The following is a 72,089-nucleotide window of genomic DNA, read 5'->3' on the forward strand; positions in this document are numbered from 1 at the left end:
ATAAGGATTACCAGATCATAAGGATTTCCAGATATAAGGATTTCCAGATATAAGGATTACCAGGTCATAAGGATTACCATGTCATAAGGGTTTCCAGATCATAAGGATTTCCAGATCATAAGGATTACCAGATGTAAGGATTACCAGGTCATGAGGATTTCCAGATCATAAGGATTACCAGATCATAAGGATTTCCAGATATAAGGATTACCAGGTCATGAGGATTTCCAGATCATAAGGATTTCCAGATCATAAGGATTACCAGGTCATAAGGATTTCCAGATCATAAGGATTTCCGGTCATAAGGATTTCCAGATATAAGGATTTCCAGATATAAGGATTTCCAGATATAAGGATTTCCAGATATAAGTCATAATTTCCAGATTTAAGGATTTCCAGATATAAGGATTTCCAGATATAAGGATTACCATGTCATAAGGGTTTCCAGATCATAAGGATTTCCAGATCATAAGGATTACCAGATCATAAGGATTTCCAGATATAAGGATTTCCAGATATAAGGATTACCAGGTCATAAGGATTTCCAGATATAAGGATTACCAGGTCATAAGGATTTCCAGATATAAGGATTACCAGGTCATAAGGATTTCCAGATCATAAGGATTACCAGATCATAAGGATTTCCAGATATAAGGATTTCCGGTCATAAGGATTTCCAGATATAAGGGAGGATTTCCAGATAATTACCAGGTCATAAGGATTTCCAGATATAAGGATTACCAGGTCATAAGGATTTCCAGATATAAGGATTACCAGGTCTTAAGGATTTCCAGATCATAAGGATTACCAGGTCATAAGGATTACCAGGTCATAAGGATTTCCAGATATAAGGATTACCAGATCATAAGGATTTCCAGATATAAGGATTTCCAGATATAAGGATTACCAGGTCATAAGGATTTCCAGATCATAAGGATTACCAGATCATAAGGATTTCCAGATATAAGGATTACCAGGTCATAAGGATTTCCAGATCATGATGATTAACAGATATAAGAATTACCAGATATAAGGATTACCAGGTCATAAGCATTTCCAGATCATGATGATTACCAGATATAAGAATTACCAGATATAAGGATTACCAGGTACCAGGGCCGAATACATTTCTGTTTCGTGAATTTTCAGACGATCTGACTAGGTTTGGTACTGACCCCCTAACGTCATTTTATACCTTAGATCTAGATATGATTCGATATCTGATTCGGTCTAACACTGTTGTTAATGTAAACAGAGACATAAAAGTGAAGATTAGAAAATAACGACACAAAAGACAGGTTAACAAAAAACATCATTCAAACTCCAACTCGATCAAATGATTATAGGTTAACGCAGAGAGCAATGAAAAGGGACAAATAACCCACATGTTCTGGCAGGGTAAACGTTTCTTGCTTCAACGACTACACTATCCTTGTAAACTTAGAGAAATGACAGCGATCCTACTTTCAAACAATCGCCTCTATGACCTCCTCAGGGCGTAAACATGTGATAGTATAAAGATAACCTATCTCTCGTTAATAGGTCGAATATTTCAGTGGCATCAATTACGTCAGAACGTAGATTAAGACAACGACCAGCGATAGAAAGTCATGGAGACGGATAACATGTAAACAACCAATCAAACGGCCCCGACGTCAGATCTTCAGTAAGACAACAACCAGCGATAGGAAATCAAACGGCCCCGACGTCAGATCTTCAGTGAGACAACGTCTAGCGATAGGAAGTCAAACGGCCCCGACGTCAGATCTTCAGTGAGACAACTTCTAGCGATAGGAAGTCAAACGGCCCCGACGTCAGATCTTCAGTAAGACAACAACCAGCGATAGGAAGTCAAACGGCCCCGACGTCAGATCTTCAGTAAGACAACAACCAGCGATAGGAAGTCAAACGGCCCCGACGTCAGATCTTCAGTGAGACAACTTCTAGCGATAGGAAGTCAAACGGCCCCGACGTCAGATCTTCAGTAAGACAACAACCAGCGATAGGAAGTCAAACGGCCCCGACGTCAGATCTTCAGTGAGACAACGACCAGCGATAGAAAGTCATGGAGACGGATAACCTGCAAACACCAAGTCAAACGGCCCCGACGTCAGATCTTCAGTGAGACAACGTCTAGCGATAGGAAGTCACGGAGACGGATAACCTGCAAACACCAAGTCAAACGGCCCCGACGTCAGATCTTCAGTAAGACAACAACCAGCGATAGGAAGTCAAACGGCCCCGACGTCAGATCTTCAGTAAGACAACAACCAGCGATAGGAAGTCAAACGGCCCCGACGTCAGATCTTCAGTGAGACAACTTCTAGCGATAGGAAGTCAAACGGCCCCGACGTCAGATCTTCAGTAAGACAACAACCAGCGATAGGAAGTCAAACGGCCCCGACGTCAGATCTTCAGTGAGACAACGACCAGCGATAGAAAGTCATGGAGACGGATAACCTGCAAACACCAAGTCAAACGGCCCCGACGTCAGATCTTCAGTGAGACAACGTCTAGCGATAGGAAGTCACGGAGACGGATAACCTGCAAACACCAAGTCAAACGGCCCCGACGTCAGATCTTCAGTAAGACAACAACCAGCGATAGGAAGTCAAACGGCCCCGACGTCAGATCTTCAGTGAGACAACTTCTAGCGATAGGAAGTCAAACGGCCCCGACGTCAGATCTTCAGGGAGACAACGTCTAGCGATAGGAAGTCAAACAGCCCCGACGTCAGATCTTCAGTGAGACAACGTCTAGCGATAGGAAGTCACGGAGACGAAAAACCTTTAAACAACAAGTCAAACGGCCCCGACGTCAGATCTTCAGTGAGACAACGTCTAGCGATAGGAGTCTACTTGAGACGTCATTCTCCAGTTCACGTGACTGCTTCACGAGTGACTATCACAACAGACAAATGCATAACAAATCTAAAAGGATTTTAATGTCCGATACCAAACACAGCTTTGTATTACTCCAATGGAGTAGGTTTTTATTTAACACATGCGAAACAGCAACACAGTAAACTAACTTATATCTCAATGTAAAGCTAATGATAAACGAAGGTTATGTTTCTCGACGTTAATCACTGAGATGTAACGAGGTCTCTGTCATCTGTATTCTTCAACAAAATGCAAAATGGCATGAATAGTTCGATAAACAATTGAAAGCGATTGAAACCAATACTGGGCTATTACTACATCAACAAAATGGTAATGTCACCCTCGGTATAGGTAAAAACATATGTATGAAAGTGTTTTCTTGTCTTTTTTTCAGAAAAAGTAAGATTTAGTTCGACTCGGTCACAAGATGCCGGTGATGCCCATAACCATGGCAACCAACCACTTCAACGGTACCACTGCAGTAAACTCAGGTACACATGTCAATCAATCATAGAAAAACAATAACATTGTTCAACGGTATATATTATCACGTGACAGTAATATTGTCGCAGGACGGTTGTCGATAGGCAGTATCACATGACAGTATCATATTATCACGTGACAGTGGTATTGTCGCAGGACGGTTGTCGATAGGCAGTATCACATGACAGTATCGTATTATCACGTGACAGTAATATTGTCGCAGGACGGTTGTCGATAGGCAGTATCACATGACAGTATCATATTATCACGTGACAGTGGTATTGTCGCAGGACGGTTGTCGATAGGCAGTATCACATGACAGTATCATATTATCACGTGACAGTAATATTGTCGCAGGACGGTTGTCGATAGGCAGTATCACATGACAGTATCATATTATCACGTGACAGTAGTATTGTCGCAGGACGGTTGTCGATAGGCAGTATCACATGACAGTATCATATTATCACGTGACAGTAATATTGTCGCAGGACGGTTGTCGATAGGCATTATCACATGACAGTATCACATTGTAAAATGTCAGATGACGATACAGGATATCATGTGATGATAAGCAATACCAGAAATTTTGTCACGTGATGGTACATAATAGTACACCATTTACACGACTTCTTGGCAGTATCACATCAGAGCATATATTATCACGTGATGTTACATATTGTCACATGACGGTACGTGGTATCACAGATTGCTAACAATGCATCAAAAGCGATTATTGAACTTTAACTAACTAGTTTCCAACGGACAGCCCCCACTCCCAGAACCACCATTCACTTGTCTCTACCACTTTCACTGACCTGTCAGATGACGAGATCATCGTCACTGGTTCTAATAAGTACATAATCAATCTGTTTGTTTGTTTTTGTTCGTATTTAACGTAATATGTGCGTTGTCTTTCTTTTTCTCACCAACATTTCTCAGTTCTACTCAAACTGAATTTAGAATAAATAATACAGTGTTAGCTGTTACTGTATCTGTTAGAAGAGTAGCTATGCGAGCCGTGGTCTCTGGATGACGCATGCGTGGTTGGGGGTGTGGGGTGTCTAACAACTCTGACACCATCTTGTGGCGACCTTGACGACCGAGAGGATGATCCTCCTCGAGAGTTACCGGAAGTATGGCGTGACGTCGGACTACTATCACCATCCTCTTGGGAAGTCGTAGAGGATTCCTCTCCCTGCCTTAAAGCTTCAGCCATTTCCTCGGCGCTCTCGTTCAGACGGTTAGCGATCCTCATGAGGTAGGTTGACGCGAGGGCTTCACGTGCATGTCTCTCTTCATCATTGTCCAGAGGTTGGACGTACTCCTGTACGTCGACGCCACCGGTAGGGTCCAGCAGTGACGACTGCAGATTACGACGCGTCAGCCTCGCGAGGACAGACGGGGACGAGACATCAGGTGCTCGCGAGCGAAGTCTACCTCCCCTTGCGTTGACCCTGGATGTGTTGGCTCTAGACGAGGGTGCCCTCGAAGAGGAATCTCTGGATGGGGCTTCTCTAGATGTTGGCGTCTCTTCTTCTTCCTCATTTTCTACGACCTCGGTTGCGTCATCCTCACCCGAGTAGTATGTGGGACGCTCCCAGCTGTCCAGTAATACCAGCTGATGAGCGGGAACTGGATTCTTAAGGTCAAAGTTTTGTTCTGTCACAACCTCGCCCAATCCACTCATTTCTGACAGAAACCCTAATTCACTGGGGTTATTAAATTTGCAACCAATGAAAATTTCGTCGTCGTTCGCCTCGGCTGTGCATGTGAACTCTGTCTCCTTCTCTTTCATCTGCTGTTGAACGGTGAACAGCTGCCGTATATCGTTGCATCCCCGTGCCGTTTTAAAAGTATCGTAAAGTTTTTGGAGGTCTGACCCTTGTGTACAAATATCCACAAATCGTGTATTGATTTTCTGTTTCTGTTCCTGAACCGATTCACGGAGAATTCGGATCAGTGCCTCCTGACGCCTTTCCAGCAGTAATCTGTACTCTATAAACGTATCCTTGATGGAGCTCTTCAACTGACGTTCTTGTAAGTCCAGTTGTTTTGAGGCATTAGCCAGAGAATCTGTCCTACCTTTCATTTTGCTTAGCAAATCTTTACTTTTCTTTTCGATTACATCAAAGTCCGTTGAACTCTCATTTAAGGCTTCTGATACATCCACGATGTTATGTCCTTGCTGTTCTTTGTGATCCAGGACTGTACAATCCCGACACACAGGAATCAGACAATCCTTACAGAAAAAGTTTAATGGTTGGTTCTCATGTTTTGAACAGACATTCTGCGATTTTGCCTGCACTGTCGATAGAAAGTCCATCATCTGTATGACGCGATGGTCTCTGGGTAGAGCGTCGACTTCGCTCCGACTCAGGAATATTTCTACTCTACATTCCGGACATTTGAGTACTCCTTCGAAGTTTTCGTCGAGCCATGCCACCGACCTTCGTTGGTTCTGTTGGTTGTGATCGAATACCTGTTTGAGACAGGGTAGACAGAAAGTATGATTGCATGGCAAAGACTTGGGGTGGCGCTCCGCTTGGTCAAACCGTTCATTACATATGTGACATCGGAGGAACTGTTCTTCAAATGCTGCTTCGTCCACTATCAGACTCCTCTTTGTTGAATCCCCGCCTTCTGCGTTATCCGCAACGTTCGCCATGTTTAGGCAGTGGTACCTGTAAGTAAAAAATAAATAGCCTTAGGGATGTATTAGGCCCTACACCTTGGGGATGTATTATAGTTCCTACACCTTGGGCATGTATTATAGTTCCTACACCTTGGGGATGTATTATGTCCTACACCTTGGGGATGTATCATAGTTCCTACACATTGGGGATGTATTATAGTTCCTACACCTTGGGGATGTATTAGGTCCTACACCTTGGTGATGTATTAGGTCCTACACCTTGGGGATGTATTATTGTTCCTACACCTTGGGGATGTATTATAGTTCCTACACCTTGGGGATGTATTAGGTCCTATACCTTGGTGATGTATTAGGTCCTACACCTTGGGGATGTATTATAGTTCCTACACCTTGGGGATGCATAATAGTTCCTACACCTTGGGGATGTATTAGGTCCTACACCTTGGGGATGTATTATAGTTCCTACACCTTGGGCATGTATTATAGTTCCTACACCTTGGGGATGTATTATAGTTCCTACACCTTGGGGATGTATACACCTATAGTTCCTACACCTTGGGGATGTATTAGGTCCTACACCTTGGGGATGTCCTACACCTTGGGGATATTAGGTCCTACACCTTGGGGATGATATATCCTATACCTTAGGTCCTACACCTTGGGGATGTATTATAGTTCCTACACCTTGGGGATGTATTAGGTCCTACACCTTGGGGATGTATTATAGTTCCTACACCTTGGGGATGTATTATAGTTCCTACACCTTGGGGATGTATTATAGTTCCTACACCTTGGGGATGTATTATAGTTCCTACACCTTGGGGATGTATTATAGTTCCTACACATTGGGGATGTATTATAGTTCCTACACCTTGGGGATGTATTATAGTTCCTACACCTTGGGGATGTATTAGGTCCTACACCTTTGGGATGTATTATAGTTCCTACACTTTGGGGATGTATTAAAGTTCCTACACCTTGGGGATGGTTCCTCTTGGGGATGTAATAGTTCCTACACCTTGGGGATGTGTTATAGTTCCTACACCTTGGGGATGTATTATAGTTCCTACACCTTGGGGATGTATTAGGTCCTACACCTTGGGGATGTATTAGTTCCTACACCTTGGGGATGTATTATAGTTCTTACACCTTGGGGATGTATTATAGTTCCTACACCTTGGGGATGTATTAGGTCCTACACCTTGGGGATGTATTATAGTTCCTACACCTTGGGGATGTATTATAGTTCCTACACCTTGGGGATGTATTATAGTTCCTACACCTTGGGGATGTATTATAGTTCCTACACCTTGGGGATGTATTAGGTCCTACACCTTGGGGATGTATTATAGTTCCTACACCTTGGGGATGTATTATAGTTCCTACACCTTGGGGATGTATTAGGTCCTACACCTTGGGGATGTATTATAGTTCCTACACCTTGGGGATGTATTAGGTCCTACACCTTGGGGATGTATTATAGTTCCTATACCATGGGGAGGTATCATAGGTCCTACACCTTGGGGATGTATTATAGTTACTACACCTTGGGCATGTATTAGGTCCTACACCTTGGGGATGTATTGGTCCTACACCTTGGGGATGTATTAGGTCCTACACCTTTGGGATGTATTATAGTTCCTACACTTTGGGGATGTATTAAAGTTCCTACACCTTGGGGATGTATTAGGTCCTACACCTTGGGGATGTATTAGGTCCTACACCTTGGGGATGTATTGGTCCTACACCTTGGGATGTATTAGGTCCTACACCTTGGGGATGTATTATAGTTCCTACACCTTGGGGATGTATTAGGTCCTACACCTTGGGGATGTATTAGGTCCTACACCTTGGGGATGTATTATAGTTCCTACACCTTGGGGATGTATTATAGTTCCTACACCTTGGGGATGTATTATAGTTCCTACACCTTGGGGATGTATTATAGTTCCTACACCTTGGGGATGTATTATAGTTCCTACACCTTGAGGATGTATTATAGTTCCTACACCTTGGGGATGTATTATGTATTATAGTTCCTACACCTTGGGGATGTATTATAGTTCCTACACCTTGGGGATGTATTAGGTCCTACACCTTGGGGATGTATTATAGTTCCTACACCTTGAGGATGTATTATAGTTCCTACACCTTGGGGATGTGTTATAGTTCCTACACCTTGGGGATGTATTATAGTTCCTACACCTTGGGGATGTATTAGGTCCTACACCTTGGGGATGTATTATAGTTCCTACACCATGGGGATGTATTATAGTTCCTACACCTTGGGGATGTATTATAGTTCCTACACCTTGGGGATGTCTTATATTTCCTACACCTTGGGGATGTGTTATAGTTCCTACACCTTGGGGATGTATTAGGTCCTACACCTTGGGGATGTATTAGGTCCTACACCTTGGGGATGTATTATAGTTCCTACACCTTGGGGATGTATTATAGTTTCTACACCTTGGGGATGTATTAGTTCCTACACCTTGGGGATGTATTAGTTCCTACACCTTCGTGATGTATTAGGTCCTACACCTTGGGGATGTATTATAGTTTCTTCACCTTGGGGATGTATTAGTTCCTACACATTGGGGATGTATTAGTTCCTACACCTTCGTGATGTATTAGGTCCTACACCTTGGGGAGGTATTATAGGTCCTACACCTTGGGGATGTATTATAGTTACTACACCTTGGGGATGTATTAGGTCCTACACCTTGGGGATGTATTATAGTTCCTACACCTTGGGGATGTATTAGGTCCTACAGCTTGGGGATATATTAGGTCCTACACCTTGGGGATGTATTATAGTTCCTGCACCTTGGTGTTGTGTTAGTTCCTGAACGTTTAAGCGTATTTGAGGATGTTAACGCGGGATGTATTCATTCCTAATACTTCCGGTATGATAATTCCCAATACATCAGTTCGATTAAATGTATCGAACACGAGTGACAGTATGATAAATCATTCCATATACAGAATATAAGTTGTAGTTAATCATGACGTCATATTTATCAGACCTAGTTCAGGTAGTGCAATATTAACGGTAGTCGCAGTATGAACAACTTATCCTTATATAACTGCGTGCGTAAGCGTGTTGATGTTGGACTCATTCCAATTATGTTATCTTAACTAGTACCATTACTGGAACATTTCAGGGAGGTTTATAAGAGGGTTCTTTGTTAGGGATTCTGGTAGTTATTAGGGAGATCAGAATCTGTTAGAGATTAAGTGTTTGTTAGGAAAATTTATCTTTATCGGGGAGTGTTGTTTTGTTAAGATTACGGATTCTAGTCTTAGTAAGGATGTCCAAATCTTTGTAAGGGGGGTCTAGTCTATGTTAGGGAGTCCTAGACTTTGTTAGGGAGTCCTAGTCTATGTTAGGGAGTCCTAGTTTTTGTTAGGGAGTCCTAGTCTATGTTAGGGAGACCTAGTCTATGTTAGGGGTCCTAGTCTATGTTAGGGAGTCCAAGTCTACGTTAGGGAGTCCTAGTCTTTGTTAGGGAGTCCTAGTCTATGTTAGGGAGTCCTAGTTTTTGTTAGGGAGTCCTAGTCTATGTTAGGGAGACCTAGTCTATCTTAGGGGTCCTAGTCTATGTTAGGGAGTCCAAGTCTACGTTAGGGAGTCCTAGTCTATGTTAGGGAGTCCTTGCCTTTGTTATGAAGTCTTTCCCTCAAGTCTATTTATCTATTTGTACAGTTTCGAGATGTATGTGATATCAACTGACATACAAAATAAAAGTATGTATAAATATACATGTAAACTATTGCTATTTTATCACTTTTCTTGTAGTTACTTTCGTCAAATATTGTAACAAAAACACACACACACATGCGCAGTTGTTAACAGCAAAAATATCACATGAACCAGATATAGACCTTGAATAGAATTGAACAATTAAATTTAATCGATAATATGCCAATAGTTGACTCAGAGACTTCAGACAAAGATGGCGCCGTGCCAATAACCATGCCACCTCGAGGACACGTACTTGTACGTGATACAATTTTAAACGTCCTATTCAGTAAAAGAAAAATTTTCCCAGTATTTGTTCAGATCTAACAATTGTCACACATTCAATAGTTGTTTATCAGCGATAATTAGGCACCAGTTTCAATCAAATCCCTTTGTGAACAAAATTTGTTTTATAAAGCATAGTTATCAATGGTGATGGAGGTATATTGAAAACAAAATTGTCTTTCTTTTTAAAAAAAATCAGTAATCGATTATCTGTAGTTTATTCATTCAATATCCAGATCAATACGTATTAACGATAAACATTTAGTGTTTGGTCTTACCTTATACAACGTGTTGTTGAAAGTTACTTTTCCTTGCGTAGATTTCGATAAAACTGATTTGATGTTGAAAAAATACCAATATATAATGACCAACGTCATAGTGAACACGTGACCAGGTATGTATATATATATGTGTATATATATTATACTATCATACGTATCTTTATTTTGTAAATAGTCAGGTTGTAAACAAACCGGTGCTTGTTGTGGCGACGGTGGGCGGGACACGTGGAACACCGACCTATCACACCAGGTGTATGCACAAATCTCATGATAATTTACATATTATTGGAGGCCATAAATACGAAATGTACAGCTATCATCATATAGAAAAATATATATACCTATTTTCAATTCCACATTCTCTCGTTAACACTTATATAATCAGTTGACAACATGTTAATGAGTACTCGATTTCCACGTACGTAGCGATATCTAAAGCTACTAAGGCTTTGATGATAAATACCCCGCGGCCTCCTGAACAATGACACCCCTTCATGAATATATTCATGAGTCGTCTTTGTCGTGCCAAACCTGGTATTAGAGCCTTAGTCATTCCTAGATACATAATATTGATCTAACACGGATGACTGGGCACGGAAATCAATCTATAGATTAGGTCAACTGAGGTGACAGGTCATAGGTCGAACACCAAATTTACATGCTATTCGCTACACGCACCTGAAAGATTCAGAATGATATTAAGGTATTTGTACGGGTACTTAAGATATTAACACATAAACAATCCCCTCGAAAGTGTACAATATATCAATGTCTATGCAACAAAACCAAAAATACCTCACGTGATCAGATCCAGCTTCAGAACACCTGTATAATACAAATGTTATACATACCTGTATCACTGATTTCAGGTGACTTCATAAATTGTCTGCGATAGGTAGAATCTACAGATATAAATATTTGTCGAGACAATAAACATGGAGATCGACGGAGAGAGCGTGCACACACACACATACCACAGTACGCTTTACTAGACATGTTTAGACCTGTATATAGATAAGTATATAGAGAGTGTTCGTGTTACCTGTAAAATCGATACAGGTCTAGATTATTATCACAGAAAATGTTTCTCTGTATATATCAATGGAGGGTTTGTTAAATACGTATCAAAACAGATCATATAACAGTAAAAACACGGACCAGGAAAAAAAAACGGCTCCAATTTTTTAGTTGTCTCCCTTGAATCGGATATATTCGACCGTTAGAAGAAATACAGAACAATACGTTCAGACGTTTTGATCTTTGTACAAAATTACAAAAATAAATCCTTAACATGTTCTGCTGAAACATGCTTTTAACATCCACAAAACAGTTGTATTCCGCCCAACGTACCCACGTGCAGGAGGAAAAACCAAAAAGCAGAATGACATATAATGATCGTACCATGCAAAATGATAAAAGTAAAAGTCACAGTAATATGTAGAAACAAGAGCAGGACAGGAACTACAGTTGTTATCTTAATACTTTTTTTTTTGAAAAGAGGTTCAGAAAGGTTAAGTTTTGGGTAACAAAATATATTAAAAATAATAAGTATAAGGTACAATTTCAATATATTTGTATTGTATAATGTAATGTGAATTTTATAATGTCACATATCACAGAGAGTGTAACAATTTCACCACGGAAGTATTCAGGAAGTCAGGAGAAATAAGAATATCGAATCATTGCAACCGTGTCAACTGTATCATTGTAAAGCACTCTTAGATAATTACCTGGTATATCAAAATGGAGATCTAAGATATCAATTCAGACGATCAAGAAATTAATATTATATTAATTACCCCATATAGACACTACTGTTATGTTAATTACCACACACAGAAACTACTGTTATATTAATTACCACACACAGAAACTACTGTTATATTAATTACCACACACAGACAATACTGTTATATTAATTATCACACACTGACACTACTGTTATATTAATTACCACACACAGACACTACTGTTATATTAATTACCCCACACAGACTCTACTGTTATATTAATTACCACACACATACACTACTGTTATATCAATTACCACGCACAGACACTGCTGTTATATTAATTACCCCATACAGACACTGCCCCATACAGACACTGCCCCATACAGACACTACTGTTATATTAATTACCACACACAGAAACTACTGTTATATTAATTACCACACACAGACAATACTGTTATATTAATTATCACACACTGACACTACTGTTATATTAATTACCACACACAGACTCTACTGTTATATTAATTACCCCACACAGACTCTACTGTTATATTAATTACCACACACAGACACTACTGTTATATTAATTACCACACACAGACACTACTGTTCTATCAATTACCACGCACAGACACTGCTGTTATATTAATTACCCCACACAGACACTACTGTTATATTAATTACCACACACAGACACTGCCCCATACAGACACTACTGTTATATTAATTACCACACAGACACTACTGTTATATTAATTACCCCATACAGACACTGCCCCATACAGACACTGCCCCATACAGACACTACTGTTAGATTAATTACCACACACAGACACTACTGTTATACTAATTACCACACACAGACACTACTGTTATATCAATTACCACACACAGACACTACTATTATATTAATTACCACGCACAGACACTGCTGTTATATTAATTACCCCACACAGACACTACTGTTATATTGATTACCCCATACAGACACTGCCCCATACAGACACTACTGGTATATTAATTACCACACACAGACGGTACTTATATATTAATTACAACACACAGACACTACTGTTATATTAATTACTCCACACAGACTCTCTCTCTCTCTCTCTCTCTCTCTCTCTCTCTCTCTCTCTCTCTCTCTCTCTCTCTCTCTCTCTCTCTCTCTCTCTCTCTCTCTCTCTCTCTCTCTCTCTCTCTCTCTCTCTCTCTCTCTCTCTCTCCCCATATCAAGGCTATGTCCCAATTTGTTGCTCTTTATCGGTTGTTGCTGTTGATAAATTACTCATTTGACCTTTAAAACGACTCTACCCTAATTAGGTCGCCTTCTGTCTAATGCGCTTACGAATAAGTATCATATCTATAGACTTTTTATTATTCCGAAGTTGAAAATATCAATTATTATCATCATGAAAGGCATTTCTGATACACGTATTTAAGTATTTAATATGAACACTATTGAATTTTTTCGGGTATGATAAAGTGATCTTACTAAGTGCGTCAAGATTACTAACTTGATCACACATGTACTTTTGTGCCCTAACTATCATGACCCTTTGACTCTCGGTTATCTACAAGACATTTAAAGAATGAACAATTATACCTTTGGAATGTCGGTATAATCTACCGGTATCTTCGCCAGGGTATTAGCGCGTGCTCACAGTCCATTTCTAAATGCTGATTTTTAAAAACGGAAATTCTTTAAATGTTAGTATAAACAACGAAACGATAAATGTTTAAACCGTACTAATGATCCTATATATAATGTACGTTGTACCAGGCAGTCTATTATCCCCACCAAAACTTGTTATACTTATATATAGTTAGGTACACAGTAGTATGTATATTATCTGTTGGTATTTTCGACAGTAAGTTTATTTACCGAACACTTATGTTTAGTCTGCGGTTTGTTTAGACACTAGTGACAAGGTCTGTATCGTCTCTAACTAGAAAACAGATCTACACTGTAATTATATACATCCCGGAGTTTTATATCTCACCACGATCCTTGACCAGTACTCTCGGAGATTTAAACGGGAAAAATTTCCATTACGATAGGATCTTATCAGGAAAACTACTTCTTGTTGTCTGGTCGGAATTTTACAGGATAACAATTCCGGCTGGTCTAGTCGGATCTTTACAGGATTACAATTCCGGCTGGTCTAGTCGGATCTTTACAGGATAACTATTCCGGCTGGTCTAGTCGGATCTTTACAGGATATTAATTCCGGCTGGTCTAGTCGGATCTTTACAGGATAACTATTCCGGCTGGTCTTGTCGGATCTATACAGGATAACTATTCCGGCTGGTCTAGTCGGATCTTTACAGGATAACAATTCCGGCTGGTCTAGTCGGATCTTTACAGGACAACTATTCCGGCTGGTCTAGTCGGATCTTTACAGGATAACAATTCCGGCTGGTCTAGTCGGATCTTTACAGGATAACTATTCCGGCTGGTCTTGTCGGATCTATACAGGATAACTATTCCGGCTGGTCTAGTCGGATCTTTACAGGATAACAATTCCGGCTGGTCTAGTCGGATCTTTACAGGATAACAATTCCGGCTGGTCTAGTCGGATCTTTACAGGATAACTATTCCGGCTGGTCTTGTCGGATCTATACAGGATAACTATTCCGGCTGGTCTAGTCGGATCTTTACAGGATAACAATTCCGGCTGGTCTAGTCGGATCTTTACAGGATAACTATTCCGGCTGGTCTAGTCGGATCTTTACAGGATAACAATTCCGGCTGGTCTAGTCGGATCTTTACAGGATAACTATTCCGGCTGGTCTAGTCGGATCTATACAGGATAACTATTCCGGCTGGTCTAGTCGGATCTTTACAGGATAACAATTCCGGCTGGTCTAGTCGGATCTTTACAGGATAACTATTCCGGCTGGTCTTGTCGGATCTATACAGGATAACTATTCCGGCTGGTCTAGTCGGATCTTTACAGGATAACAATTCCGGCTGGTCTAGTCGGATCTTTACAGGATAACTATTCCGGCTGGTCTAGTCGGATCTTTACAGGATAACTATTCCGGCTGGTCTTGTCGGATCTATACAGGATAACTAATCCGCCTGGTTTAGACTTTGGTGTTCCAGGACGTGTAGGTTTTGGCTGGCGTAAAACCGTCGACTTGTCAGTTGGATTAATTGTTTACTGGCTATATAATCCTCAGCTGTATTAACTAGTTTACTTCTTCACCAATGACCCTGCTATGCACCTTAGCTGTACATGTACGCCTGTGACGATTCTTTTTCGTTATTTATGGATTTCATAACTAAAAATATGTGATGGGCTACATTGATGTGTTTTCAAAGAGGATAAGGAAAACGTTTTTTTTTTTCCTTCGTTAGAATCGATGTGTATCAGTTCTGAAATATTCACACACGTTCGTTTTTGTGAATGAACGAGATTAAAAATGTCGACTTCCAGACCGATGGATTCTTCTCGCCATTACCCGGAAAATTCCGGATCTCTCCCTGGGGCTCGCCTCGTTACAGATACGTACCTAGGAGTGCCCCGGACCATGACTGTCTCGTCTTCTCCGAATTCAACAATGCGAGACGGCTTTGTTGTTACCAAGCAGCCGACCAAATCGAAAAACAAAAGTTTCGGACAGACAAACGAATCGAGGTTTATGAAAGAGAGCAATGTAGACAGTGGGTTAACTATCCTCCCTTGGGAGGATTTTATCTACGATCCCCGGGTCCTCAATGACTTATTTCACCTGGAAACAGACGGGGTCATTACCTATGACCCCGAGGAGGTCAATGTCTTTTTTCACGCTACTAGGATGATGAAGCCAACGTTTGGTGATGTGTCGGAAAATGGAAAGTCATGGTAATATAGCCAGATAACAAATAACATACAGTCTAATGTTTACTGTCACTTTTTAGGTTACTGAGTAACTGCACTTTATCGAATTGTCCACACATGAAAGCTAAGTCAGATTCTTGTCGAAGAAGAATATAGAATTGTTTTATTAACTGTATAATCATACCATCGTAATTAATTGTTTTCCGGTGTGAGACGAAGCTGCATATGTTCCGTGCTTGTTAAAGTAGTATACGAGCTGGTTTTACTAACCCGGTTCTACTTTTGAGAACTTGACATTATTAGGATTGACCATAACTTGGAGTCTTATTTCTTTTTCGGTTTTTCATTAGTCATCGCGTAAATCTTACCTAAGTTTTATCAATATTAAGTTTAAATTACGGTTATGTGAACGTATAAGTATTATGCTGTTGTTTTGTTTGGTAAAAATGCACAGAGGTTCTATACAGTATCATCGGCTTGTTAATCCAAGTTGGCCGCGATAGCCAAGTCGGAAAGACGGTTGCCTACATATTCTCTGGTGAAAAGCAGAGGTGCATGATTTGACAATTCCTACCAGTGGGGGATGTTTTCTCGGAAAGCTGAGAAACGCTTGCCTTGGATAAGACACTCTATCCTTATTTCTCTGGAAGGCATGTGGCAGGCCTCCCGTATGTTGTTCAGTAAGTCACCAGCTTCTACATGGAGGACGACTCAAAATGACATTGGCTGTTCAGGGGCCTATAGATCCAGCAAACAAAACATGTCAGGTCGTTCAGTACTCAGTAAACCAATGTTTGTAACTAATATCATTATATCATACTTCGTTGACGCCTAACGATAATCATAATTTATTTTTCCCACTAAAGACATTTAAAGTTATGTTTCAATTTTAGCGATTTCCATTGCAGGGTATTAACCGTCGAGAACGTCATGGAGATGGAAAGGGTACGGCAATGGTTAACCGAGAGAGTTTCTGTATTTGGTGTCACGCTCGTCAAAAAGGAGGGAAAGTTTGGGAGGAGTCAGAGGGGTATGGTCATCACACGTCTCAGATACTGTGATAATCTCTAGTATAAACTTCAGTGAACTTGGGCGTGGAATGAAGCCTTGATTAAGAAAAACGCTGACAAGTAGAAAACCTTGTGTGATCTTTAATGTTTATAATCAGGTTAAATTCTCAAGTAGACGACGTAATACAACTACACGGATTAAAATCCTAAGTGCATACATAAAAGCTATGCTTCAGACGACATGACAGGTGCCAACATTCCATTATAAAGCTTTATATCTCCACTGTTTCTGACACGACTAAGATCTCGTCAAAAATGCTGGAAATCATCGTTCTCTGTAATAAGATTAACTGGAATTTAAACGGAATTTCTTAACATTCTCTCTAAGACTGGTTTTCAAGTAATCAAGCATCAGAAATCTCCCTAGTTCACAGGAAATAAAACAGATACTTTCCTCCATACAGCGTCATTTCTGACAGTATTCTCCGAAACCTTCCTCCTTACAGCGTCATGTCTGACAGTATTCTCAAACACCTTCCTCCTTACAGCGTCATGTCTGACAGTATTCTCCGACACCTTCCTCCTTACAGCGTCATGTCTGACAGTATTCTCAAACACCTTCCTCCTTACAGCGTCATGTCTGACAGTATTCTCAAACACCTTCCTCCTTACAGCGTCATGTCTGACAGTATTCTCCGAAACCTTCCTCCTTACAGCGTCATGTCTGACAGTATTCTCCGAAACCTTCCTCCTTACAGCGTCATGTCTGACAGTATTCTCCGAAACCTTCCTCCTTACAGCGTCATGTCTGACAGTATTCTCAAACACCTTCCTCCTTACAGCGTCATGTCTGACAGTATTCTCCAAAACCTTCCTCCTTACAGCGTCATGTCTGACAGTATTCTCCGAAACCTTCCTCCTTACAGCGTCATGTCTGACAGTATTCTCCGAAACCTTCCTCCTTACAGCGTCATGTCTGACAGTATTCTCAAACACCATCCTCCTTACAGCGTCATGTCTGACAGTATTCTCCGAAACCTTCCTCCTTACAGCGTCATGTCTGACAGTATTCTCCGAAACCTTCCTCCTTACAGCGTCATGTCTGACAGTATTCTCAAACACCTTCCTCCTTACAGCGTCATGTCTGACAGTATTCTCCGAAACCTTCCTCCTTACAGCGTCATGTCTGACAGTATTCTCCAAAACCTTCCTCCTTACAGCGTCATGTCTGACAGTATTCTCCGAAACCTTCCTCCTTACAGCGTCATGTCTGACAGTATTCTCCAGTAAAACCTTCCTCCTTACAGCGTCATGTCTGACAGTATTCTCCAAACACCTTCCTCCTTACAGCGTCATGTCTGACAGTATTCTCAGAACACCTTCCTCCTTACAGCGTCATGTCTGACAGTATTCTCACAAACCTTCCTCCTTACAGCGTCATGTCTGACAGTATTCTCAAACACCTTCCTCCTTACAGCGTCATGTCTGACAGTATTCTCAGCGTCATGTCTGACAGTATTCTCAAACACCTTCCTCCTTCACAGCGACACACCTTCCTCCTTACAGCGTCATGTCTGACAGTATTCTCAAACACCTTCCTCCTTACAGCGTCATGTCTGACAGTATTCTCAAACACCTTCCTCCTTACAGCGTCATGTCTGACAGTATTCTCCGACACCTTCCTCCTTACAGCGTCATGTCTGACAGTATTCTCCGAAACCTTCCTCCTTACAGCGTCATGTCTGACAGTATTCTCAAACACCTTCCTCCTTACAGCGTCATGTCTGACAGTATTCTCAAACACCTTCCTCCTTACAGCGTCATGTCTGACAGTATTCTCAAACACCTTCCTCCTTACAGCGTCATGTCTGACAGTATTCTCAAACACCTTCCTCCTTACAGCGTCATGTCTGACAGTATTCTCCGAAACCTTCCTCCTTACAGCGTCATGTCTGACAGTATTCTCCGAAACCTTCCTCCTTACAGCGTCATGTCTGACAGTATGCTCCAAAACCTTCCTCCTTACAGCGTCATGTCTGACAGTATTCTCCGAAACCTTCCTCCTTACAGCGTCATGTCTGACAGTATTCTCCGACACCTTCCTCCTTACAGCGTCATGTCTGACAGTATTCTCCAAAACCTTCCTCCTTACAGCGTCATGTCTGACAGTATTCTCAAACACCTTCCTCCTTACAGCGTCATGTCTGACAGTATTCTCCGAAACCTTCCTCCTTACAGCGTCATGTCTGACAGTATTCTACCTTCCTCCTTACAGCGTCATGTCTGACAGTATTCTCGAAACCTTCCTCCTTACAGCGTCATGTCTGAGGGAAAACCTTCCTCCTTACAGCGTCATGTCTGACAGTATTCTCAGACACCTTCCTCCTTACAGCGTCATGTCTGACAGTATTCTCCAAAACCTTCCTCCTTACAGCGTCATGTCTGACAGTATTCTCAGAAACCTTCCTCCTTACAGCGTCATGTCTGACAGTATTCTCAAACACCTTCCTCCTTACAGCGTCATGTCTGTATTCTCCGACACCTTCCTCCTTACAGCGTATTCTGACCAAAACCTTCCTCCTTACAGCGTCATGTCTGACAGTATTCTTACCAAAACCTTCCTCCTTACAGCGTCATGTCTGACAGTATACAGCGCTCCAAGTATTCTCAGACGACAACCTTCCTCCTTACAGCGTCATGTCTGACAGTATTCTACAAAACCTTCCTCTTACTCTACAGCGTCATGTCTGACAGTATTCTCCGACACCTTCCTCCTTACAGCGTGACATGTCTCAAACACCTTCCTCCTTACAGTCATGCTCCAAAACCTTCCTCCTTACAGCGTCATGTCTGACAGTATTCTCAAACACCTTCCTCCTTACAGCGTCATGTCTGACAGTATTCTCCGAAACCTTCCTCCTTACAGCGTCATGTCTGACATTATTCTCATATATTTTCCTCCTTACAGTATTAACAATATTCCGCGGATATTCTCCTACTTTTAGCCTCAATTATTCCTCATTACAGCCCCGTGCCTGATAGTATTTGACCCAGGGAAGGGAAATGTACGGGACCAGTTGTACCACGCCTTCGTCAAGTCCGTCAGCGCCATGGACCATGGCAGGAAATGCTGTATAGAAGTAGGTTTATAACAGTATTTGATACAGATAGTGTTCTATCATTTTTGCTTTATTTCTTTGTACTAGTCTCCGATAAACAGCAGAGAATAACACAATGAAAACATTTATCTTATCCCATAGATGAATCTCAATGGGTGCGTAGAAAACTGGTGTACACGTGTGACAGGTGCTAAATGTAAGGCTGTCGGCGCCAAACTCATCATTACTGACGGAGAGGAGCGGGACAACTTCCTGTCCGCTGAAAACATTATCTGTTGTGTCCTCTGTTTACCAGTATGGGCAATCCAGACGACAATTCTACAGGTAATGTACAGGTCATACAGACGACAATTCTACAGGTAACGTACAGGTTATACAGACGACAATTCTACAGGTAATGTACAGGTTATACAGACGACAATTCTACAGGTAATGTAAGGTCATAAAGACGATAATTCTACAGGTAATGTATCGGTCATACAAACGATAATTCTACAGGTAATGTACAGGTCATACAGACGACAATTCTACAGGTAATGTACAGGTCATACAGACAATTCTACAGGTAATGTACAGGTCATACAGACGACAATTCTACAGGTAATGTATCGGTCATACAGGCGACAATTCTACAGGTAATGTACAGGTCATACAGACGACAATTCTACAGGTAATGTAAAGGTCATACAGACATTTCTACAGGTAATGTACAGGTTATACAGACAATTCTACAGGTAATGTACAGGTTATACAGACGACAATTCTACAGGTAATGTACAGGTCATACAGACGACAATTCTACATGTAATGTACAGGTCATACAGACGACAATTCTACATGTAATGTACAGGTCATACAGACGACAATTCTACAGGTTATGTACAGGTCATACAGACGACAATTCTACATGTAATGTACAGGTCATACAGACAATTCTACATGTAATGTACAGGTCATACAGACGACAATTCTACAGGTAATGTACAGGTCATACAGACGACAACTCTACAGGTAATGTATCGGTCATACAGACGACAATTCTACAGGTAATGTACAGGTCATACAGACGACAATTCGACAGGTAATGTACAGGTCATACAGACGACAATTTTACAGGTAACGTACAGGTTATACAGACGACAATTCTACAGGTAATGTACAGGTCATACAGACGACAATTCTATAGGTAATGTATCGGTCATACAGATGACAATTCTACAGGTAATGTACAGGTCATACAGACGACAATTCTACAGGTAATGTAAAGGTCATACAGACATTTCTACAGGTAATGTACAGGTTATACAGACAATTCTACAGGTAATGTACAGGTTATACAGACGACAATTCTACAGGTAATGTACAGGTCATACAGACGACAATTCTACAGGTAATGTACAGGTCATACAGACGACAATTCTACATGTAATGTACAGGTCATACAGACGACAATTCTACAGGTAATGTACAGGTCATACAGACGACAATTCTACAGTTAATGTACAGGTCATACAGACGACAATTCTACAGGTAATGTACAGGTCATACAGACGACAATTCTACAGGTAACGTACAGGTTATACAGACGACAATTCTACAGGTAATGTACAGGTCATACAGACGACAATTCTATAGGTAATGTATCGGTCATACAGATGACAATTCTACAGGTAATGTACAGGTCATACAGACGACAATTCTACAGGTAATGTACATGTCTTACAGACGACAATTCTACAGTTAATGTACAGGTTATACAGACAATTCTACAGGTAATGTACAGGTCATACAGACGACAATTCTACAGGTAATGTACAGGTCATACAGACGACAATTCTACATGTAATGTACAGGTCATACAGACGACAATTCTACATGTAATGTACAGGTCATACAGACGACAATTCTACAGGTAATGTACAGGTCATACAGACGACAATTCTACATGTAATGTACAGGTCATACAGACAATTCTACAGGTAATGTACAGGTCATACAGACGACAATTCTACAGGTAATGTAGATGTCATACAGACGACAATTCTACAGGTAATGTACAGGTCATACAGACGACAATTCTACAGGTAATGTACAGGTTATACAGACGACAATTCTACAGGTAATGTACATGTCATACAGACGACAACTCTACAGATAATGTACAGGTCATACAGACGACATTTCTACAGGTAATGTACAGGTCATGCAGACGACAATTATATAGGTAATGTACAGGTTATACAGACAATTCTACAGGTAATGTACAGGCCATACAGACGACAATTCTACAGGTAATGTACAGGTCATACAGACGACAATTCTACAGGTAATGTACAGGTCATACAGACAATTCTACAGGTAATGTACAGGTCATACAGACGACAATTCTACAGGTAATGTACAGGTCATACAGACGACAATTCTACAGGTAATGTACAGGTCATACAGACGATAATTCTACAGGTAATGTACAGGTTATACAGACAATTCTACAGGTAATGTACAGGTTATACAGACGACAATTCTACAGGTAATGTACAGGTCATACAGACGACAATTCTACATGTAATGTACAGGTCATACAGACAATTCTAGAGGTAATGTACAGGTCATACAGACGACAATTCTACAGGTAATGTACAGGTCATACAGACGACAATTCTACATGTAATGTACAGGTCATACAGACAATTCTAGAGGTAATGTACAGGTCATACAGACGACAATTCTACAGGTAATGTACAGGTCATACAGACGACAATTCTACAGGTAACGTACAGGTTATACAGACGACAATTCTACAGGTAATGTACATGTCATACAGACGACAACTCTACAGATAATGTACAGGTCATACAGACGACATTTCTACAGGTTATGAACAGGTCATGCAGACGACAATTCTACAGGTAATGTACAGGTTATACAGACAATTCTACAGGTAATGTACTGGCCATACAGACGACAATTCTACAGGTATTGTACCGGTCATACAGACGACAATTCTACAGGTAATGTATCGGTTATACAGACGATAATTCTGCAGGTAATGTATCGGTCATACAGACGACAATTCTACAGGTAATGTACAGGTCATATAGACGATAATTCTACAGGTAATGTACAGGTCATACAGACGACAACTCTACAGGTAATGTACATGTCATACAGACGACAATTCTGCAGGTAATGTACAGGTCATACAGACGACAATTCTACAGGTAATGTTCAGGTCATGCAGACGACAATGATACAGGTAATGTACAGGTCATACAGACGACAATGATACAGGTAATGTACAGGTCATACAGACGACAATTCTACAGGTAATGTACATGTCTTACAGACGACAATTCTACAGTTAATGTACAGGTCATACAGACGACAATTCTACAGGTAACGTACAGGTTATACAGACGACAATTCTACAGGTAATGTACAGGTTATACAGACGACAATTCTACAGGTAATGTAACTGTCATACAAACGATAATTCTACAGGAAATTCAGATGTCATACAGACGACAATTCTACAGGTAATGTACAGGTTATACAGACAATTCTACAGGTAATGTACAGGTCATACAAACGACAATTCTACAGGTAATGTATCGGTCATACAGGCGACAATTCTACAGGTAATGTACAGGTCATACAGACGACAATTCTACATGTAATGTACAGGTCATACAGACGACAATTCTATATGTAATGTACAGGTCATACAGACGACAATTCTACATGTAATGTACAGGTCATATAGACGACAATTCTACATGTAATGTACAGGTCATACAGACAATTCTACAGGTAATGTACAGGTCATAGAGACGACAACTCTACAGGTAATGTATCGGTCATACAGACGACAATTCTACAGGTAATGTACAGGTCATACAGACGACAATTCGACAGGTAATGTACAGGTCATACAGACGACAATTCTACAGGTAACGTACAGGTTATACAGACGACAATTCTACAGGTAATGTACATGTCATACAGACGACAATTCTACAGGTAATGTACAAGTCATACAGACGACAACTCTACATATAATGTACAGGTCATACAGACGACATTTCTACAGGTAATGTACAGGTCATACAGACGACAATGATACAGGTAATGTACAGGTCATACAGACGACAATTCTATATGTAATGTACAGGTCATACAGACGACAATTCTACATGTAATGTACAGGTCATATAGACGACAATTCTACATGTAATGTACAGGTCATACAGACAATTCTACAGGTAATGTACAGGTCATAGAGACGACAACTCTACAGGTAATGTATCGGTCATACAGACGACAATTCTACAGGTAATGTACAGGTCATACAGACGACAATTCGACAGGTAATGTACAGGTCATACAGACGACAATTCTACAGGTAACGTACAGGTTATACAGACGACAATTCTACAGGTAATGTACATGTCATACAGACGACAATTCTACAGGTAATGTACAAGTCATACAGACGACAACTCTACATATAATGTACAGGTCATACAGACGACATTTCTACAGGTAATGTACAGGTCATACAGACGACAATTCTACAGGTAATGTAACTGTCATACAGACGACAGTTCTACAGGTAATGTACAGGTCATACAGACGACAATTCGACAGGTAATGTACAGGTCATACAGACGACAATTCTACAGGTAACGTACAGGTTATACAGACGGCAATTCTACAGGTAATGTACAGGTCATACGTGTGATGTTTTGGAAATACAGGCCGGGAACAATCCTTTATTTTGTGATATATTGTGCCTTCCTTTCCATATAAGTTTACACTTGTCTTTTTTTTTTTGTTCCATTTGAAATTGTTATCTATACTTATAACTTATTCTGCTCTACGTGTTTCTACACAGGCGCACCGACATTTCCAGTACCTGGACTACAGCCTAGATCTGAGTTTGGAGGAACTGAGGCTACATGGCTCTATGGGAGGCGCTGCAAGTCAACGCGAGAAATTATTCGCAGGTAAACACGCCACATTGCCTTCTTTTCACTTCTGTTTATACCAATATAAATCCAATATCTTATTTTCTAATTGTTGCGTGTAACAGCCTATGACAATTCCAAAGTTTATGTTTGCTTGCATCGTGGGTGGTCCATTTTCAACATTGAAACGATGCATTCTTTATGAACTAAAGAATATAACGTTGAGTTTGATCAAATACATACATGCAAAGTAAGGTGATAACGATTGTTTCAATGTGTCTTTATACCGGATCTACACCACTAATGAATACAGACATCAGTCAAATAAGATCTTGATCAAGTGAAAATACAGGATTATTTAAGGAACTGTCTCTATACAATGATAAAATTCTCCAAATCCAGATCTGTTCTCTTTCTTTACAGAAAACAAACGAACCGGAGTGTTCCGAACGAAACCGTCAGAGGCAGGTGTGGCGTCCCTGGACCCTAGACGCAAGGAAGAACTGGACGGCCATAAGTATATCTGTATTAAAAAATACGATAAAAAGGACAATAAACCGATGGAGGAAACCATTGACGAGCATGAAACGACAACTCTACAAAATTTACTCGCACATATAGCGAAAAGTAAACAGAAAAACGAAGGAGGCGACAACAACGTGTGCGCTGGCTCTGTAGACACGTCTTACGAAGTTGTCGACAATCTGACGGATGATGTGAAGGCGCAGACTGCAACGAGTAAGGCCAATGACAAGGTTGGTCTGCTTCAAGCCAACGTCCAAGTTCACCGGCATGGTCCTAGGAAGTCGTCACAGGTAAAGGAACATGACGACGAAAGTGATATAATGGATAATGATGAGCGAAAAGAAATAGATAAACTGAAAATGATGAAACCTAAAGGTGTTAAGAATGCCGAGAATGAACAGCGAGTGAATTGGGACCAGGTCAAAGACGTATTGAATGAGCGAATACGTACAGCAACACTGGATACTTTTACCGAAACACGAAATAACCACGAGTACGGAAACGGAATGGAAACATTACTTCTGAAAGGTTATTCCAGACACAAAGAGGTAGAGGAAGAGGATGAAACTTCAAAAACACCCAAGGCAAAGAATGTTAAAAAGAAGCCGAAAAGACGGTCTTCAAGTGTACATAAATGCAGACCTAACATACAAAATGGGGATTATCAGCCCCGAAACACTCCTAATTCAGAAAGACCCGTAAGTAGGAAAGGATATGTAAACCGAAACCTCGACTCATCTAATGAAAGTGTTGAAAGATACAAGACAGAGGACATCACATGTCTGCCAGAAACACAGGAAGTCGATACATATACACAGGAGGTACGTTCAAGACGTCGGAAACAGTCGAAACAATTGACAAAATTCTCGGAATCTTCTGGAGATGAGAGCGAAGAGGAGTTCACGGAATACTTACGGGATGCTACCATTCTCAGAAACATTGACCAGGAACGACTGTTCACAGAGCGCCATTATCCTAACCAATTAAAAGGTACGATGACTGAACAGGTACAGACAACTCCCAAGCCGTACCTGTTACCGGAAGAGGACGAGTTCGACGGTAAAACGAGTAGCATCATTCCTGTGGGAAAGACGGATCGCACATGTCTTATAGACAATACCGATGATAATTTTGACGACATGCAAACAAATGGAGCTGAGGGCGACATTGAACTGACTGATTGTGAACTGGATGATGATGACGAAGATGACGATGAAGATGGAAATGCACAAGAGCAATTGGATGCCACGCAGAAGAAGAAGGTACCACAAGCAGTACTTGACCGCAGTAAGAGGCCCAGTAGGTACGACTCGACGAGAAAGTATCTTGGAATCCGAACCCCGCGACGTAATCAGCGACCCATGACGACCGATACAGTTCAGCACCAGGCTGTTTACGAAATGGAGCTTATGTGATGGAAATTTCACGATCCTGTACATTTCTCAATTTGTAGTCGGTACAAAGTGTCGGATATAGAAAAAATGTACGCAACTTTAATTAGTGACTTGCGATCAGTTTTCAACGAAATGATGTTAATTATTTCATAGGTTTGTTATTTCACAAAATGATGACACTCTTTGTTACCGCCATACTGAGCAAAAACAAAAATAAAACCTCGTCAAATTAATGTATTTATACGTGTTAGGGAAACTGTATTAGACAATGCACTTTACTTCGCATGGTTAAGTTGACGAAGCATTACATTAATACAGAAAAAGTCGTATAAAATGGTGTACAATCATTCAAGAGAAGATTTTGCTGAAATAGAATTGAAATTCGGTAATGATAGAAATGAAAGCTGAATCGAAGCATTTTTCTGAGATGTTACGGTGTATCAAACGCAAAGGAATTTCTGTGGTGTGATTGTACAATATTTTACTGTATAAAAACCAAGTAAAAATGCTGCTCAACAGTAAAGTCCCTAACTTAGCGATCAACCCACCTTTGTCATGTCTCTATTGATAGTCTTGGTTTTGTTTTAATCAATTTGTCACAATTTTATACGTGGAGTGTGTGCAAGATATTTTTAGAATGTTTTGGTGTTTTTACCTATTACCAGACAGTACCACTTTTGAATCCTGTTTATGATAGTGTCCTTATTGTCGTGTGTCCATGGTAACGGTTCACCAAGTGACGTTTGCCCTACACCACAGCCTTTCTTATTGACTCTTTGGTAGACTGAAAGTCAACAATATCATTATAAGTCTATACAAATCATTATCTCAAGTTTTTACAAACGGAGAATAAATATTACCAATTTGTGTATTTGTTGTTTGTATCTAGTCTTTGCCACGACGATGCTTTTTCTAGAGATACACGAGGGAACCTGGCGTTCACCGAAAGTGTCAAGGAAATGATTACAAAGCTCTTGATCGGCAAGATTCTGCTGAGTAGTATCATCTATGGTTAACGATACGACCCAGAGTAAACCTGTGAAACGGACAAATACTTGAGAGAACAGATCTTAAGAATTACAATTCTTCAGATAAAGAGATCTAAACAATACTGGAGAGAAATAGATCTTAACAATACTAGATAGAAATAGATCTTAACAATACTGGAGAGAAATAGATCTTAACAATACTGGACAGAAATAGATCTTTACAATACTGGAGAGAAATAGATCTTAACAATACTGGACAGAAATACTGGAGAGAAATAGATCTTAACAATACTAGACAGAAATAGATTTTAACAATACTGGACAGAAATACTGGAGAGAAATAGATCTTAACAATACTGGACAGAAATAGATCTTAACAATACTGGAGAGAAATAAATCTTAACAATACTGGACAGAAATAAATCTTTACAATACTGGACAGAAATAGATCTTAACAATACTGGAGAGAAATAGATCTTAACAATACTGGAGAGAAATAAATCTTTACAATACTGGAGAGAAATAGATCTTAACAATACTGGACAGAAATACTGGAGAGAAATAGATCTTAACAATACTGGACAGAAATAGATCTTAACAATACTGGAGAGAAAGATATATCCCGTACATAAGAACAATACAGTACTGTAGACCTTTCTGTTCTTGGGATGAACAGTCATTTCTAGTGCTTCAGAAAAAATGACCTTAACAGCAGTTCAGAGAAACACTGACCATCACAGCATCAAAGCAGTTACCTCTGTAACAGAGTAACAACTTTCATTGGAGACAACTTCTAAAGACTCTCAAAACCCCATCATTAAAAACGAAAAAACAGCTATTTAATTCAGAGATTTAATTTTTTTGTGTGTAAAATGGACATTCCAGTAATGACTGGCATTGCTCTTCCGCAGGATTGATTTTGAAAACTTGGTTTTTTTCTCCACCTTGTCAGGAGTCCTGTGAATGTTTCTTTCTTTTGTTCACATTTTCACCTATTTTTTTAAAATTTGGTATTAGACAATGATTTTGGATGACATGTTGGTATTATCTTGTCCCAGTAGGCTTTACTCAGAAGAAAGTAAGAGTTTGGTCTAGCAGGGACCATGTCTGGCTCAGCAGGAGAAAGAAAATCAATTCTACTCAAAAGTGAACAAGTATTTGACTCAGTAGGAATGAATACTAAAAAATAAGGAAGGAGACACGATTAAACTCCTTCACCAATGACTAAGTAAGGAGACACGATTAAACTCCTTCACCAATGACTAAGTAAGGAGACACGATTAAACTTCACCAATGGCTAAGTAAAGAGACACGATTAAACTCCTTCACCAATGACTAAGTAAGGAGACACGATTAAACTTCACCAATGGCTAAGTAAAGAGACACGATTAAACTCCTTCACCAATGACTAAACTCCTTCATAAGTAAGGAGACACGATTAAACTCCTTCACCAATGACTAAGTAAGGAGACACGATTCAACTCCTTCACCAATGACTAAGTAAAGAGACACGATTAAACTCCTTCACCAATGACTAAGTAAGGAGACACGAATAAACTCCTTCACCAATGACTAAGTAAGGAGACACGATTAAACTCCTTCACCAATGACTAAGTAAGGAGACACGATTAAACTTCACCAATGGCTAAGTAAAGAGACACGATTAAACAAACTCCTTCACCAATGACTAAGTAAGGAGACACGATTAAACTCCTTCACCAATGACTAAACTCCTTCACCAATGACTAAGTAAGGAGACACGATTAAACTCCTTCACCAATGACTAAGTAAGGAGACACGATTAAACTTCACCAATGACTTCACCAATGACTAAGTAAGGAGACACGATTAAACTTCACCAATGACTAAGTAAAGAGACACGATTAAACTCCTTCACCAATGACTAAGTAAGGAACTTCTTCACCAATGACTAAGTAAGGAGACACGATTAAACTCCTTCACCAATGACTAAGTAAGGAGACACGATTAAACTCCTTCACCAATGACTAAGTAAGGAGACACGATTAAACTCCTTCACCAATGACTAAGTAAGGAGACACGATTAAACTCCTTCACCAATGACTAAGTAAGGAGACACGATTAAACTTCACCATTGACTAAGTAAGGAGACACGATTAAACTCCTTCACCAATGACTAAGTAAGGAGACACGATTAAACTCCTTCACCAATGACTAAGTAAGGAGACACAATTAAACTCCTTCACCAATGACTACGTAAGGAGACACGAATAAACTCCTTCACCAATGACTAAACTCCTTCACCAATGACTAAGTAAGGAGACACGATTAAGGAGAACTCCTTCACCAATGACTAAGTAAAGAGACACGATTAAACTCCTTCACCAATGACTAAGTAAGAGAGACACGATTAAACTCCTTCACCAATGACTAAGTAAGGAGACACGATTAAACTCCTTCACCTAAGACTTCACCAATGACTAAGTAAGGAGACACGATTAAACTTCACCAATGACTAAGAGACACGATTAAACTCCTTCACCAATGACTAAGTAAGGAGACACGATTAAACTCCTTCACCAATGACTAAGTAAGGAGACACGATTAAACTCCTTCACCAATGACTAAGTAAGGAGACACGATTAAACTTCACCAATGGCTAAGTAAAGAGACACGATTAAACTCCTTCACCAATGACTAAGTAAGGAGACACGATTAAACTCCTTCACCAATGACTAAGTAAGGAGACACGATTAAACTCCTTCACCAATGACTAAGTAATGAGACACGATTAAACTCCTTCACCAATGACTAAGTAAGGAGACACGATTAAACTCCTTCACCAATGACTAAGTAAGGAGACACGATTAAACTCCTTCACCAATGACTAAGTAAGGAGACACGATTCAACTCCTTCACCAATGACTAAGTAAAGAGACACGATTAAACTCCTTCACCAATGACTAAGTAAGGAGACACGATTAAACTTCACCAATGGCTAAGTAAAGAGACACGATTAAACTCCTTCACCAATGACTAAGTAAGGAGACACGATTAAACTCCTTCACCAATGACTAAGTAAGGAGACACGATTAAACTCCTTCACCAATGACTAAGTAAGGAGACACGATTAAACTCCTTCACCAATGACTAAGTAAGGAGACACGATTAAACTTCACCAATGGCTAAGTAAAGAGACACGATTAAACTCCTTCACCAATGACTAAGTAAGGAGACACGATTAAACTTCACCATTGACTAAGTAAGGAGACACGATTAAACTCCTTCACCAATGACTAAGTAAGGAGACACGATTAAACTCCTTCACCAATGACTAAGTAAGGAGACACGATTAAACTCCTTCACCAATGACTAAGTAAGGAGACAAACCAATGACTAAGTAAAGAGACACGATTGAACTCCTTCACCAATGACTAAGTAAGGAGACACGATTAAACTCCTTCACCAATGACTAAGTAAGGAGACACGATTAAACTCCTTCACCAATGACTAAGTAAGGAGACACGATTAAACTCCTTCACCAATGACTAAGTAAGGAGACACGATTAAACTCCATCACCAATGACTAAGTAAGGAGACACGATTAAACTCCTTCACCAATGACTAAGTAAGGAGACACACGATTAAACTCCTTCACCAATGACTACGTATTGAGACACGATTATTCTTCACCAATGTGTTATTATAGAGTCTCGATTAAACTCCTTCACCAATGAATAAGTAAGGAGACACGATTAAACTTCACCAATGACTAAGTAAGGAGACACGATTAAACTCCTTCACCAATGACTAAGTAAGGAGACACAATTAAACTCCTTCACCAATGACTACGTAAGGAGACACGAATAAACTCCTTCACCAATGACTAAGTAAGGAGACACGATTAAACTCCTTCAACAATGACTAAGTAAGGAGACACGATTAAACTTCACCAATGGCTAAGTAAAGAGACACGATTAAACTCCTTCACCAATGACTAAGTAAGGAGACACGATTAAACTTCACCAATGACTAAGTAAGGAGACACGATTAAACTCCCCCTTCACCAATTGACTAAGTCACCAATGACTCCTTCACCAATGACTAAGGAGACACGATTAAACTTCACCAATGACTAAGTAAGGAGACACGATTAAACTTCACCAATGGCTAAGTAAAGAGACACGATTACTTCACCAATGACTAAGTAAGGAGACACGATTAAACTCCTTCACCAATGACTAAGTAAGGAGACACGATTAAACTCCTTCACCAATGACTAAGTCAGGAGACACGATTCAACTCCTTCACCAATGACTAAGTAAAGAGACACGATTGAACTCCTTCACCAATGACTAAGTAAGGAGACACGATTAAACTCCTTCACCAATGACTAAGTAAGGAGACACAATTAAACTCCTTCACCAATGACTACTTAAGGAGACATCACTTAACACATCTGGTGTATTGTAAATCAAATCCATCTAGATCAGTCACATTAGTTTACCTGTAGAGGAACAGGACACATATAATTCCTGTTAAACAACGTATGTAGTTAAAAGGCCAGGGCTTACACATCATTCTCATTTTTAAAAAAATATTCTAGCATACTCAAGAAAACTGCAGTTCACAGTAAATGCCTTTGACAGTATACTTGATATATAGGTTTATACATAAACATTCCATTTGTTACAGGCCTGAGTTCTCAGTGGAGGTTAAATATTAGTGTAATACATGTGGAACACAGCAAGTGTTACAAGAGTTACTTCCCTTCCAACTTAATTCTTTGGCTAACGAATCATTTCCAATTTAAGTAAGAACGTTTTATTAATAACATGATCTGATATAACATATGTTTATTAACATTTAAGGTAGATCACACATCAACAACATGTTTTTACAGTATTTATCTTTGACCACATCATTGTACATGTTTATCATATTTCACTTCATGTCTAACAGGTCTGAAGTGTATAATTTCTAAAGCTGAAGTTCCTAACATCTCCAATGGTCACAGAAAACTGTCTGTAGTGTTGATCTCCTAATACAGGCCTACTGTAAGACAATGTCAGCTGGGTTGTTGTAACAGAATTCTTAACTTACTGTTGATTTTATTAAAAGATCATCCTATTACTGAACTATGTCAAGAGTTCTACTACAGATATAAAACATTGTCCACAGTTACTTCTGTGATCTGTTAATGTTTTTATACATGTCTCATCTATCCACAGTTATTTTTATACTTGTCTCATCTGTCCACAGTTATTTGTGTGATCTCTGAATGTTTTTATACTTGTCTCATCTGTCCACAGTTATTTTTATACATGTCTCATCTGTCCACAGTTATTTTTATACTTGTCTCATCTGTCCACAGTTATTTTTATACTTGTCTCATCTGTCCACAGTTATTTTTATACTTGTCTCATCTGTCCACAGTTATTTCTGTGATCTGTGAATGTTTTTATACTTGTCTCATCTGTCCACAGTTATTTCTGTGATCTGTGAATGTTTTTATACTTGTACAGACTGACAGTAGTATTCCACAGTGTTGGTAAATATAGTGTTGCTTCACCATAAAGATATTGTCTTTGCAATAAAGATTTTGTCATTATTCCGGACCTATACACTACACAAAAGTCAGGTGTCAGCAGATGCCATCTCATAATCTGGAGGGAATCTTCTCTTTTTGAAGTTTTCGATACCAACCTGAAAATGTTCAATGATAAAAATTAATGTAAAAAGAACACAGTCATCACTTCTGTGATTTCCTTGGTAACAGAACAGGCACCTGTTTTAGAACTGTTGTAGTAATTTTATATCACAAGACAACCACTTTATAATCACATGTGACAATATCACCACATCACATTCATGTTATTGTTAAATTATCGGCAAAGTCACCAGGCATCAACCCAACTTATATCCGACCATCAGAATGAGACAATAGACATAATTAAACACTGAGAAAGAACTATCAGAAGTATGTTTTAAAATTCCAAAACAGAAACAGGTTCTCTATGTTTTACAAACACACGTTGTCAGTGTTGTTTAACATATAACAAAATCAGCTGGTAATGTTGTCAGTGTTGTCTAACATATAACAAAATCAGCTGGTATTGTTGTCAGTGTTGTCTAACATATAACAAAATCAGCTGGTAATGTTGTCAGTGTTGTCTAACATATAACAAAATCAGCTGGTAATGTTGTCAGTGTTGTCTAACATATAACAAAATCAGCTGGTAATGTTGTTAGTGTTGTCTAACATATAACAAAATCAGCTGGTAATGTTGTCAGTGTTGTCTAACATAACAAAAATCAGCTGGTAATGTTGTCAGTGTTGTCTAACATATAACAAAATCAGCGAATTATGTTGTCTAACATATAACAAAAATCAGCTGGTAATGTTGTCAGTGTTGTCTAACATATAACAAAATCAGCTGGTAATGTTGTCAGTGTTGTCTAACATATAACAAAATCAGCTGGTGATGTTGCCAGTGTCGTATAACATACAAGAAAATTTTACATATACATCATAATATTGTGAGACTGAGTTAATGGGTTAAGTTACACCTATTGATACCAGTAGATACTGCTTGTTCAGTATGTACACAAACAACTTTACCTCAAATGTCTTCAGTACATGGTCACAGGCATGGTACAGATCTGTCAGGCCTTTCTTCAGGATTTCTGTAGCAATCGCACCTGTATAGATAACAAACTTGTTACAACAAATATAAGGAGAAATTAATCATCACATTTGTCTTATATACATAATGTACTTCAACCAACAGAACACAAAACATGTCACAAAACATGACACAAAACATGACATTAAACGTGACACAAAACGTGACACAAAACATGACAACAAAACATGTCACAAAACATGACACAAAACATGACACAAAACGTCACAAAACATGTCACAAAACATGACACAAAACATGTCACAAAACATGACACAAAATGTGACACAAAACGTGTCACAAAACATGTCACAAAACATGTCACAAAACATGACACAAAACATGTCACAAAACATGACACAAAACATGACACATGATACAAAACATGTCACAAAACATGTCACAAAATAGAACAAAAAAACAACAGAATACATGCTCATACTTACCATTAGTCTGGATGCGAAAGTTGATCTTGTTTTCTGATGGGTGAGGTATACTGTAACCACAGAACTGGACATCTGGGCTAGAAATACAGAAAAGTTAACAATCATTGATAGATCTTGAACTGATGGAAAGAACCATTCACTAGCATAATATACTGGATGGATATATGAGAATTCTACAGTAATCAAAGTGTAGATTGTCCTGGGATATCTCAGATTTACGGCTCTAGAAGCTCCATTGTTTATAACCTATCTGAGATACAGAAATATCCAACTAAAAGCACTTCTCTTCTTCACCTTTAATAACAAAGTGTCACACACATATCAAAATGTTCTGTCCTTTTTGTCTTAACAGACACACTTCTGCATCTCACAGTGAAATCCATATTAAAATGTTTTGTCCCCTTTGTCTTACAGACTTACCAATATATCCAGGTAAACAAAGATGCAGTTGTAATTACACACTTTAAGTGACTAACAACAAGAAATATCCCATCTCTTCAATAGCTATTTCCACATAGTCTTTGAATGAAGTTTCACCTTAATGGTCATACTGCTACATCTGACTTAAACAGTCCACCTGACTTTGTCTTCAGTAGTGATGCTATCCTGTTTGACTTGGAATTATTTATCTGGTTAACCTAAGATTTGATATGTCAGACTGAATATGTATTCAGGGTTTTCCATAAGAGCCGGTCGCCGGATCATTTGGCCGCCTACACCAATCCAGTTCCGTAATAATGTTCCGTACACGACTACACGTACATGGCAGGCCAGCCTCCTACTTTCACTACACAGCCTACTACTTACAAAATTATGGAAAACCCTGTGTATTATCAAAAAGCAACATAGAAGCTAAAAACAATGTACCTTATTTTACTGGGCGGTGACCAATGTGGTCTATGCACTGAAAAGGAACTAAAGAGGAGGATTACTTTTCTCTTACCATGGACTACTGGAACACTCGACCAGCTTGGAGGTGAGATAGGGGATCTCAATCCATGGGGATGATTAAGCTAGGAGCTTGCCGAGTGTTTGTAACTCAATCATGTTTTCCCAAGGGCTGTGATCCACACATCTCACTATAAGCAGGGTAAATGATTACTTTCCTCTTTCTCTGCTGGCTGTATCATACATTAGTTTCTGTACATGTTATCCTAGATCTTTGCATTGAGGATGTGATGTCACAGTTATGAAAAGATTGTTGAATTGTTGACATGATGCTAGTGAATTTGTACTGTGACGTCAACACTACCGTCCCGACAGGAGAATCCCCTCTCTCAACCCTAGGGTGAGACAATAGAATCTTACCTGGGTCTGTTTCGCTTAAAAGAATATCTCGGCCTGAGTGCATATGTAAGAGTTTGACTGGTCAGCATGAGGCTTGCCAGGATGAGAAAGTTCTGTCCATGACACAGACCCATGTTTGATTATTTTTCTCAGTAACAAATTCAAGTTTTTGTGAAACATATTCGTGGAGTCATCATCATTAATGTTCCATGGAATGTGTATCCCAATTGATGACATTCTGAATTTTCTACATGGTTATGCCACATGGTTATGCCACATGGTTACTCCATGGTTATGCCACATAAAATGATGATGCTTAACCCCAATGCGATTAGTCTCACAGCCCGTGCCAGCTGTCCTTCCTTACCCTGTGTAGGATAGAGTTATTCCATCCCAAGCAATCACAGGATGACCTTGTGAAGTAGGATAATACTGACTCAGGACACTTTACATTCATATATAGTTTAATTATGTTATCTTTTATTATTGTTCATGAATAAATTGTCAAATCCTTCTTGTGTCTGTTTTGCATACCTGATCATTCTGACAATCAAAGATGGCCGCCTAACACAATCTTTAATTTTTCCATGAAATATCAAACTTGAAAATCCTATAGCAATGTAATGTTCCTCATCTTTGGACCTTTATTTCTCAAAAAAAAAGAACAAAACAACAAAAAACAACAAAAAAAAACCCTATGCACATTATGTGGATTTTTACGGAATGTGAGAATTATAAATCGTCATCAATGCCAATGTCAATTTTTTTTATGTTGATGGTAAAGTCTTAAAGTGGATAACAAATAATCCATTGAAAATTCATTAAAATATTTATCATTATTATAATTACTAATATAAGTAGGAACAAAGGATGAAAATGCAACAAAGACAATATCTTGAGACTTACTTTTTCATGATGATGTAGCGAAGGGAGTTACCCAGTGTGTGGTCTTCACCATGTAATACAAATGTCCGACATGTTTCATCCTCATTATCAGTCTCTATCTAGAATGTTAAGCAAAGCTCATTAGTGGATTAGGAATGAATGAACTTTATTGTAATTCTGGATAAAAGGAAATTTACCAAAGAGAAATGTATTATTAGATCATTAAAACATTTGATTCGAAGGTGATTTGAAGGAATCTTTCTTTACTTATAATTATGTATGATTATATCATTAAATCATTTCTGTAAAGTTACACTACTTAATCAGCTAATGAGTGACTGTGATTCTGTTTCATCTAGTTAAAGTTCCTACCTAAATTGAGATTGGTGAAAGGTTGTGTTCTCTGGGGGTTTTACTTTATAGTTGGTGACAGATGATGAAAATCTGTATATATTTGGCTTAATGGAAATCTTCATTTCTAACACATTTCAATATCTGATAGGTGGATTTACACAGGTATAATATATTGGGTTTTTTTTCGTAAGGGAGTGGTTAGTTTCATTGGGTAAACTTCTGGTTGTTGAATTCTGACCACAATGTCTCTGATGCTAATCTATTAACTTATTCCATTTGTAGCATTTCACAAGTATGTTTCTATAAATCTAGACAGTTGTTATAAATCACTTGGGTTGAAATTCAAACATTGAATTTATTTATTTAAATTCTAAGTAATAACACAAAATAATTCATTTAGTTGCTGGAGTCTTTAAGCATTGTGACAGGTATATTCTGTTGATGTCTTTGTTAACAGCTGTTTGATGTCCATCAACTCAGAACTTGGGTCAGAATGTGGAGACAAACTGTCACTTTCATATACATGTTGTACTAATGAACACTGGACATTCTTCATGATACCAATATACTTTCTGTAAAGACATTTTCCCCATCTACTTCTGTTGTAGTTAAAGTTTGTGCGATCAGTATTAATGCTTCTTTAAGTCACGTAACTCTAGTTTTGTTGGGCTAATTCTTCATGCTTGTGTGCAGAAGTTTAGACAAAAATCATAAAAATTAAAATACTTTGTCTACCTTGTGCTCTCTGCTACCAGTACTGTAAATAGGCATCTTTCATAAAATCAATCATTCAAAATTAATGTTTACACTTAACTATGATACATGACACTTGCAGTAAAGAATAGATGCAGATGTTTTATCTGTAAGCAGCCTGCATATGAAAACAACCATTTGTTATAACAATCAATGGAACTGGTGACTGCTCACTGAAAACAATATTATTGGAGGCTTTTCTTGTCTGAATTTTTGCATTTGGTCATATTACTGACATATATCTGTGAAAATATTTTAAAATGGAGAGTTTGGAAGAGGAAAGTAATGATCATTACTATTATGTGTATTATGAATACTTTGGTGCACCAAGGTTCTTCATCCTACATTCAATGCAAGCCAAGTTACATCCCAAACATAAAATTTTAACAAAGGGCAATAACTTTGTAAATATGGGGTTGTAAGCCTTGAATATACTGATCTAGGTTCTAGGTGTGAAAAATTAATCAACATGACTGATGAATGTTTCTAAGAATCATGCTCCATCAGCTAACTGGCAGATAGATCATTCAACATAAAACATCCATTATCATTTCAAAGAACATAAATTAAAGACTTAACATGGCAAGAAAATGCTAAATGCTACCAAGCAAACTGAGAACATTTATACAGGAGTAACTTCATCAGCTGATTGACGGACAGTATTCAACATGTACCTTCTTTTATAATTCAAAACCACATTTAGCTATAATTCAAACAAATTGAAATTTTGAGAATTAAAGATGTTTGTTCTACTTCATGATCAACTTCTGGGAAATTAACAATATTGCTCTATTTGGGTGGGAATAGGTGGCTTTGCACAGGCGTGCATTTTCATATTTCTATGCAGCATGTCTTTTGATGGCAAGTCTGGTCCCTTGTTTATTTAGAAGTACTGAAAACCTGCTATACATCAATGACATTATTTGAAAAAGAGAGTTATATGTCCTACTCCATGCATCGGCATTGATGCATTTTGTGCGATGTCCTTGCTACATGTTGTCTCAGTTTCACGTTAAATTTCAAAAGTCTAATGTGAGAACATAAATATTCTATTATGTGATATACATTAGTATTAAGGAGATGCGAGCCAAAGTTTTTCATTTGTTGTGTAAATAAGACATTCACATGTTCAGGGCTCTCCATTAGTCTGTCGATTTGTGAAAATAATCACATTATATTATACCACCCAGTCCCTACCACATGGACCGAAACGACTTACTAGTCGTATAGTGGCCGGTACTGATACACTGTGCAAGTTTTGGTGTTAGAACTACATCCTAGTCTAACACACCATGACGGTACAGTTCCTGTCTCATTCAATCCCTGCTACAGAAGAAATGTATGGGGTATAACCAGGCTGTGCCATTCCCGCAAACTTACCACCTCTAACAGATTCTTTTTTTCCATTTTCTGTAAGTCGTTGTCGTCCCGAAACATGTGCAACTTCCGGTTATAATAGTGGGATATGCTAATGACAAGAGACCTTACCAGAAATGAACAATTTTTCGGTTAAAAACATGACAATACGGTATATTGATATATGTTAAAAGAGGGTCGTATTAACTTAAATAAAAATATCATATCCTGTAGCAAAGGATCAAGAAAAGCTAAATGCATTAAGATGTTGCTATAGAGAATGAAGGACGACAGTGGTGTAACTATAGAGAATGAAGGACGACAGTGGTGTTACTATAGAGAATGAAGGACGACAGTGGTGCAACTATAGAGAATGAAGGACGACAGTGGTGTAACTATAGAGAATGAAGGACGACAGTGATGTTACTACAGAGAATGAAGGACGACAGTGATGTTACTACAGAGAATGAAGGACGACAGTGGTGTTACTACAGAGAATGAAGGACGACAGTGGTGTTACTATAGAGAATGAAGGACGACAGTGGTGTTACTATAGAGAATGAAGGACGACAGTGGTGTTACTATAGAGAATGAAGGACGACAGTGGTGTAACTATAGAGAATGAAGGACGACAGTGGTGTTACTATAGAGAATGAAGGACGACAGTGGTGTAACTATAGAGAATGAAGGACGACAGTGATGTTACTATAGAGAATGAGGGACGACAGTGGTGTTACTATAGTGTTACTATAGAGAATGAAGGATGACAGTGGTGTTACTATAGAGAATGAAGGATGACAGTGGTGTTACTATAGAGAATGAAGGATGACAGTGGTGTTACTATAGAGAATGAAGGATATATCCTGTTGTATTTAGTATTTACATATCATAATGATCGCCTATATCCTGTTGTATTTAGTATTTACATATCATAATGATTGCCTATATCCTGTTGTATTTAGTATTTACATATCATAATGATTGCCTATATCCTGTTGTATTTAGTATTTACATATCATTATGATCGCCTATATCCTGTTGTATTTAGTATGTTAAATATTTGTGTTGTTAATGAAAACCTCTTTTGGTTTACTTAACATGTGACATTTCTGGTAGAACTGTATGAAATATTGTTTCCACAGAGAAACGTTGTCATACAATATGGCAGTTCCAATAAGCGATCTTGTATTTTTGTCATTTTCATTTTGTTCTTTGTATTTTTTCCCTTCTATCTTTGTCAAGTGCCTTTTTGTTAATTGCAATGTTGTCCTTTGTAGTTTTGTTTTCATTTTGTCCTTTGATTTTTTTTGTCCTCTGTGTTTATGGCCCTTGAATTTTTGTCCTGTGTGTTTTTTATCACCTTTAAGTTTTGTCATATATATTTTCTCCTTTGTATTTCTTTCCTTTTTATTGTTGTCCTTTGTACTAATGTTCCATGTATTTTTCCTACAGAGGATTAGTTTTAACATTCCCTTATCACTGTGTAAACAAGCTAGATAACAAAGCGGACGCAGATTTAATATCTCCGAGGAAACTGACTCATCGACGCCGACAACCTCTTTAGAAGTTGTATGCGTATAAAACAATTTGCTGGGGATATGAAATGCATTTAAACTCTTCAGAGTATGAAAATGATAGATATCTCTTTAAAAATATATAGTTACTCATACTTATGGTTAATACTTTCTATGAAACGGCCGCTATCAAACATAATCGATGTGGGAAGACTTGTCTTATTACATAGAACATTACAGTATACAGAGCTAAGTGTGATGAAGGTAAGAAGCAACCTCCTTCAGCTTGGTAATTAATTGCATAAAAACACAAACATTTGTTGTTAAAGGTGAGTGTATATTTATTTTATTTTATAAAACGGAAGACAGGAAACCGCCATGTATATCAAGCATGCTGACAGTAACATTAAATACGATGGATAACTTGAATTATAAATTTTAGAGCCTTGTTGAAGAAGTAGATGAATTGCTATACTGATTAGAAAATAATGAAACGATTCAATCAAAACTAGGAATTATTGTAAATTGGTTTCAAAGTTAATTCAAAAATCGATTCAAGGTTATGTTAACTTTACGTTTAAACTGAACAGGAAAAGCAGATCGATTTATGAACAGAATCTTAGTTAAAACTTGAAGTCGATAACGAGGACAAAATATAAACAAAATAAATATTTATACAGGAAGAATTAAAGATTACATTAACAATGAATATACCGATATCTTAAAATAGTTAAATATCTAATAATTCAATCAATGAAATTGTCATAAGCGGTGTATACAGTTAAATATAAAGATATCCCGGCCTATTTGATTAATCAAGATACGATAATTTGTAAACCTTTGTATGATATACCGATACAATTCAGTATACAATATAATTCTGAATCATACCTTAACAAGTATTGCTTTATTATGTGGATACGCATATTTCATAGCAGTTCTACAACCTTCTGGTGATTACAGTGTAAAAGAAGGATATACTGATAACATATATTTAAATAGATATCCGAAAGCAGTCACTGCTAAAGTGAAAAAATCACAATTATATAAGATACAAAACAACAAACATATCAAAGATTGCATGGAACAAAAATAGAAATAATAAAAAACAAAAATAAAAACAAAAATAAAAACGAAATAATCAATAAAACAAGGAACCATAAATACAGGGATTAAGCACGGGTGAAAAACATTTTAGCACTAAGCCATCTGAGGTAAGCATCAAAGTGATTTTATGAAATATAGGGTTTAAATATGTAATGTAATTTTTTTAATCTGGAAAGGGTTGGTTGTAAAATGATATTTGTAGACAAACTAGACAAACTTTGCTGGCACGTAGTCTTCACAAAAAACTGCGGTCACCGTCAGGAAATTGTATTAGTTTTGATGCAGTGAAGGGACCGTTGGAAACGGTTGATATTTTGAATCGTGAAGGCATGTTTTTGTCCTAGAAGGCCTTAACAGCTGTATGGTGAAACTAGAGTGTCATTTTACTCTAAATATAAGTACAATGGTGATATTAAGATTGAAACACAAAATGTTTTAAACTGATTTATCTGTAACTGGCAGGTTAACATGGTTTTAGTAACGATTTAATTACGATAATGTAAACTAATGTGAGACTACTACATGGACATCCATATCTTTAATCAACCTCATGAAACAGCTTGCTGAAAACAAATAGTATTCTTTATTATGATTACATAACAAAATGGTCTCTAAAGTCACACTTTAGACAAACAATAATTCAAGGATAAAGTTTACACTCTAATGTCACACTTTAGATAAACAATAATTCAAGGATAATGTTTACACTCTAATGTCACAGTTTAGATAAATAACAGTTCAAGGATAAAGTTTACATTCTAATGTCACAGTTTAGATAAATAACAGTTCAAGGATAAAGTTTACATTCTAATGTCACAGTCTAGATAAATAACAGTTCAAGGATAAAGTTTACACTCTAATGTCACAGTCTAGATAAATAACAGTTCAAGGATAAAGTTTACACTCTAATGTCACAGTCTAGATAAATAACAGTTCAAGGATAATGTTTACACTCTAATGTCACACTTTAGATAAATAATAATTCAAGGATAAAGTTTACACTCTAATGTCACAAGTACATGTCTGATTCAGGCCGAGAAACTTCGTCCTTTTCATGGAGATGTCCATAGGTTCCTTCATTGAAAGCCCCCACATGATCATACAAGTCACTTCCCGTTTCTAAACTTCTCTGATGTAGAACACCATATCCGTCTTCTGAATCGACCTCGATATTCGGTACATGATCATAAGTGTCATTTCCGGATTCCAAATCTGTTCTGGTTCTTTTGCTGTCAAATTGGTCGTACTGGCTGTCGTCATCAGACTCTGTGGGTGTATCCGTAACATGCTGTACTGAGACACTATTCTCTCGTGGAAGGTAAATTGGGTTTTGAAACTCTCCATCATTACGCACCTTTCCCCTTAATGATTTATCAGTGTAGCGAGCGATGACAGGATTTTGCTGAAAACCCCATTTGGATTGTATCCTGTTTCGAATACACTTTATATACACTACCGTAGCCGCTATGGCTATCAATACTACTAAACCAGAAATAGTTCCAGCGATCAGGGCAGTGTTACTCTGGATATCTTGTCTGGCCTCCTTTGTACCGACCGGTTTCACGGTTGTGTTCCCTACAGTGCTTACTACATTGGTACCAGATGTACTTTCAGCGACTGTTATACCACTTCCAGTACCTGTCTTGTTTACAGTCCAGCCTGTAATATAAGTTACCTTAGCGGATGTACTATAAACAGTAGACTCTGCGTTACTTCCCGTTGAAGAAGTTGTCTGTGATGTCTCAGAAGATGACGATGATGCGAAAGTTGTTGTGTGTGATGTCTCAGAAGATGACGACGAAGCGGAAGTTGTTGTCTGTGAGGTCTCAGAAGATGACGATGAAGCGGAAGTTGTTGTCTGTGAGGTCTCAGAAGATGACGACGAAGCGGAAGTTGTTGTCTGTAAGGTCTCAGAAGAAGACGACGAAGCGGAAGTTGTTGTCTGTGAGGTATCGGAAGATGACGACGAAGCGGAAGTTGTTGTCTGTGAGGTCTCGGGAGATGACGACGAAGCGGAAGTTGTTGTGGTATTGGAATGGTCGGTGGGGTATACATGTGTGGAAGACATGATCGTCTCATTGCTGTCAAGTTGGGACATTGTAACAGGTGATTCAGTCGTGAAGTTAACATTCGGAGAGGTTGGACAAGCAGACCACGTGTTATTCTCGGATTGTATTTCACATCTGATATTTATAGCTAACGTCGAATTTATCATCGGGAGGTCAGATATGATTTGGTAATTTGTGACGTCGGTGCAGTTTGTTGATACTAAACCGTACCATGTTCCTGTCCAAAACAAGACGTTACTGACCGACAAATTTATAGTGGATACGTCTACCTGAGCCAGGTGTAAATTTCTTAATTCACAGGCGTTTACTGCATCTGTCCATGTCCCATTCTCCTCACCATAGATTTGGTAATTATTGTTTTTATCAGAACAGATGAAAGCATGGTATTCACTACAAGGTCTTAGCTCACATTCCACACCCTCTCCTGAATTACGTACTAACTGACAGCCAGCACTTGTGTCGGGTTCGGTATGAATCTTGTCACAAAGACATTTCAAATCGTTCATGGCAGTAAAATTACCATATTTGTCGACGAGACAACGAAACTGAGTAGAGTTTGAGTTATCAACTAACTCCCACTCGAAGGATTCCTGATTTCCAGATACCTGATAGAACACAGTACTCCATAGAAAGATATTCACCAGTGTCAGCGAGACAGCCATATCATATAAGATCACAGTCAGAATGACTATCACCAGTATGACAAGACGTGTTTCGATAAAATGAAGCAATACGTTTCTTGGTATGAAAATGAACTTCCTCGTTTCTGTATAATCAATACCGTTATCAAACTGGCAGATAAGCTACACTGGCACGTACTGCACCCGTATCCAAGTCTTTGTGTATTTGTTTTTTAGCCGTATTGACTACAGTACATTGTTAACATCTTGTGCAATTTTTTGTCTATAATCTGTTTACCATCTCGTCACACTATTTCGACCTTAGTAGACATAGGATTATAGTACAGTTGAAAAAGTCGGTCGATCCCTTACAATCTACAACAGTACCAATACGCTTCGCATCGGTCATTTGTCTGTCCGTGTCATAATGGCCCCACTTAATCTTCTTTTGTTATAACTACTACTTTTTTCGATATCTCGTTCGACCCCAGTGTGGGCCTGAAAATCTCCAATATAGCCTCTCAATCTACCACAGTGTGGCCTGAAAATCTCCAATATAGCTTGTCAATCTACCACAGTGTGGGCCTGAAAATCTCCAATATAGCCTCTCAATCTACCACAGTGTGGCCTGAAAATCTCCAATATAGCTTGTCAATCTACCACAGTGTGGCCTGAAAATCTCCAATATAGCCTCTCAATCTACCACAGTGTGGGCCTGAATCTCTCCAATATAGCCTCTCAATCTACCACAGTGTGGCCTGAAAATCTCCAATATAGCCTCTCAATCTACCACAGTGTGGGCCTGAAAATCTCCAATATAGCCTCTCAATCTACCACAGTGTGGTCCTGTAATTCTCCAATATAGCCTCCCAATCTACCACAGCGTGGGCCTGAATCTCTCAAATATAGCGTTGCAATCTACCACATTTTGGGCACGGGTTTCTCCATTTTTTTTTTAATGAAATACTTTTATTTTACTGACAAAAAAAGAAAACCACGAAATTATTACATTTCTTTAAATTATCCCATTTTCTATTTGCAAAGTTTACATTTTCACTTACATAATAACATTTTTGTTAATTTGAAATATGTAACGATGTAAAATAATGCTGTTTTGCTGTTTTGCTGTTTGTCTGCTGCTGTTTACCTGTTGTTAGCTGTTCTCTGTTGTTGTTTTGCTGCTGTTTTGTTGCTATTTTGCTGCTGTTTTGTTGCTGTTTTGCTATTGTCTGCTGCTGTTTACCTGCTGTTTGCTGTTTACCTGCTGTTTGCTGTTCTCTGTTGTTTTGCTGCTGTTTTGTTGCTGTTTTGCTATTGTCTGCTGCTGTTTACCTGCTGTTTGCTGTTCTCTGTAGTTTTGCTGCTGTTTTGTTGCTGTTTTGCTATTATCTGCTGCTGTTTGCTGTTCTCTGTTGTTTTGCTGCTGTTTTGTTGCTGTTTTGCTATTGTCTGCTGCTGTTTACCTGCTGTTTGCTGTTCTCTGTTGTTTTGTTGCTGTTTTGCTATTATCTGCTGCTGTTTACCTGCTGTTTGCTGTTATCTGTTGTTTTGCTGCTGTTTTGTTGCTGTTTTGCTATTATCTGCTGCTGTTTACCTGCTGTTTGCTGTTCTCTGTTGTTTTGCTGCTGTTTTGTTGCTGCTTTGTTGCTGTTTTGCTGCTGTTTTGTTCCTATTGGACATGAAATGATGGACAATGTGGATATATTCTTCTAAGTGTCCTTCAGATATTAAAACCATACTCATCGTACTCTTTAGCATTGTTGTTGTTCTGAATTTACACGTTATAGCTGACCGCCTACAACTCCCGAAAATTCATCCGTGTGATTATACTCATTGTCATTGTGGCTACGATCAATTGTCGCGTGAAGTTTCCCGTACGTGTCATCGCAAACAACTCCCGGAAATGCACCTGTGTGATCATACTCATTGTCATTGTGGCTACGATCAATTCTCGCGTGAAGTTTCCCGTACGTGTCATCGCAAACAACTCCCGGAAATGCATCTGTGTGGTCATACTCATTGTCATTGTGGCTACGATCAATTGTCGCGTAAAGTTTCCCGTACGTGTCATCGCAAACAACTTCCGGAAATGCACCTGTGTGATCATATTTACTTTCATCATTATGACTATCTATCTTGAACTCTGTACTCCTATATGTACCGTCCATTGTGAGTAAGGACGAATGGTCATAAATATTTTCATTATTTTTACCTTTACGAAGCTTTCCGTGTGTCTCGTTTCCAGTAAGCGATTGATGATACATACCATCACTTTCCCGTTTCCTTGTGCCATTGATGTCATTACAATTGACGTTCGGTGGCTGCGATCTAGGTGTCATTTCTATGTCCATGTAGTCATGGTCTTTGTCCGTGGGTCGTTTTCTGAACAGTAGCCCTCGGCGATGTAACAGTGGTATCAGAATTCCTATGATACATAAACATATTCCACTTCCTACAACCGACCCTACTATCGTAAGCAATGAGATTGGGTGTTTGTTCATTGAAGACTGGTCTGTATTAGTAGAAACTTCAATAAAAGCAGTTCTAGATTACGTAGAAGTCGTTCTTTGTGTTCGGTCTTTATTAATGGCTGAATTGGTTGATGACGTAGACGAGGATACGTCATTACTAGTCAGGTCAATGGTGGCCGTACTTAACACCACTGTTGTGTTCGATGAAGTGTGACCACTGGAATAGGTACATACTACGACAGTCATGGTTGCTGATGAGGACACCTTACCTTTGATCCGATCACCGGTACACAAGTTTTCAGTAGCTTTTGGTGTCTGTGTTGATGTAAATCCATTGCTGGTGTCCTTACACATTGCCGAAAAAAACTTGCTACAGGATACCTGCTGTTTCTCACCATCCGTAAGTAATCCCATACATTCCGTGTTGTTGACAAGGGAAAGCTTTCCGTCTTTGCTGTGGGATATGATTGATTTTCCTACTCTGTGAATGATATCTGTCATGATTTTTAATGGAAACGTGTCAGATTCATTATTCCATTTTAAAACAGAACAAGGCAATTCATCTCCAGAAATCGGCTGATTTAAGTGTCCACGTTTTAATGCAAGAGACAGATTACTACTTTTAGAAATATTGAGATTTGCGGGTTGGCCACGCGAGCTACCATCATCGAGACTCGTGGTCCTGTAGTCAATACGTTCATAACCACACATACAATGGAATGTTATGTTACCAACTACGTAAAACCCGTTTCCAGGTCCTGTTTGATTGAACAAATGTTTTTGCAGTTTACATTGGTTTGGTCCCCTTTGTATATTTCTAGGACAGTAACATGAACGTTCTGTAAAAATAAAGCCGCTGAAGTCACAATGCATCAAGCACGATTTTACTGGATCTACAGAGAGAGGTATTCTTTTGTCACTGTTCAGAACTCTACCGTAATAACAACCTCCATTCTCACGCCAAGTTTGCCTGGGACAATAATCAATCCAGCACGTATCATTCTCTGCAGCTGCTACCCATGTCTGGTTCCAGGGCGTTTTCACAACAATGGCGGGTAAATTATCAGTACTCGCCACTGTACGAATAAGTATTATAACAGGTAATAACACAGGAGAATCAGCAGAAGATTAGAGTGTGATGTTTTGATGACTACACGGTCACCTTCATCTTATAACACAACCAGCAGAAGATTAGAGTGTGATGTTTTGATGACTAAATGGTCACCTTCATCTTATAACACAACCAGCAGAAGATTAAAGTGTGATGTTTTGATGACTAAATGGTCACCTTCATCTTATAACACAACCAGCAGAAGATTAAAGTGTGATTTTTTGATGACTACATGGTCACCTTCGTCAGTGGGGCGTACTAGCACCGACATCCGTGGGGTACGGAATCGACAAACTTTTCGGCTGCACTATAATTCTACGTACACTAAGGTCGAAAATAGTGTGACGAGATGGTAAGCAGATTATAGACAAAAAATACACCACATAGTAACAACATATTGAAGTCAATTCGGCTACACTTTGCGACAACTGAAATAGGATTACACGAAGTCCTCTTTTGTTCCAAGTATCTGGCCCCACTTGTATAAAACATCTCAACTTGAGATTTCCTCAAGCCCAGATTTTCCTCAGCTAATATCTCCTTGAAAATATCTTGTATGAAAATTCCTCAAGGTATTTCAGGACATCCTAGCCGATGCCTTTCTCCTGTTCCTTGAGAAAATCTTATACAAGCCGTTTTTGAGGAGATATCAGCTGAGGAAAATCTCGACTTGAGGAAATCTCAAGTTGAGATGTTTTATACAAGTGGGGCCTGGTCACCCTGATGAAATGTAATGAACGCCTCACTCGGAGAAAGTCTAGACAACATCTCACCCCGACAATCGGTCATCCATTGTCCAGCAGAATGACACCGTTAGATGAAAATCGTTTCTTGTAGTGTATCGTATGGAACTGGTGAGAAAGCTATTGAAACCATAGTATTTAATATGTATGGAATTGTTTAGAGTGTAATATTTACGATAGTGTTTGGCGTTTAGCTAGGTTTTATCACGATGTTCATTATACGTATTAGATGACTGTACATGTTTTAACTATCTATAGGTATCAGGTATTTACTCTTGTTAAAATTATCAACACATTTGATTGTGTAAGTCAATTGCACCAAGAGAAAACTTTTATAAAGAGTGTGTCTGATTATCCAGCACCGGGTTCCTTCCCAAACTTAGCTACGATGCCCCTTTCCATATTCAGTATCGTATCAATTAACTCACACTAACAGCCCCTACACAACCTCTCCCGAACATTATTTGTCTCTCTCTCTCTCTTCATCCTTATTAACCTCCCAACCTACCCTGACCAAACCTCCCCACCGACCTTGACCAACTTTTAAATCCACCCTGTCCAATTCTCATCAACTTCTCTACTAGTCATGACAAATCTTTCAAACCGCCCTGACTAGCAGCTCTGCTAACATTGACTAACATTTTTACCAACCGGGCTAATATACTATATCAATGGCTTCTAACCCTGATCAATTTCATTTTTAATCCCGATCAACATCTTAACTAATTCAAACAAACCTTTCTACATATCCCAACCAAGTTCTTAACCAACCTTACCCGCACCTTCTACCAATCCTTGGTATCCTCTCTACTTTCCCTGATAAACCTCAACTAACCCTCACCAACCAGTCTATTAACCCTGACTAGGATGTCTATCCACCAGGACCAGCCTAAGCCCTATACTACAAACCGCTTTCTTCCGGAGTAATTATGCGTGACCTGATAAGTCAACCTTGACTAGCCCCTTCCGCACACACTTGATAATTATTTCTCAAGCTTCATATGAAGGCTCCCTTGGTCCCTAGCAGTAAATTGTCCCAATTTTGGAATGATCCGAAAAAAAATATGGTCGGCCACTGACCATTATGTATTTTGACATTGAAAGTATGTAAAAGTAATATATCGAGAAGTGCTAAACGGATCTGTCTCAAATTTCATATGTAGCTTTCATCTATGTAACTTCAAATATAGTTGTGACTTTTGATTTTAAAGCTGATCGGGAAAACAAAACAGGCGGCCATCTTAGACTTGTTCAGTCTTGAAAATTACTTGATCTTCCTCAAATTGTATATGTAGGTTTCCTTTGGTTCATTGTTGTGTCCATCTTTTATTTCACAGTTGAAGATTCTTACTGGTATTTATTGAGAGGAATTATCATGTTTCATAATCAATAGCAACTAAAAGGAAAGAATCGAAAAGAAAGAAAAGATCAGAGTTAAAAAAAAACAAAACAAATGTAAATCAAATTTGGTTGGCGCCAAGATCCCTCTGGCACTAGTTTGGCGTTCCATAGTTACGAGTTTTGTTATGGATGATACTTCGACTGTTATTTTGTAGAAACCTAAACATACTTTTTTTTATATCTATAAATAAGTTTGTTTCAAAGACATACAACTACAAAATATGTTTATTAATGATCATTCTAGACGTGTCCACACATCAATTATTCTGAATAAGGAATCATTACGTCCAATCAAGCAAGAGTTTTATCTCTCCATATGTCCTTAAAACGTGTTGTTTCAAATCTTTGCTGAGTCTGGCGCATAACTCTGCCTCGATGAGGCGAGGGAGACCATCAAAGGACAACGAGCGATTAACATTAACACTAGGCAATGGCGGTTTATTTTCTCAAAAAAACAGGCATGCGCAGTTACATATGGGTAATACTAACTACCGGATTGTCCGGAACCAAATACAACCATGTTACATCCTTTCTCCTTTCAAGAACTGAACTTACAACAGAAATTAAAAGAATTTAGTTAATCTTATGACTTCTGTTATTATTATGAACATTTGCATAAATTGACTTACTGACTAGCATCAATAAATTTGTTATAACACTAATTACTGCTTTTAATTAAATTTGAGTGTAATCATTCATTTAAGACAGTCTCTGGATAAAATGTCTCTGCACTATTTCACTATAACAGTTCTTGATTCAGTTAACACATATGAAATAATTCAGGAAAATGTTCCATAAAGTGTCAGGGCTGGTCGTTTAGTTTATACGACTATTACCAAAAAATGAAAAGTTAATAAATTTCAACGATTAACTGAAATATTAGAATTGAACCCGATAACTTCTTGTTATTGCACAAATCAGTCACTTATTATCTACAACATAGTCTCTGAGCCTCGATGGTTGGCTGATGTGCCTTCCTGAGCGTGTCACAGTTCCAGTAGGTGTGTTAACTGTTGGTGGTAGTGTATGCGACTCATCAGGTGGTTTCTCAGGTGGCACCACATGTGGTTCCAAAGGCACTTCCTGTTCCGGAACACAATTTTCCTCCATAATGTCTCTGTCCTGGATGACAGGGTTACCAGTGGACAACCGTAGATGACGACAATTGCGACGATACTTTCGTCCATCATCGGTGATGACATCATACGACCTTGTGTTGACTTCCTGTTGGACAACACCCTTCCTCCATTCTTTGTGCCTCTCCTGTGGTGCGATTCGGACAAATTGACCAGTTTCTAAAGGTTTTAAGTCTTTAGCACCTTGGTTGTAGTAGAAGGCTTGGCGTTCTTTCACTCCCTTTAGCTGATTTGTGACGGTAGTGTTTTCTGGGACTTGAGGTCTCAGCAAACTGCCTTTTGTTGGAAGGAGTGTCTTGGTTCTCCTATTCATCAGACGTTGTACGGGACTGCTTCCCATCGATTGTGATGGAGTGTTCCTAAAATCTAGCAGAGCCAGATATGGATTGGTTTTGGATGACAATGCACGTTGCATCAGGCGTTTCGCAGTTTTGACTGCTTGCTCTGACTTCCCGTTACTCTGAGGATATCCCGGTGAGGATGTGATGTGTTCAAAGCTCCAATCCTTTGTGAATTGATGGAATTCGTCGGAACTATATTGAGGTCCGTTATCAGTTACCAGTGTGTCTGGTATGCCATATCGCGCAAACTGTTTCCGCAACGCGTGTACAACTGTCGATGTCTTGGTATCCTCTAAATGGTCTACCTCCCAGTAGTTAGAGTAGTAATCTACAGTTATAAGGTACTCCTTATTGCTGAATGTGAACAAATCTGACCCTAATTTGGCCCATGGCCTGTCAGGGATTTCGTGCGACACTAAAGTCTCCTTCGACTGTTTCGCGTCAAATGTACGACATACATCACACCTTTCGATGTATTCTCTGATTTCTGCATTCATTCCTGGCCAGTAAACTGTTTCGCGTGCTCTCCGCAGACATCCTTCTATACCAATGTGTGACGAGTGAATCTTGGCTTTGATGTCGCGTCGCAGCGAAAACAGAATGACAGCACGTTCTCCTCGAAAGATAATGCCGTTTTGTAAGGAAAGTTCGTCTTGTACATTGAAGTACGGTTGCGCTTGTATAGGCACAAGTGATCGTTTCTCTGACCATCCCTCCAAGATCACCTCACGCAGGATTTGGAGATTATCATCCTTTCCTGTTTCACGTTGTATCTCACGCAGTTTTGCCTCCGCAATAGGCATAAATTGAGCCATATTGATGGATTCTACATCCTGTAGGAAAGTAGATTCTTCCTCATCTTTGCTTATCGGTAAGTAAGCCCTACTGAGCGTATTGGCCAGATACATTTCCTTTCCAGGGTGATATGTGATGTTAAAATCATACTTCTGAAGGCGTAGTAACATACGCTGCAAGCGCTTCGGTGAGCTGTGGATCGACTTTTTGATGATCATTTCCAAAGGCTTGTGATCGCTCTGTACCAAAACGAATCGTCCATACACATAATGGTGAAACTTCTCTAGTCCAAAAACGACGGATAATAGCTCTTTCTCGATCTGAGCGTAACGGGTTTCTACATCTTTTAAGGCACGGCTAGCGTAAGCGATGGGTTGTCCATTCTGCATTATTGCTGCTCCTAGGCCCTTTTCCGAAGCATCACACTGAAGTGTTAGGTCCTCCTTCGGGTTGAAGTATTTGAGAACTGGTTTAGAGTTTACAAGATCTTTGATCTCTTTCATAGCTTTCTTGTGAGTGTCCATCCAGCACCATTCTGCGTCCTGGACAGTTAGTTTCCTCAATGGTTCACATTTGTCACTCAAACCTGGCATGAACTTACTAAGGTAATTAACAAATCCGATGAATTGTCGGACTCCAGCAATATCCGTTGGATCAGGCATCTCGGACACAGCTTTCACCTTTTCAGGGTCTGGCTTCAAGCCATCAGCAGTAATCAAATGACCGACAAATTTGACCTCTTTTCGACGTAGCTTGAGTTTGTCCTTGTTCAACTTGAGACCTCTCTCTCTACAGCGGTCCAGAAGAAGTAGTAGTTTACGATCATGGTCAACAATAGCCTCAGCCTCAGTCTCGCCTTCACCATACACCAGAATGTCATCAACAATGCTATGTACACCTGGCAGCCCTTCAACTGTCTGGTTTTGTCGACGTTGGTACTCCTCAGGCGCAGTGGAGATTCCAAAAGGCATCCTTAGCCACCTGTATTGTCCATAAGGTGTGTTAAAGGTGGTTAGTAGAGAGCTTTCCTCATCAAGTTCTACATGCCAAAAGCCACTGCGTGCATCTAGAACACTAAACACTTTGGCACGATGTAACTGGGGTAGAATGTCCTCAATGGTGGGTAGAGGGTAGTGGCTGCGCTTCAATGCTTTGTTGAGATCTTTAGGATCAATACATATTCTGATCTTTTCTGGCTTAACAACCATTACCATGCTCGATACCCAGGCTGTTGGTTCAGTGACAGGAGTTATCACATTCATAGATTCAAGTCTATCAAGTTCAGCTTTGAGTCTATCCCTCAATGCAATTGGGACCTTTTGTGGTGCATGTACCACAGGCGGTACAGTAGGGTCCACTACCAAATGGTATTTTCCTTCTAGTTTTCCGATCCCTTCAAACACATCCGAGTATCTCGTAGTGATGTCATTGTGTGTAAGAGTAGATGTCTGGGTGTCTTTGAGAGACAAAATATTCTCATGTTGGACCTTTATCAGCTCCATATCCTGCATTAGTTTGTTTCCAATCAAAGGTGTGACACAGTTCTTTAGTACAACAAAATCTGCCTTATAGCAGGCACCTGTCTTAGGGTTCAAAACCTCTAGTTCACACTTCCCTATAGGTGTGACTGTTGTCTTATTGAACATTTTGAGAATGCTCGTAGTGGGCTTTAACTTTGTGGACTCCGGAAGAAGTTCTTTGGGAATAATGTTACAAGTTGCTCCGCTATCAAGTTGAAAAAGCGTTTGTTTCCCTCCGATGTCAAGTGTAGCCCGTAATTCACGTGACACGTTCACCGTGTGAACATTTTCTTCTGTAAGTGTGTGTAGCTCAAAGTAGTCTTCTGTCTACTGTTGTCTGACACATAGTTTACTTTCGGTTTAGTCTTGTTAGCCACATGATTTGTTGATTTACTGCTACTGTGTCTCGGTTTCCTCAGTTCGTCACACTTTATTTCAAAGTGATTTGGGGAATTACATTTACGACAGCTCTGCCCATACGCAGGACACTTTTCCTTTTTGTGTTCATGTAACCTGCCACAAAACTTGCACGGTTGACCTTGTTGTCGTTTCACAGGCGTCGTGACGTTTGACCTTTTCTTGTGTTGTGTTACCTTGTGTACAGATACTGTTGCCATAGCACCGTCTAGTGTATTGACACTCTGTTTTGTAATTTCACTTGTTCTGCATAAAGCCTCGGCTTTATCAAGCGTGAGATCAGCAGTTCTCAGCAATCTTTCCCTCAACTGAGTGTCCCTGATTCCGCACACGATTTTATCGCGAATAAGTGAATCACAAAGTTCACCAAAATTACATGACTTTGAAAGTGTTTTTATGTCCGTGATAAACTTGTCAGTGGTCTCGTCTCCCTATTTTCGGACGTTAAATTTGAACCTCTCCACTGTCTCATTTTTTTTCGGTTTGCAGTAATTTTCAAACTTTTCAAGTGCTATATTCACAGTGATCTCTTTCTCATCAACGTCCCATTTTAAAGTTTTGTATATTTCTCGTCCCTCGGAGCCAAGTATATACTTGAACATTTTGAGTTTTTCCTGCTCTTCTGCTCCCTTTAGAGCGAGTTCTGTGAACAACAGAAACTCTTCCCTCCATTTCGTCCAATCATCAGCGACTGTTTTGGTATTAAAATTCAGTGTATGTGGCGGGGGAATCCGTTCAAGCGCCATATTGTGCGTGGTGGCTAGTCTCGGGCCGGTCCACGTGTTTTCAAGGAAATCACAGTTCTATGCGTAAACAGTTCAACGACAAACCTTACTTGGCGTTGTTTCCGCACGCTGACACCATGTTTCAAATCTTTGCTGAGTCTGGCGCATAACTCTGCCTCGATGAGGCGAGGGAGACCATCAAAGGACAACGAGCGATTAACATTAACACTAGGCAATGGCGGTTTATTTTCTCAAAAAACAGGCATGCGCAGTTACATATGGGTAATACTAATTACCGGATTGTCCGGAACCAAATACAACCATGTTACACGTGTGACCAATCAAATTTCTTAAAACATACTACGTCATCACGTGACTTTACAACACAAGATAATCAGGAGTGTGCAATCCCACTTCCTTGATCCAATCACTAGAATGTATTCATCATGACGGCTGCTACATTATGATAAGATGTATCCCTGGTCCATATATCACCCTGTTCTAATCTGGACAATATCTTATCCGCCTCTTACCCTGACAAATGAAATAAATCATTTCTCAATAAAACATGGCATACTTTACATTGAAATAAACAATTTGGTCCCTAACAATAATATTGTAAAAACGTCAAAACTAATTTTGTATATCTAGCTCGTACTGCCTTTAGGATACGGGATTATTTGCGTCATGTAAAATTCTTCATAATTGAGATAACTGTTGATATATTCATATCATAACATTGTTTTCATTCGAGATAACAGAATAACCAGATCCACAGAGATAGCACTTTCACTTTCGTTTTCAGTAATAATTATATTGCTTTGTTACTATTTATGCGTATTAACCAATGCGACTTCAACACAAAGGAATATCGATTAGATCTGTTTTATAAATATCTCAGCTAACAATAGTTACACGTAGATTTCGTAATTTTTACAAACCTGGTTAAGATTAGGAAATTTGGACCATTATATAATGTTCAGTCAATACAGATATCTCTGATGCTTTTTCCAAAATAGCTTTGAAACAATTGGTCAGCCACAGTCCAGCCGAACGGTATCGTTCGACGAAAATCGTTTAAGTATTATGTTGACTTCCATGATGAGCAATTCCGACCTGCGAAAAAAGAGTAATATAAATATCATGTCTTTCACATCTTCTAGGGGTCAGTACCAGCAACTTCGTATTCCTTAAACACAATTCTCAGAGTTACATAAGGTGTCCCAGTTAATATCGATTTTTTTCCCCACAATAAAACCGGACAATTTAACCTACCACGAGCGACGACTTGTCACTTAAATAACCAGTCGAAAGATGGTTTAAATTTGTCTGAATATTGAATTAGTGCCCAACTTCACACTGTTAAGTATATAGATGTTTCTAGAAACTTACCTGTACGGAGTCCTGGTCTTGTGATGCTCTCAGTAGGAAAGGTTTCTGACGAAGCGAAACCCGTCTGAAGATGGGGATATTAAAATATGTGCAGATCCGGAAGCTTCGCGGCAGCACCTTATATACACCTACACACGTGACCATGACGTCATGTATTAGACTTGTACATGCGCCAAACTAACGATCGTACATGATAAAGTGTTGGCCTGTAACGTGTTGACCTAAGTACTGTTACACATATTATGATTTATGTTTTGTTTTTAATTCTACAGTTTAGTACTAAAATATAAGCAACAGTCATAGTTCATATAACGGTAAATTAAACATCCTTAGTCTTATGTACACCTCATAAAGCAGTTAAAAGTGTCGGGTTAAGAAATGTACTACGCTGAATGTTTGCAGTTTTATTTCATCATATAACGACTAACGCTATTTCAATTTGTGACACAGTTTATAATCACACTTGATGATTGAGAGTTGTACCTCAAATCTCCAGCGTTAGTTATAGCACACTACTGACTACTGACAGAATACAGATCAGAATCTCATTAAAGTTCATATATGTAGTACTAGGGGTCAGTAGACTTAAAATAAAACCCAATCCTAGCAGTGAAAAGGAGTTATGTAATCGTAGCGCTTGAAAATTTCGTTCAAGGACAGGTACCAAACTGGCGAAGAGAGGGAAAACCACTTCGCCTTATTTGAAGACTCATTAAACAAAACATCGATGACCATGGTTTCAGGACCATCAATCTGTTCAAACATCAGATTTATGTAAAAAAAAATCGAAAGGCAGAAGTTTTCAGTTAGAAGTTGATTACGGTTAGCTTACTGTAACCTGGGTATGTAAGAGAAATGTTTAGTAAGTTACTGTAACCTGGGTTTGTTAGAGAAATGTTTAGTAAGTTATGTAACCTGGGTTTGTTAGAGAAATGTTTAGTAAGTTACTGTAACCTGGGAATGTTAGAGAAATGTTTAGTAAGTTACTGTAACCTGGGTTTGTTATGAATATCGTCATACAAAAACCGAAAAAGATAAATTTCCTTAAAGATAAAACAGGTCACAAAGACCTTGCAAAGTCGTTTAATTTCACCTTCAGATATACTGATGATGTACTGTCTTTAAATAACGTGAAATGTATTAACTACGCCCATCATATATATATATCGACCAGAGGTAGCAGTAAACAGTTAATTTGCATTTTTCCTGAAATTATTTGTCATGTTTGAGATATACAGGTATAGCAGATTGGTTATGGAAAATACATCATTACATGTATATATATTTATAAACTATATAACAATTACATTAACAGTAGAGAGATGAAATTTGTGTAAAAAAAAAAAAAATTTCCTCTGATTTCTGACATTTGATTGTCATGGTTACCTACTGAAAAAATGCTAAAAATGCAAAAATACTGCTAATTCCAACCCAACACTACAACTTTCTTGGAGAAATTTAATTCTAAACACCTATCTTACAATCAACAGCACTGTCATGGTAACAAAGTACTTACATTTCAGCAAATTCCAACTCGGAAATTCTTCATAACATGACCACATGTGAACACTATGAAAATTTCACTTCCTGTAAAGCTAGTTTTTGGTGCGTAGACACAGATTCGAGACTGCCCAAATAGTAATCTCCAACACAAAGCTAAAATATTATCCTGAAAAAAATGAAACCCCACATTGTCCACTTTAACATGACAGGACCAATTTTGGCAAGGATTTTTTTTTTTTCATTTTTAATCAAAACCTTTATAATGGGGTAATCTAATGAGCAAAAAAATCACCCATGGCCACACCGAGAAACTGTGTACTGCTACCAGAACTTGAAATGAAAGATACGACAGACTCTTCTACATCAATTGCTTATCTCGATCTTTTCCTCCTTTGACATTAACATGAACAGCTTTCAATCAAATCGTATGATAAATGTGATGATTTCAATTTTCCTATTGTGATTTTTTCATTTCCTGATAGCAATATTCCTGCATCTCCAACCTATGATATCTGTATGTCACATGAATTCGATATTCAAGTGCCGCCTCCCATTATCACGATTTTCCCGTAAGAAGTCGTCAACTGACGATCACGTGACAACGAATCACATGACACCACAAAACGAAAATAAACGGTCACGCGACAACGTATGCCACGGATGTAAACACTGAAAATACTCGGCGCTACATATACCTTGTTCTCATTTGAGAACATGACATTAATTACTCTTGGATTGGCCAAGGTTTACATGGCAAGTGTCGTCAATGAAGTAGAAGACACTTACTCTTCCGGAACCCCCTGTCTTTTTCTCCTTGTACCTTTTCTGAGTCATACGTGTAAATTTTTCTTTTGTTCATATTTTGCCCTAGTTTTATGAATTTGAGTTTGAATTATGATTATTTTGACATGTTAGTATTTCCTTGATCTTTTTTTCAGAAAAGTGTGAGTTCATCTCGAAGAAGACTTTATTTCGGATAAATTGGCCCTATATACATGTATGTTTTACTTTACTTCTATGTATATTTGTTTCCATGTCGCTCAAACGCTTTAAAGTAAAGCGTATTTGTGCCAAGCATATGTACGACACAGAGCAAGAAGTTACGACATCAGTTATCATTCGTTCGGCCTACAGAATATTACACAAGCGTGTGAAATTCGTGTACACACTTCCATTCTTCATTTACAAATCAGACCAGGTAATGTTGTAACCTGCAAACAAACAGACACGGAGTCAGTTAGGGCAGATGTTTATATTTGTAGAAGTTGAAATCCTTATTACTGTTACTAGTCTCGGCTAGAGCACGTAGTAGTAAACATTTTCCGAATACACACACTGAACCCACGTCTGTCGTTGTATAGTTAACCCCCCAAAAATTGAAAGTGAACTTTCTTTTTATTCAACATAACAAGTTCAACGAATAACATTAGCAGTAATTAAGCATAAACGCTGTACTGTATTACTGTGTTGTTTATACAATGCATATTGATGGGTGTCCAATTTTTTCTAGAGTGCATTGCGATACTTCATGTTATGTTAGGTTGTGAAACGCACTCTGGGAGAGATGGGATATGATTTAACTTACCAAAATGGAAAAAAAGATAAAGTTGACGTAGATATTTGACGAGAAATCACCAGAAACTTGGCAAACATAATAATAATAATGAATTTATTCAGGAAAGATTTGCACAAATGTATACAAAGCATGATAAATAAAATACATGTTGCATAGTACATAAGGTGAAAAATTGACATAAATAAAACATGCAACACCGGAACATAAAATCACAATAAAGACAGCTGATATATATGTTAAACAAATCTATCCAAGGATAGCCCAAAAAGCGTAACAATATACGCTTATTTCCGTTGGGGTCATAGTGACTCACATGTAGGAGATTCTCATGTTTTTTTACCTTAAAGTTTAAATTCATTTCTCTTAGATTCAAGAAAATGACAAAATTACTCCTGAAGCACATGATCTGTACAAGGGATTCATTTTCAGCATTATACATGTCTGTACCATCAACTGTTTATCTTAAAGTCCTCTTTCTTTTTTTGTAAAGAGAAACAACATCCTACTATGATTGACTAAATACTCCGACAAAGATGACAGACACAGAACTTCAAGCGGATGAATTGCTAGCATTGACAAGTATCTATGACGACACCATCTTTGCTGTCTCCCAGGATGGGGAGGATGTTGGTGGCCAGTTTCTGTCCAATGTTCATTTGCCTGACATGACCATCAAGATCGTGAGCCGAAGAGAAAAAGGAGGTAAAACTTCTGATAAAAGTCTTAATTATTTTCATCAGAGTTTAGATACACCTTGATCCAAAGTAAATGGCTGTTTAACATGATCATATTTACTAGCCAGCAAACAGCAGCCTTTTCATAATTCTGATATCTAAAGTTTATGATTGCTATTTCTGTAACATGTGGGCTAATTTGTTACACATTAATATTCCCTATCATAGGTGATGGTACTGCTGGTACAGCAAGATTTGTTGATGGAGAAACGACACTGATGACATTTTATAGAGAAAAAAAAAATCAAACATGTCAACATGATCATAATCCAAACAAGACCAGGGCAAAATTAGTGTTAACATAATTACAGCATGGTGACAACAACTGTGATAATTTGTATTTACTTTGTGTATCTAATCAAATGATTATTATATTCATGAAACAAAGACACGAATTTGATAGAGGAAGTCCACCAAGTGAAGTTCTTGCCACCAGTGATACTCAACTTCCAGTTGCCTGTCGACTACCCTTCTTGTAGTCCTCCACAGTTTACTTTGTCCTGCAAGTGGCTCAATAGAAAACAGGTAGATCTATATGTCAGTCACTGCAACCATTTCTTACAATATTAGTTCAGTTTGTTAAATGTTGTAAGTGTTCATGTTTAATGCATGCAATTGCTTATTTGCCAGTCATTCATAGTTTTCATGAATTAAATCAAACTGAAATACTTGTAGAAAGTGTAAGTCATTTTCCTGTTTCAAAATGAACTTTTGATTTCCCTCACTTGATCATGAACATTTGAGATAAAATTATAGAGTTAGTATATGTAGCAGCTAAGCTAAATGAAGTTAAAGCTCTAGAACATTGAACTTGTAGTGAATGTATCGCTATCTTTCATAAGTAGGTAGATAAAATAGATACCAAGGCATAAGCTTGATAAAGATAATGTAAGTTGTTAGTGACAGTTTAAAATAAGCATTATTGTTAAAATGATAATGATCTTGACCTAGATACAATAACACATGAAAATGTGTAGCGGTTGTCATCTTACCAACTTTACTTGATTGTTATGAAGCCCTGAGAAAATCAATTAAGAAATAATTTTATTTGTGGATGAAAACCAGTAAGATGAGATCACTTTTCCTGGGTTAACTTTGACGTTTATCCAAGTGAGTGATATACTTTGATAGAAGTCTGCCTCTTACTAACTTCTACATATGATTCCTAAAGTGTAGCAAACATCAGGCTTGTGAGTAATGATGCCAGCTTTTAACCTTGAAATGATAGTTTCATGTTACACAGTATAATACAGCTTCAGGAAGTTTATTGAAGATGAGTTAGTTAATCATATTGTTATTGATAATATAAGCAGGCCTAGGTCCCAATTGGTAATTGACAGATAAAATGGTTCTATGAAAGGTCCAGCTAAAGATATATACATATTCAAATATAAAGGTTGAATTCACATTGCCTATAATGCTTAATCTAGTGTGTTGATTGTTGTTACTTTAATATACCAGATATATATATATTTTAGTTAAAATTCTCTGTTTTCCAATTCTATTATTTATGTATATATATTTTACATTCATGTAACTGCTTTTAGCCAGTTTTTGAGACAAAATTGGATAGTGTTTAAATAATGTTGACTTTATATACTATTTGTGTGTGTCTATTACTGATTACAGCTGGCTGCTCTTTGCCACAAACTTGATGCTATCTGGGAGGAGAATAAAGGCAATGAGATTTTGTTTATGTGGACCAGCTTTATTGCAGAAGAGACTTTAGAATTCCTAGGTTTGGAGTCCACTATTGACCTAACAAATGCCTTTGATAGTCGGAAAGTCACCGAGTCCAGGGCTATACAGGATATTGGTTCCAAAGATCGTCTCATCCCCACTGTTTTAGACTATGACAAACAGGAGGAGCAGCGCCAGTTTGAGAAGACAATGTTCCAATGTAAAGTCTGCTTCCTGGACCGACAAGGATCTTCTTGTATTAAGTTCCTGGACTGTGACCATGTGTATTGTAAAGAGTGTATGAAGGACTATTTTACTGTACAAATTGCAGAGGGAAATGTAACAGCCCTGAGTTGTCCTGATGACAAATGTGAATCACAAGCTCACCCTTCCCAGGTAAAATAACAACTGGCTTTATCCCTCCCACACAGATCACAGACTCTCCCCTCGCAAGTAAAACACTGGCTCACCCCTCGCTTTGAAATACTGACTCACTCCTTCAAGGTAAAACACTGGCTCACCCCTCGCTTTGAAAAACTGACTCACTCCTTCCAGGTAAAACACTGGCTCACCCCTCGCTTTTGAATCATAGACTTACAGTTCACTACTCTCAAGCACATCACAGACCCCTCTGAGGTAAATCACTGACTCAATCCTTCCAGGTAAATCACAGGCTTACGTGTACCTACAGGTAAATCTCAGGTTCACTACTCTCAAGTAAATCACATTCTAATCTCGGCAAATCAGAAACTACTGACTTTGTACCTAACAGACAGCTGGTTTCTATAAAAGTTTGTGTTTGTTTGACAGGTGAAGGCCCTGGTTAATGAGGAGCTGTATGACAAGTATGAGAATTTATTGCTTCAGACGAGTCTGGATATGATGGTGGATATCATGTACTGCCCAAGGCCTGCATGTCAGTACCCAGTGATGCTGGACCGTGAAAGCAATATGGGTTCTTGTCCGTCATGTAGTTATGCCTTCTGTACTTTGTGTAAACTTGTATTCCATGGAAAGTCTCCATGTCGAGTGAAGGCTGGTAAGAATTTACTTTGATTCTGCTATCTCTGGTTTGTGTGAACTTGTTCTCCATGAAATGACTTGATTTCTTTACTTTGTGTGAACTTGTTCTGCATGAAATGACTTGATTTCTTTACTTTGTGTGAACTTGTTCTCCATGAAATGACTTGATTTCTTTACTTTGACTTGATATCAAGTGAAGGTTTGCAAGTTTTAACAGTCTGTAAGTTTTTGTTATGATAAAATTTGTAGTACTATTTTTTGCCCTTATGATTTGTTTTCATTCAGACTAATAATTTGATAATACCCTAGCTGGAGAGTTTTTATATTATTTTGTCACTTGACCATAGTTCATGGTAACCTATGTGATCGTCCTTCATCTGTCGTCATTTATTGTTTTTCTGCATTTACGTTTTTTGTGTACCGGATGACTTGAGTTAATGTGAACGGATTCTAATGAAAGTTGGTATGCAGCTTTGTATCATTAAGATATCTAACAATTTTGACAATGGGACATATTTTAATGTATTTTACAGAGTATTAGCCCTTTGCATTTTAACGTAAAATTAGTGAGGTGATCGTTTAGGCCAATGGGTCACTTGTATACATAAATAATTAACAGAACAAAATAATGGTAAAGGAAGTTAAAACAGTCCATAATATCTGGTGTTAAATTTTGTGGATTCTGGAATAATCACCTCCATAGACATTTCTAGGTACATTTGAATCCTTGATAAATTTACAGAAACCTCATGACTCTTTAGCAGTTATTGAATATCTTTGAGCTTTATCCTGTAATATTCAAAAGCCTGCAATAAAACATAAAACTAAAGGGGCTTGTGATGATCATAATAAGTGTGTGTTTCTGATATATCTATATTTAGATGGTTTTAAGAAGCTGAGAGAAGAGTACTTGAACGCTGACGAGGAGACTAAGAGATTCCTGGAGAAGAAGTATGGAAAGAAGACTATAGAACAGGCTCTAGAGGAAGCTTTCACTAATGAGTGGATGGAAAGCTTTGCCAAGCAGTGCCCTGGATGCGGAGCACAAATACAAGTATTTGTTTACCAATAATCACAGTGTAATCTGACCACCTTTCATCACTGTGTAATCTGACCACCTGTTATCACTGTATAATCTGACCACCTTTCATCACTGTATAATCTGACCACCTGTTATCACTGTGTAATCTGACCACCTGTTATCACTGTATAATCTGACCACCTGTTATCACTGTGTAATCTGACCACCTGTTATCACAGTGTAATCAGACCACCTTTCATCACTGTGTAATCTGACCACCTGTTATCACTGTGTATTCTGACCACCTGTTATCACTGTATAATCTGACCACCTGTTATCACTGTGTATTCTGACCACCTGTTATCACTGTATAATCTGACCACTATATTTAATGTATAATCTGACCATCAGTTATCACTGTGTAATCTGACCATCTCTTATCACTGTGTAATCTGACCACCTTTTATTACTCTAATCTGATGACCAGTTATCACTGTGTAATCTGACCACCTTTCATCACTGTGTAATCTGACCACCTGTTATCACAGTGTAATCTGACCACCTTTCATCACAGTGTAATCTGACAACATTTCATCACTGTGTAATCTGACCACTATATTCACAGTATAATCTGACCACCTGTTATCACAGTGTAATCTGACAACCATTCATCACAGTGTAATCTGACCACCTTTCATCACTGTGTAATCAGACCACTATATTCAATGTATAATCTGACCATCACTTATCACTGTGTATTCTGACCACCTTTCATCACTGTGTAATCTGACCACCTGTTATCACAGTGTAATCTGACCACCTGTTATCACTGTGTATTCTGACCACCTGTTATCACTGTGTTATCTGATGACCTTTTATTACTCTAATCTGATGACCAGTTATCACTGTGTAATCTGACCACCTTTCATCACTGTGTAATCTGACCACCTGTTATCACTGTGTAATCTGACCACTATATTCACAGTATAATCTGACCATCACTTATCACTGTGTAATCTGACCACCTGCTATCACTGTGTAATCTGACCACCTTTTATCACTGTGTGATCTGAACATCTCTCATCACTGTGTAATCTGACCAACTTTTATCACTGTGTATTCTGACCACCTGTTATCACTGTGTAATCTGATCACCTTTTATTACTGTGTAATCTGACCACCTTTTATTACTCTAATCTGATGACCAGTTATCACTGTGTAATCTGACCACCTTTCATCACTGTGTAATCTGACCACCTTTTATCACTGTGTTATCTGACCACCTGTTATCACTGTATAATCTGACCACTATATTCAATGTATAATCTGACCATCACTTATCACTGTGTAATCTAACCACCTTTCATCACTGTGTAATTTGACCACCTGTTATCACAGTGTAATCTGACCACCTGTTATCACTGTGTAATCTGACCACCTGTTATCACAATGTAATCTGACCACCTGTTATCACTGTATAATCTGACCACTATATTCAATGTTGATCTGACCATCACTTATCACTGTGTAATCTGACCACCTTTCATCACTGTGTAATTTGACCAACATTTCATCACTGTGTATTCTGACCACCTGTTATCACTGTATAATCTGACCACTATATTCAATGTATAATCTGACCATCACTTATCACTGTGTAATCTAACCACCTTTCATCACTGTGTAATCTGACCACCTGTTATCACAATGTAATCTGACCACCTGTTATCACTGTGTAATCTGACCACCTGTTATCACAGTGTAATCTGACCACCTGTTATCACTGTATAATCTGACCACTATATTCAATGTTGATCTGACCATCACTTATCACTGTGTAATCTGGCCGCCTTTCATCACTGTGTAATCTGACCACCTGTTATCACAGTGTAATCTGACCACCTGTTATCACTGTATAATCTGACCACTATATTCAATGTATAATCTGACCATCACTTATCAATATATAATCTGACCACCTTTGATCACTGTGTAATCTGACCACCTGTTATCACTGTATAATCTGACCACTATATTCACAGTATAATCTGACCATCACTTATCACAGTGTAATCTGACCACCTGTTATAACTGTATAAACTGACCACTATATTCACAGTATAATCTGACCACCTGTTATCACAGTGTAATCAGACCACCTTTCATCACAGTGTAATCTGACCACCTTTCATCACTGTGTAATATGACAACATTTCATCACTGTGTAATCTGACCACCTGTTATAACTGTATAAACTGACCACTATATTCACAGTATAATCTGACCACCTGTTATCACAGTGTAATCTGACCACCTGTTATCACAGTGTAATCTGACCACCTTTCATCACTGTGTAATCTGACCACCTGTTATCACAGTGTAATCTGACCACCTGTTATCACTTTATAATCTGACCACTATATTCACAGTATAATCTGAACTTCACTTATCACTGTGTAATCTGACCACCTGTTATCACTGTATAAACTGACCACTATATTCACTGTGTAATCTGACCATCACTTATCACTGTGTAATCTGACCACCTGTTATCACTGTGTAATCTGATCACCTTTTATTACTGTGTAATCTGATCACCTTTTATTACTCTAATCTGATGACCAGTTATCACTGTGTAATCTGACCACCTGTTATCACAGTGTAATCTGACCACCTGTTATCAGTGTATAATCTGACCACTATATTCAATGTATAATCTGACCATCACTTATCACTGTGTAATCTGACCACCTTTCATCACTGTGTAATCTGACCACTTGGTATCACAGTGTAATCTGACCACCTGTTATCACTGTATAATCTGACCACTATATTCAATGTATAATCTGACCATCACTTATCACTGTGTAATCTGACCACCTGTTATCCCAGTGTAATATGACCACCTGTTATCACTGTGTAATCTGACCATCTCTTATCAATGTATAATCTGACCACCTGTTATCACTGTGTAATCTGACCACCTTTTATCACTGTGTAATCTGACCACCTGTTATCACTGTGTAATCTGACCACCTTTTATCACTGTGTAATCTGACAACCTGTTATCCCTGTGTAATCTGAATATCTCTCATCACTGTGTAATGTAAACATCTCTTATGACTGTGTAATGTGACCATCGCTTATCACCATTTAATCTGACCAATATAATCACTATATAATCTGACCAATTTTATCACTGTGTAATCTCACCAATTTTATCACTGTATAATCTGACCAATTTTATCACTGTGTAATCTGACCACCTGTTATCACAGTGTAATCTGACCACCTTTTATCACTGTGTAATCTGACCACTATATTCAATGTTGATCTGACCATCACTTATCACTGTGTAATCTGACCACCTTTCATCACTGTGTAATTTGACCAACATTTCATCACTGTGTATTCTGACCACCTGTTATCACTGTATAATCTGACCACTATATTCAATGTATAATCTGACCATCACTTATCACTGTGTAATCTGACCACCTTTCATCACTGTGTAATTTGACCAACATTTCATCACTGTGTATTCTGACCACCTGTTATCACTGTATAATCTGACCACTATATTCAATGTATAATCTGACCATCACTTATCACTGTGTAATCTAACCACCTTTCATCACTGTGTAATCTGACCACCTGTTATCACAATGTAATCTGACCACCTGTTATCACTGTGTAATCTGACCACCTGTTATCACAGTGTAATCTGACCACCTGTTATCACTGTATAATCTGACCACTATATTCAATGTTGATCTGACCATCACTTATCACTGTGTAATCTGGCCGCCTTTCATCACTGTGTAATCTGACCACCTGTTATCACAGTGTAATCTGACCACCTGTTATCACTGTATAATCTGACCACTATATTCAATGTATAATCTGACCATCACTTATCAATATATAATCTGACCACCTTTGATCACTGTGTAATCTGACCACCTGTTATCACTGTATAATCTGACCACTATATTCACAGTATAATCTGACCATCACTTATCACAGTGTAATCTGACCACCTGTTATAACTGTATAAACTGACCACTATATTCACAGTATAATCTGACCACCTGTTATCACAGTGTAATCAGACCACCTTTCATCACAGTGTAATCTGACCACCTTTCATCACTGTGTAATATGACAACATTTCATCACTGTGTAATCTGACCACCTGTTATCACAGTGTAATCTGACCACCTTTCATCACTGTGTAATCTGACCACCTGTTATCACAGTGTAATCTGACCACCTGTTATCACTTTATAATCTGACCACTATATTCACAGTATAATCTGAACTTCACTTATCACTGTGTAATCTGACCACCTGTTATCACTGTATAAACTGACCACTATATTCACAGTATAATCTGACCATCATTTATCACTGTGTAATCTGACCACCTGTTATCACAGTGTGATCTGAACATCTCTCATCACTGTGTAATCTGATCACCTTTTATTACTGTGTAATCTGACCACCTTTTATTACTCTAATCTGATGACCAGTTATCACTGTATAATCTGACCACCTTTCATCACTGTGTAATCTGACCACCTGTTATCACAGTGTAATCTGACCACCTGTTATCAGTGTATAATCTGACCACTATATTCAATGTATAATCTGACCATCACTTATCACTGTGTAATCTGACCACCTTTCATCACTGTGTAATCTGACCACTTGGTATCACAGTGTAATCTGACCACCTGTTATCACTGTATAATCTGACCACTATATTCAATGTATAATCTGACCATCACTTATCACTGTGTAATCTGACCACCTGTTATCCCAGTGTAATATGACCACCTGTTATCACTGTGTAATCTGACCACCTTTTATCACTGTGTAATCTGACCACCTGTTATCACTGTGTAATCTGACCACCTTTTATCACTGTGTAATCTGACAACCTGTTATCCCTGTGTAATCTGAATATCTCTCATCACTGTGTAATGTAAACATCTCTTATGACTGTGTAATGTGACCATCGCTTATCACCATTTAATCTGACCAATATAATCACTATATAATCTGACCAATTTTATCACTGTGTAATCTCACCAATTTTATCACTGTATAATCTGACCAATTTTATCACTGTGTAATCTGACCACCTGTTATCACTGTGTAATCTGACCACCTTTTATCACTGTGTAATCTGACCACCTTTTATCATTGTGTAATCTGACCACCTGTTATCACTGTGTAATCTGAATATCTCTCATCACTGTGTAATGTAAACATCTCTTATGACTGTGTAATGTGACCATCGCTTATCACCATTTAATCTGACCAATATAATCACTATATAATCTGACCAATTTTATCACTATGTAATCTGACCAATTTTATCACTGTATAGTCTGACCAATTTTATCACTGTGTAATCTGACCAATTTTATCACTGTGTAATCTCACCAATATAATCACTATATAATCTGACCAATTTTATCACTGTGTAATCTGACCAATTTTATCACTATATAATCTGACCAATTTTATCACTGTGTAATCTGACCTCCTCTTTTCTCACTCAATCAGAACATTCTAATCTGTGAGCTGTTAACTCAAATCATAACACTTTTTCAGATATAAACACCAGATTTCAATTCACTGTAATATTTTTGTGATTTTACAGAAAATGGATGGATGTAACAAGATGACATGTATGAAATGTCGTTCATACTTCTGTTGGTTATGTATGTCGGAACTCTCCAGGAACAATCCGTACAAACACTTCAGTCAGCCAGGCAGTGACTGTAATAATCGTCTGTTTGAAGGTATGGAGGAAGATGATGATTTTGACATAGAAGAAGATCTCTTTTTCTGATGTGTTATCTTATCTGATTGTATGAGTGTGATATCTCTTTGTGGTTTATAGCTATTTCAAAGGATTTTTTTATTCCATTTTTCAATGTTACAGTATACTAAACAGGATTAAGGTGCTATTTAACGGAAACTGTGTTAATTTGTAAAAGTGATAAATTATGTATATATGACATTGTCAGAGGTTGAAATTCATCTTGATTCTGAGGCTCAAATTCCTATAACTGACCAGTTGGGTTGGGGATGTTAAAGGTTATATAGACTTATTGACCAGTGATAAATGAAAAGTAAAAAATTTATTAACAGTCTGAGATCACAGTTCCTGATCTGTGGTCTGGGTCTATGTTAGATTACCAGTCTGAGATCACAGTTCCTGATCTGTGGTCTGGGTCTATGTTAGATTACCAGTCTGAGATCACAGCTCCTGATCTGTGGTCTGGGTCTATGTTAGATTACCAGTCTGAGATCACAGCTCCTGATCTGTGGTCTGGGTCTATGTTAGATTACCAGTCTGAGATAACAGCTCCTGATCTGTGGTCTGGGTCTATGTTAGATTACCAGTCTGAGATCACAGCTCCTGACATATGTAGGTTTTAAACAGAGTGTGATAGCCTTTCAGTGCCACAAGAACTGTATCAGACTTTGCATCATCACATATGATTTATTTATTGCAGACACATGTATTTGTATTAATTTGCTTGTGTCTTGATTTTTTAAAGATGCCTTATTTATTGTTAGCTGTTAAACTTTAGTGAGTGAACACTTACAAAGCTCAAATATTGATAATCTAGTATTGATTTCCAGATGTCAATATACTATGTAATAGGGGCATTAGAATTAGTATTTGACACAAGTGCTCTGATTAATTTATTGATTTACTATCTGTGATGAATTTGGAAGTAGGTTTGACTAAGTTAATTTTGTACATTAGCCTTTCTGTATCTTTTTAAAGGTTATGTTTAAATACTGAAGTACCTAAATTCTGGTCAGAAATAACAAACAAATATGTAGAATTTTATCTTACTTTTGGAGTGTACAAGATAGCACTTACAATGTTGAACTATGCCAGTTACTAGGTGTGCAAGAGAACATTAATTTGATTGTGTCAAGCACACTGTAGATTTGTGGTACTTAAAAACTTAACAATTTTATATTATAAATTGTTTTTATTGAATTATTCTATCATAAAATGTTCAAGGCACTATTGCACCTTTTTGTGGACTCTAACATTTATTTTTTTTAACGAAAGTTCATTATTGTGATTATTTTGTGTTAAATAATGATTTTACTGCAATAAGAAAGTCGTTTTTTCCTCTTTTATTAAAAAAATATATTCACTGTGATGAAATAAAAAAAATCTCAGAATCTACTGCTGTCAGTTTAGTTATAAATGTCATTGTAATTAGTTGACCATAACTAATCAGTCTGTAATCTTTATGATGTTTGTTATATTCACGTACTCCACAGTTATCTAGTAACAAGTTACATGTAAACTTTGTATGATAGAAGAAAAACAAACATAATTATCATTCTTTTAATAGAAACTCCAGAAATCATAGATAACAATAGGATAAAAGTCCTAAATAGTCCAGCCAGTTGATTTGTAGCTTATTTGATGAGAGTCTGAGGACAAAGATTTCTTTGTTAGGTCCAGTAACTCTGTTTTCTTTGTTTTAATTCCTTTTT

The 72,089-nt window shown here is 38.3% G+C and overlaps 4 protein-coding genes across 5 annotated transcripts; 2 read left to right on the top strand and 2 right to left on the bottom strand.

The window, feature by feature from the left end:
* Positions 1-4,344: 4,344 nt before the first annotated feature.
* On the bottom strand, positions 4,345-10,368 carry LOC132563340 (tripartite motif-containing protein 2-like). Its single transcript, XM_060228102.1, has 2 exons — positions 10,330-10,368; positions 4,345-6,049 (listed from the first exon to the last, which is right to left on the bottom strand). Exon 2 carries the CDS (start codon positions 6,031-6,033, stop codon positions 4,345-4,347), a length of 1,689 nt encoding a protein of 562 aa, XP_060084085.1. The 5' UTR covers positions 6,034-6,049; positions 10,330-10,368.
* Positions 10,369-15,497: 5,129 nt separating this feature from the next.
* Positions 15,498-26,931, top strand: LOC132563336 (uncharacterized). Its single transcript, XM_060228098.1, has 6 exons — positions 15,498-15,919; positions 16,804-16,925; positions 19,933-20,045; positions 20,166-20,348; positions 24,919-25,030; positions 25,415-26,931. The coding sequence occupies exons 1-6, from the start codon at positions 15,498-15,500 to the stop codon at positions 26,929-26,931; spliced, it is 2,469 nt and encodes an 822-aa protein (XP_060084081.1).
* Positions 26,932-32,717: 5,786 nt separating this feature from the next.
* Positions 32,718-39,712, bottom strand: LOC132563338 (DNA-directed RNA polymerases I and III subunit RPAC2-like). Its single transcript, XM_060228101.1, has 5 exons — positions 39,670-39,712; positions 37,204-37,301; positions 35,011-35,087; positions 34,501-34,580; positions 32,718-33,584 (listed from the first exon to the last, which is right to left on the bottom strand). Exons 1-5 carry the CDS (start codon positions 39,694-39,696, stop codon positions 33,516-33,518), a joined length of 351 nt encoding a protein of 116 aa, XP_060084084.1. The 5' UTR covers positions 39,697-39,712; the 3' UTR covers positions 32,718-33,515.
* Positions 39,713-59,693: 19,981 nt separating this feature from the next.
* LOC132563337 (E3 ubiquitin-protein ligase RNF14-like) lies at positions 59,694-71,642 on the top strand. Of its 2 annotated transcripts, none has more exons than XM_060228099.1 (7): positions 59,694-59,708; positions 60,579-60,788; positions 61,209-61,345; positions 62,450-62,896; positions 63,311-63,539; positions 64,405-64,577; positions 70,216-71,642. In XM_060228099.1, exons 2-7 carry the CDS (start codon positions 60,620-60,622, stop codon positions 70,405-70,407), a joined length of 1,347 nt encoding a protein of 448 aa, XP_060084082.1. In that variant the 5' UTR covers positions 59,694-59,708; positions 60,579-60,619; the 3' UTR covers positions 70,408-71,642. The 2 variants fall into 2 exon arrangements, with proteins under 2 accessions (XP_060084082.1, XP_060084083.1); XM_060228100.1 differs by having other exon boundaries at positions 61,224-61,345.
* The last annotated feature ends 447 nt before the right edge of the window (positions 71,643-72,089 follow it).

This window comes from Ylistrum balloti, unplaced genomic scaffold (assembly GCF_031769215.1).
Source record: "Ylistrum balloti isolate Yb309-2 unplaced genomic scaffold, AGI_CSIRO_Ybal_v1 Utg371682, whole genome shotgun sequence".
Classification (NCBI taxonomy): Eukaryota; Metazoa; Mollusca; class Bivalvia; order Pectinida; family Pectinidae; genus Ylistrum; species Ylistrum balloti.

Coding starts and splice junctions, on each gene's coding strand:
- LOC132563340 (XM_060228102.1), bottom strand. CDS start 6,033: ATGGCGAACGTTGCGGATAACGCAGAAGGCGGGGATTCAACAAAGAGG.
- LOC132563336 (XM_060228098.1), top strand. CDS start 15,498: ATGTCGACTTCCAGACCGATGGATTCTTCTCGCCATTACCCGGAAAAT. Junction 15,920..16,803: donor TCGGAAAATGGAAAGTCATG/GTAATATAGCCA, acceptor TTTCCATTGCAG/GGTATTAACCGTCGAGAACG. Junction 20,349..24,918: donor TCCAGACGACAATTCTACAG/GTAATGTACAGG, acceptor GTTTCTACACAG/GCGCACCGACATTTCCAGTA.
- LOC132563338 (XM_060228101.1), bottom strand. CDS start 39,696: ATGGAAAAAAAGAATCTGTTAGAGGTG. Junction 35,088..37,203: donor CGCTACATCATCATGAAAAA/GTAAGTCTCAAG, acceptor CTGTATTTCTAG/CCCAGATGTCCAGTTCTGTG. Junction 33,585..34,500: donor ATGTACTGAAGACATTTGAG/GTAAAGTTGTTT, acceptor GAACATTTTCAG/GTTGGTATCGAAAACTTCAA.
- LOC132563337 (XM_060228099.1), top strand. CDS start 60,620: ATGACAGACACAGAACTTCAAGCGGATGAATTGCTAGCATTGACAAGT. Junction 60,789..61,208: donor GAGCCGAAGAGAAAAAGGAG/GTAAAACTTCTG, acceptor CATGAAACAAAG/ACACGAATTTGATAGAGGAA. Junction 62,897..63,310: donor CACAAGCTCACCCTTCCCAG/GTAAAATAACAA, acceptor TTTGTTTGACAG/GTGAAGGCCCTGGTTAATGA.